Consider the following 60,948-nt stretch of genomic DNA (forward strand, 5'->3'; position numbering starts at 1 on the left):
CGCGTGGGTTTCCTCCGGGTGCTCCGGTTTCCCCCACAGTCCAAAGACATGCAGGTTAGGTTAACTGGTGACTCTAAATTGAGCGTAGGTGTGAATGTGAGTGTGAATGGTTGTCTGTGTCTATGTGTCAGCCCTGTGATGACCTGGCGACTTGTCCAGGGTGAACCCCGCCTTCCGCCCATAGTCAGCTGGGATAGGATCCAGCTTGCCTGCGACCCTGTAGAACAGGATAAAGCGGCTACAGATAATGAGATGAGATGAGATGCGTGAGACAGATATGTGTATTGGACATTTATGAAAATACAGAACAAATTGCGTCCCGTATCGGTTCAATACGGGACACAAGATTTAATTGCCAAATAAAGGACGATTCCGTATTTTATGGGACGGGTGGCAACCCTACCCTAACTCCCAACTGCTCCCCGGGCGCTGTTAGCATGGCTGCCCACTGCTCATGTGTGTGTGTGCATGTGTGTGTTCACTGCTTCAGATGGGTTAAATGCAGAGAGGAATTTCACAAGTGTGTGATGAATAAAGTTGTGCTTTCTTTCTTTCTTTCTTTCTTTCTTTCTTTCTTTCTACCCTGTTGCATTTAAATACAAAGGCGGATATTTGTGTTTACTAATGTTTGAAATGATGCGTGTTTGGTGAAGCATTTTCACTCTCATGACCCACTGTACTAGCATAGCATTTCAGCAAGAGTTAGGGAGAAATTTCTCAACAAACGAGCGTTGAGTCTGAAATGACGTACGTATGAATGTGTAAATTTAACCGGTTTTGAATTTTGTTGCCTTCAAACGCACTAAAAGTCTGTTTTTCGGGCTCAGGAAACACTTTTGAATGTCAGGTCAGGTCAGAGATTTTGTTTTAGGCTATAACCCATGACAACATGAACAACAGTAGCAGCAGGAAGTTCTGACAGAGCGTGTCAGTGTGTCGAATATCACTGCCAAAATATTTTTCAGTTCATCATAGAAGCCTGCCTTTAACTTGGCTCTGACGTGCCATTCAGTCCTTATCTCTTTTCATCTTTAAATTCTCCAGACATACATCAAAATAGTCAGGCGTGTGTGAACAGCACAACTCACGTTATTGCACTTCCTGCACGTACATGCAGTCGCACCTCAGGCATAAACAAGACCACTTCACTTCAGCTCATGTTACACCACAACAGCGTAGATTATTTTACACTGTAAAAAAAAAATCCATTGTTTTTCCGGAAAAATACTGGCAGCTGTGGTTGCCAGAATAATCCTGTTAAAAATACAGTGAAATGTAAACAACATTACAGAATAACTTGTACATTTCACTGGGATTCCATGTACAATTAATGATAACTAAATGTAAATTTTACAGGTATTCAATGTACAATAATTAATACATAACTGTTAATTTTACAGATATTCATTGTACAATAAACAATGATTGCATGAACATTTCACTGGGATTCAATATAAAATGATGGTTACAAGCAATGATCTACTAGACAGATATTTTATTTGATTTAGAGTTTTACGAAATGTACCGGAGAGCCTCTACTGACATTTAAAAAAAAAATTTTTTTAACAGGGCAATGATGTAATTTTAACTGTCATATTCTGTTTTAGTATTACAGTTTGTCTGTGTTTAAACTACAACAATTTGTAAATTCTACAAAAAAATATGATCAATTCAACATATTCTTACTGTTAAATTAACAGTGGTATTTGGTTAGGAGTTTCACAGTATATTGATGTTAAATACACACTGCTTCATTGTTTTTGTATTTACAGTTTTTTTATGTCATGATTTTACATAAATTCACTGTTAATTCTACGGACATTGTGTACTATCACAACACACGCTGCAGGTGGGGTTTTATTCCTGACATATTGTTGGAAGTGAAGACACGCAGCCTTTCAAACACACCTCCTGACTTTTTGAAAAGATGTGTCAGCCTCACCGTGCATTCATCTAATGTTATAAATCTGTCTGAGACGTAGTTAAAAAAAATAATATGAAAATAATCCACGCTGAGGTGCTGAGAGAGCTGTTTTTGTCTAACTGCGCGGTTATTCCACTTATTCAGTCCACAGTGACGTGCTAGCAATGTTTACTTCATCAATGAACAACACATTGTGCATTTAAACACATTATACTCAGATCTAAGGGTCCAAAGCATCTGGTTACTTACTTCCTGAGGTTAGTTCTGGTCACATGATGGAGATTAACCAATCAGAACATGGCAGGTTGAGTCTTACTTATAATCCAGTAAGGAAAAGGTTTATTCATCATAAAATTGCAAATTAGCATGTTTTTTTTTTACCTTAAGAATGAATAATTAACTCATACTGAATTATTAATTTTTTTTCTTTGTTTGTTTGTTTTTAACAGAAATTATCACAACCACCCTCACCACCCTCACCACCTACACCACGTAAGACTTTCTCACCAGTCCTTATTAAGAAAAGATTAGATCTATAACCTACACAGTGTGTGTGTGTGTGTGTGTGTGTGTGTAATAGAACACTTATTCCTGTGTTATTCCTGATTTTCAGGATTGTGATCGATCCCCCAGTCAATCCGATAGCTCTGTGCATCTTAGCTCTTGTGATTCTCCTCACCGTCATCACGGCCATTGTGTACATATGGTGCATGAGACGAAGCGTTTCATACGACCCTGCAAGTAAATATCTCAGAATTTTCTCTAATACTTTGAATTTACCTCCCATGAATAAATTACTGAACTTAAAATATTTGTGTGTGTGTGTGTGTGTGTTTCAGAAGAACCTTTCAAATTTATCATCTGAAGCAGAAAAACTGTCAAAGAAATGAGATGAACATGGAAAAATACTGTTATACTCTCTCGTGTTTTATTTTAGTTCAGTGAGCAAAGATCAGTGAGACAAACACAACAAGTCACTTTTACCCCAAAACTGTTGTCCAAGATCACTTTGATTTCCAAAGTTTGAAGGTGGAATTTACTTAGTTATTTGGTTTTAAAAATCCCTTCATGTTATTTATTTTATAAAACTGTTCATACACAAATAGTGAAAAGATTTTGAGTCTTTTGACCTATAAAGCACTGAATGGTTTCGTGCCACAGGACCTGGTAATATCTTTATCATATTTTGATAATATCTGATAATACACTATCTTTTATGACCTGCCACGTCTACTTTGATCAAAAGGTGCAGGCTATCTGTTGGTACCTCTAAGGCCCTGTCCACACGGCAACGGATTCAGGTGAATCCGATACAATTGTTTATCGTTTCAGCCTGGCGTCCACACGGCACCGGCGTTTTGGGTGCCCCAAAACGCAATCTTTTGAGAACGGGTTCCAGAGTGGAAAGATCTGGCAACGTTGCCGTTGCAAAGTCGTCTGGATGAGTAGAACGGATTTGTTTACAATGACGTCACAACCACATGACTGTGAGTGCTTCACGCCGGGTAGAAGTGTAACGAACTCGATGCGAGTTGTCAACAAATCCTATAACTTGGTCCATGAAACGCGCTTACAAAATATTTTCACTGTGAATATTTATTGTGTAATGGTGCAAAGTGAGAGAGAGAGAGAGAGAGAGAGAGAGAGAATAGCCCTTAGGCAGAGTCAATCCTGCCAGCAAAAATAGGGAAAAAAAGGAGCGATCTCACCTCTTCAGATGTTGGTTTAAGTCCTACAATACATTCCTCAAAAAGGGCGTAGAAGAACAAATTAATCCATCAACGTGTAGCATTCAATTTATTCCGGACCATTAAAGACGCCGCCTTCCGCGTAGAATCATACGTCATCCTCGCCGCCATATTGGATGGGTCAAAGCGGAGAATAAAGATGCCTCATTCATGTGCTGCGTTTAACTGTACCAACAGGTTTACCGTCCAAACGAGATCACATGGGATTACCTTTCACAGGTGAGACTGGAAAAATACTTTTCATTGTATTTGGTCATTATAACGTAATTTTACGAACAGATTTTTCTGACTTTGTGGCTAATATGAAGTCTCGCGCATAATAGTTTATGCGCATGCGTCCTTACTACTTCTATTGTTCTGGTGTCTCCGAAGGGACCATCTTACAGCGCCCCTAGAGGTGTGGCATATGTATTGCATCGTTTTCAGCAAGCGTTGCGTTGCCATATGGACCTGATATTTTACTGATCGTTGCCCATTTGGACGCGATATTTTTTTAAATAACATCTCGTTGCCGTTGTCGTGTGGATGTAGCCTAAGAGTAAAGGCTACATCAGGGGGAGGAGCCTTTTCTTACAAAGCCCTACAGTTATGAACTGCCTTCCAATCAGTATTCAGGATTCAGACACAGTCTCAGTGTTTACATCTTGGCTGAAAACAGATCTGTTTAGTCAAGAATTTTGTTAATAGCTTTTTTTTATCATGTAAAGGAGTCGATCCGGAGGATCCTCAGGCAGAGTGCTTCAGTAAACTGGTGTCTCTCACACTCTCACACCTTCACTTAGGTTTGTGAGTTATTTAAAAAATTCCTTCATGTTATTTAGTTTACAAAATTGCTCATGCACAGCTATAGTGAAAATATTTTCAGTCCGATGAAATGCGTTCAGTACCAGTCAAACCTTTGGACACTTTAAAGTGAATATTTAGATAAACTTGCGAGCTCTTTGTTAAACTAAAGGAATTCCAACTTGTGACTCTGATCTGCTCAGTTTGGGGTAAAGGGACGCTGTGAACGTTTCATATCTGGTCAACTTGTTCCTAGTTGTAGTTCACTAGCAGAGTGCAGTAACCCATCCTTTTTTGAAGTTTTTTTTTTAATGGTCCCGTTTTGTCCAATCGAATCGATGCATAAGTTTAGAACAATATGATTCAATTTAAAGGAAGTCCGTTTTTATTCTGATACCATGTGTCATATTTTGTTTTACATATTTATTTTGTAAGTTTGCGCTTTTATTTTTGATTTTTTTTAAATCAGTATTATTTTGAATATGAAAAATAAGTATTAAAAAGAAATCTTTCCAGAAAGAGAAATTGAACCTGAAATCTGAAGTTAAGATCCTGTTGAAGAATTGTCAAATTTTTTTGTGATTTTTTTGTTATATTTTTATATCCTGAGATTTGAGCATTCATGTAAAACAGTTTACAAGAAAAAAAAACTCCGATGCACATGAAATTAGTTCACAATAAAAAGAAAATTGTTTATAACATTTATACTAAAACATAGAACTAAACATAGAACTTTTATATTAAAGGAATGTTTAAAGTGGTGTTTATGTACATGGTACACATTAGGCATTATTTGCATGTTAAATTGAATGCAAATGTATGTCATTTTTGTTTATTTGCTTTATTTCTTTTCATTTTTTTAGTCAATGCACTGTAAGTGCTAATGCCTGTCATAATGTGAATTTTATTTTACATAAAACAAAAATGAATGTTTTTTTTTTTTCATTTTTGTACTGCAATAAAAATAGTACAAATAAAGTAGTTCCCCCTCCCCCCATCGGTGTTGTGATTATCTCTGAGTACTAAATGCTAAATAAGAGCTGACAGGATGAGAAATGATCCATCTTAGGAATTCTTAACTTGGACTGAATCCTGAATGATGAACATGTAGTGCACTACATAGGGAGTAGAACCGTAACTAACACAGCGCACTGACACTGCGTCCAATCCTGAGTCATGGAGGAGTCCAATTTGAACCATTAACTTTAAATAAAGAGTCAACCTTAAAGATGCCATAGAAAGCATTTATTCAGGATTTTAATTTGTTCTCTGATGTCTAATTAGAAGAGATATGCCTCTGGTCAGGGAGAAAAATGCCCAGATGCAGTTGGACATGCCCATTTACAACCCTGTGATTTGATCCGAGAATGAAACACGCCGTTTTCCCTTTTTTTGGTGAATTCATTAAAGGAGAACTGAAGTCATTTTTAAATTTGCTTTATTTCTTAATTAACGTGTTATTCAATTACGTTTTTGGTTTTAGTAACCTTATATCGTGACTCATATTGACAACTAATTGCAATTAAATATTATACTTATCGGCCTATTTGGTTTTTAGCCGTGTTGAATTTAGTTCGTTTGGTCCACGGCAGGCGTCGCTTATCCGCGCGATCTTCACGAGACTTGTGCGAGACTTTGAAACGTGACGTGTCAGCCAGGTGTCAGTGCTGCCATTTTGAAAACTGTTTTCCAAACTAAATCTCATCTCATCTCATTATCTCTAGCCGCTTTATCCTGTTCTACAGGGTCGCAGGCGAGCTGGATCCTATCCCAGCTGACTACGGGCGAAAGGCGGGGTTCACCCTGGACAAGTCGCCAGGTCATCACAGGGCTGACACATAGACACAGACAACCATTCACACTCACATTCACACCTACGCTCAATTTAGAGTCACCAGTTAACCTAACCTGCATGTCTTTGGACTGTGGGGGAAACCGGAGCACCCGGAGGAAACCCACGCAGACACGGGGAGAACATGCAAACTCCGCACAGAAAGGCCCTCGCCGGCCACGGGGCTCGAACCCAGGACCTTCTTGCTGTGAGGCGACAGCGCTAACCACTACACCACTGTGCCGCCCTCCAAACTAAATATTGCACAAAAACGAGTTTAAATGACGATTACTGCCTACTTTTCTCAAACTTTCCTGACTGCTATCAAAACAAAAAAAAACCTTCTGGCTTGATTATGTCAGCATTCGAAAGAGGGCGCGCGCGTCTTTTGACAATGTTGGCAGGTGTTGGTCACTTTGATTCCCGCTGTACATTTTACTTCCTTGCTACGATGTCTCGCACAGGTCTCCACAAATCTCGTTTACGGCCATTGCTTTGACATATGGACTGATATATTACAGAGCGTATCTCAAACACTCATAACTTGCTATAGCAGAGACAAAATAGCGATCAAAAATGCATTCCAATATTTAATAAAATGAGAGAAATAGAATTTTGATAATAAAAAATTTGCCTTCAGTTCTCCTTTAATATGTAGATGAGCTCTGCTCTGATTGGCTGGTTTACAGCGAGGTGGTTTGGTAGCTTACATCATTTGTAAACACACCTACCCACACACACACACACACACGGGGAGCGTGGTTGGTGTTTGACATTCAGTGTAGTGCCAGTGGGTGGAGGGATTCATTCCAGGTCAGTGTGTGTGTGTGTCTGTACATGTGTGTGTGTGTTTTGTAAACCGCCTTAACTTGGATTTGAATACATCATTTGAATGCGGCTTCTGTCTCATCTGACTGCCCTGGGTGATGTCTTTTAACACACACACACACACACACACACACACAGCATGACTTTAATCAAATGACGTATTTATTAAATTATTCTAGTCTGTGTTAGCCACGATTTAGTGTGTGTGTGTGTGTGTGTGTGTGTGTGTGTGTGTGTGTCCTAGGGAACCCAAAGAACCCTGACCTGGTGATTTAATGTCCTCAGAGGAAGAATGTTCTTTCATGTCCTGTCCTTTATTTAAACTGTCAGGATTAATAAAAGCTGCTGTAAAATACACACACACACACACACACACACACACACACGAAAGCTGCACACATTCAGCAGCAGCAATAATAATAATAATAATAATAATAATAATAATAATACAGTAATGAAGATAGTAAACAACAAACAAACATGTAAATAAAGTGAAGTAATGGTAAAATGCACAAAGTGAGTCACAGCAGGCCAAGATTAATTAAAATATCCTGATTTTTAAAAAATGCAGTAAGTAATGTGTTTTTAATATTAATGTTGTAAAAATTAAAAATAAACAAACAAACAAAATTCCAGAACATATTTACAACCTTTAAGGGAAAAAAAAAATCCTGAATAAAAATCTCTTTCAGTGACTTTTCTTTCTTAAAGAGGTCTCTGGATTCTTTGTGGCTTGCTTTAAAAATCCAACATATAATTATTTGTGACCTCTTGATCTCTCCCTCCATAAGAGCATTTCACAGTGTAAACAACAACAACAACCCCTTCAAATATTCCTTTCATCTCTGAATTTTAGTGATTTTTTATTGTTGTTGGTTTCATATTTATATACTCCTGAATGACCAGGTATTTTATCACTTGGAATAAGAAATGAGGAAAACACACACACACACACACACACATCTACCTGCTAACTTGGCAGGTGAAATGCAACGCCCAAGGTCATCTGGTGTCGCGTAATCAGGTTCTCTTGCTTGTGGGTCGTGTCTCATTAGGTCTCCCGCTGGCTCCTGCTGCACCCTTCAGTGAGTCTCCACACAGGAAACTCTATTTAAATATTAACACTATAGTTTATTTACTTTACCTTTGATTTGCATTTAATTTACAGTAATCTCTAATGCAGGTAAATATTACATTTAAAATTTATATTAAAAATGTAAAAAAACATTAAAACTTTATATATTTATACAGTTTCTCAGATGACTAAAACACTTTACAAGATATACAGCACCCTACATAGGGTATATATCCACTCCTTGAGCATTAGGGTAGTGCATAGGTAGGAGATGTTATTTTGTACCCTATGTAGTGTCCTTTGTGAATTGCTGTTGTTGTTGTTGTTGTTGTTCATTTTTTGAATAGACAAATAAAGCATCATTGAGTGCACTACTTAGGGAACATAATCCATGATTACACAGAGTTCAGAAGCTGTTATTCCCTATGTAGTGTCCTATAAACCTATTTCAGAGTCATTTAGGATTCTTAGGGTACTTAAGAGTATAAAAACCTTTATTTTATACCCTACATAGTGCACTGTAAACCTAGTGGGGAATAATTGAGGATTTATATAATACTTATGGTGTTGAAAACGTGATTTTATGCCCTATGTCGGGGTAGTGCTCTATATGAGAGCATGAGAGAACAAATTAAGCTTCTTATGGTACTGATAGTGTAAAATCTGCACTATAGAATGCTCTTTATGATCTGTCTGAGATTCTTAGGAGACTTAGAGTGTAGGAAATGTTATTTTATACCCTACATAGTGCTCTATAATCTTAATACAGATTTTGGATTTCTCGGGTACTTATGTAGTGCTGTAGGGGTAGTAGAGAACAAATCAAGGTTTCTGGGGTACTTATAGTGCCTATCTAGTGATCTTCATGCCTAGTCAGTTGTTATTTGGAAACTTTAAGGTACTTTCAGGAGCCTATAGTGACCTTTATTTTATACCCTATAAAGTATAGGGTTCTATAAACCTAACAGGTGGTAATCTGATATTTCTAGGGTGTGTGTATAGTGTGAAAGTTGTACTTTTACACCCTATCTAGTGCTCTTCATGCCTGGTCAGGAGTCATTTGGGACTCTTAGGGGACTCAGGGTGGAGAAGTGAGTCTGTTTCGCCCTATGTAGTGCTCTGTGTAGGGAGGGTTAAGTGAAGCAGGGAATGAAACGCAGCCCTGATCTGCTGTGGCACTGTGCTGCTGTGCCTTAGCACCTCCCTCTACACACACACACACACACACACCACACACACACACACGGAACAGGAGTGTCAGGTGTCTCACTGTGTGTTCTGTCTCTTCTTTCTCTCTTTCTTTCTTTCTGTTGAAGCAGGTGACACAGTGAAGAAGGTGTGGAGAGTTTCGAGAGTTGGAAAATAAATAACACAAATCCTGAGGAATTAACAAAATCTAAAACAAACAAACAAATAAACAAACAAAAAGTCCAGACGAGAGGCAGCTCAAACACCAGGTAGGTCTTATGTCGTCTTTTTGACTAATGTAGTGTGTGTGTGTGTGTGTGTGTGTGTGTGTGTGTGTGTGTGTGTGTGTGTGTGTGTGATTAATAACCGGTGTGTAAAAAGCTGAATGAAGGAAGAAAATGTCTCTCTGAGTGAAAAGACAGATTCATTTCTTCTCGTCTTACTGAACTTTCTTCACAAACCGACGCCGTGAAGGAAGAAGCTCCTTCTCAGCACTTTATCCTCAGAAGACAAGCCTGTTTTTCCTCCTGTTCCTTTTTCCTTTTTCTCTGGAAGAAACAAGGGCCTTTGTATTCTTTCAGAGCGAGGTCATGACTCTACAGGTATCTCTGCTGAAACCCAAACACACTTCACATCTCGTTCTTTCTTTCTTTCTTATCTGGAAACATGACTTTTGTAAAATGTGGGTCGAATATCATCGTGATCTTCTTTCATTTTGGCATTGCTCCAGTTTCAATTTCACTTATCACAATTTAGACTCATTAACAGAATGTATAAACACACACACACACACACACACACACACACACACACACACACACACACAGACAAAACATTTGATAGGCCAACATTTTATAGCATCTTCAATGCAATTAAAGCTGCTATTATTAAACAGAACATTACTCTGTGTTTCTTCTGACTTTATTATCAACCAAACTAAATAATAATATCTTTTCGAGTCATTTTATTTAATAGACTTTTACATCAGAATAATATCTCTTGATATAAATGTTATCATGAAATTATATTTATAATTACATCTGGATTGATTATATGACACTGCTTGATGTACATAATCATGTAATTTTATCGTATATCACATCATCTACATAAAATACTGGGTGTGATATTAATACAGTACTTCATGTTAAACTAGCTCAGTCGATAGCATGATAACATTTAAGACCTTAAGAATATGTCGAATTATAAAGAATATTTCAGTTAATTTATTTACACAGCATGATTACACGACTTACAGTCAACAATGTTAAACACGTCCTCGAACACCTTCATGATTAGTGTATTTTTGTTTATTTTGCAGTGTAAATGAATAAAGCTCATGTTAAAATAAAATCCTTTCTCTAGAGAGTCAAAGTAAACATTTTAATTCTAAAAAGATTCAAATAAATAATTGAATAAATTAAGTTTGTTAATTGAAAAAAGCAGTTTTGGTAAAATAAAATATAATAAATTTAATTGGGGAAACATATTTTTAGTTTTATTAAGTACCCAAATTTGTGGCAATTTTATTGAGATAAATAAATGCAATTTTTGAAAAATCAACACAAAAAAATAAGCAAAAATTATTTTAATAATATCTTTGATCTAAAACAAGTAACTATTAAGAGAAAGTTTATATTAGTACATAATTCTAATTAATTGCTTGTTTGTTTATTTGTGTGTGTGTTTAACTTTAAGACGAATTGAAGGAAAATATAGCCATAAAGCATGTTTCAATGTTGAGTCATTAACTTTATTGTGTAGATCGCGTCCCCTCCCTCTACTGTAACTCAGCTCATTTTATAAAGTTATTAATTAAACCAGGTGTGACAGTCATTCAGGTAAACACACTGTGTCCTGCACAACAACACACACCCTTACAGACGAAAACATTTGCACTAGATTTACAACGCTTTCAGAGTCACTGGAATAAAAAATATACACCAATCTAAAAGTAAATCACATATACTTTAATCAATTCTAATGTTGGTTTTATAAAAATAAATGTTGGCAATTTCTGTACATATTAAATATATATATTTTTTATTTTAGAAACATTTGCTTAATGATTGTGATACAATTAAAAAAATTTAAACATTCACAACATTGCATACATTATACATTATTTGATTTTTTTATTTCATTCTTTTTCTTTTTTTTAATCTGTTTTATGCTCAATGTGTTTTCCTCCAATGAAAATTCATGTTAATTATTAACTCGGCTGAACAATTGTTATCTGATTTTTTGCACTGATGACCCTTCTCTCTTTCCTCCTCCTTGAAGGAGAAGATAAATTTTATTTTAGTGTTGATAAAAATTAAATAATAAACTACAACCCCAAATCAGAAAAAGTTGGGATGATATGTTGAGTTGGAATTGAAATTAAAACTGAAAATAATGATTTGTAAATAATCTTTGACCTGTATTTCACTCAGAACAACACAACAGCACATTATTGGATGTTTTACTTCATGAATATTTTGTTTCTTCAAAATAAACTCTTATTTCAGTTTTGATTCTTGTAACACATTTCAATAAAACTTGTGACACTAAAGTATTTCCCACTTTATAATGTTTATAATGTTCCCGTTCCTTCCCCCAGCACTTAAAAGATGTTTATGGCCTGAAGACTCCGAGTGATGAAGTGTTTCAGGTGTTATTTTTGTTCCATTCTTCCTGTAAACAGGTCTTAAGGTGTGGAACAGTTCGGGGTCGTCACTGTCATATTTTTCCATTTCTAAATTCTCCACACATTCTCTATTGGGGTCAGAGGGGACACGCCCTCTTCTTCCACAGCTATGCCTTTGTAATGTGAGCAGAACGTGGTTTTGCATCGTCTTGTTGAAATCTCCCTGGAAAAGACGTCGTCTTGAAGGCAGCAGATGTTGCTCCAAAATCTCAGTGTACTTTTCTGCATTAATGCTCCATCACAGAAGTGTAAGCTACCTTTGCCAAGGGCACTGACCCAACGCCATACCATGACACACCCTGGCTTTTGGACTTGTTCCTGCTAACAGTCTGGATGGTCCATTTCCTCTTCAGAGCACACGGCGTTCATTTCTTTCAAAAAAGACCTGGAATGCTGATTCATCTGACCGCAATACCCGTTCCCACTGTGTGATGGTCCATCCCAGACGCCTCCGAGCCCAGAGAAGTCAATGGCGCTTCTGGACACAGTTAACATAAGGCTTCCTTTATCCACAGTAAAGCTTTAACTGGTGTTTGTGGCTGTAACTCCGTATTGTAGCTTGATAAAGGTTTTCCAAAGTAATCCCGAGCCCATGTGGTTCTATCAGCTGTAGATGAATGACAGTTCTTGATGCCGTCTGAGGGATCGGAGATCACAGGGTTCAGATTAGGCTTGAGCCCTTTACACACTGAAATTACTCCAGATTCCTTGAACAAGTTTAATGATATTATGCACCGTAGAGGGTGAAATATCCAAATCCCTTCTTATCTTTCTTTGAAGAACATTTGTTGATAAACTGGAGATCCTCACCCCATCTTTGGTGTTCAAACACTCAGCCTTTCCTGGATGCTGATTTTGCCCCAAATCGTGATTACAGTTACCTGTTGACGTCACCTGTTTCACATTACATCATTATTTAATAGTTTTACTTCATTACTCGCCCTAAATGTCCCCCGTCCCAAATATTTTTGGAATGTGTTGCAGGACTGAAACTCAGGAATGGATGGATATTAACTAAAGAAATGAAGTTGACCAACAAAACATGAAATATCTCGGGTTCATTCTGTCTGCAATGAAATACAAGTCAAAGCCATTTTAACAATCACTGCTTTCTTTTTTTTTATTTGCATTTTCCACACCGTCCAAATGTTTCCTGATTTGGGGTTGCATCAAAAGGCAGAAAAAAGAAAGATGGAATAAATTTATTTTATTTTCTCCTTTTTGCATGTATATTTTATGCTTTATGCAAATTTAAGAGCACAATAATAAAATGAAATGCAATTAAATTAAATCAGAATTTTTCACTTGTCACGTTTGTGCATGTTGTGACTGAAAGTTGCTTTGTAGTGATTTAGACGAGCAGTTTGCATGACACGAAACCGGAAGGCTAGTTTTTTTTTACTTGTTGCCACATTTAGTACCTGCAACATTTCTCTCATATTTTCTTTTTCAGGAAAAAGTAACGTAAATCTCAAGCATTTTAAAAACAATAGCTTGTAATATGTTCAATCAGGATCCTAAATCACACTCCGGTGATTAACGCGTGATAACAAGGCGACTCAGGCGTGAAAATGCTGCTCATACTGATGAGTTTCTGACATGTCGAAGTTCACATTTCCATATTTCGCCTCACGTTTAGCTCATGTGGTTTGTGGGACGGCGCTGAACAAAGTTCAGGTGTAAAGTTTATTTGTTTATGCGTTTATTCTGCGCTCTGAGAGATCCAGTGAGACTAAAATTGTCAGACGCAGCAGCAGAGAAGTTTTACAGTCCATTAACTTTGGACTTTAAACTGCACGACTGATTCCAGTTTACAGAAATACTTTGAGGTAAAATATTTTCAGGATAAACATTAACCTGTTACTGGAAATCCACACTAAATATTCTAATAAATATTCATATCGGTGTAATGTGAAGTGAGTTCATTCTGGACATTCAGTTTCTACAGTTTCAGGCTTTTGTGAAAGTCAAAGAGGTGTGGCATCTCTGCCAAAGTGGGTGTGGCCTGGTGTTCAAGGGATGTGGGTGTGGCCTCTGTGTCTGTAAGTACAAGTGAAAGAGGTGTGGCCTGTATGTCTGTCAGTTTCAGTGAAGAAGGTGTGGCCTGTGTCTCTTAGTTTCAGTAAAGGAGGCATGGCTTGAGTGTCTGTTTCAGTAAAGAAGGCGTGGCTTTAGTGTCTCTCAGTTTCAGTAAAGGAGGCATGGCTTGAGTGCCTGTTTCAAGTAAAGGAGGCGTGGCTTTAGTGTCCCTCAGTCCCAGTGAATGAGGCGTGACTTTAGTGTCTCTCAGTTTCAGTGAAGGGGGCGTGGCTATAGTGTCTCTCTTATGTTCAGTTAGGAAGGTGTGGCTTTTGTGTCTCTCAGTTTCAGTAAAGGAGGCGTGGCTTAAGTGTCTCTCTTAGTTTCAGTAAAGGAGGTGTGGCTTTAATGTTTTTCAGTCTCAGTGAATGATTAGTGGCTTTAGTGTTGGTCAGTTTCAGTAAAGGAGGCGTGGCTTTAGTGCTGGTCAGTTTCAGTAAAGCAGGTGTGGCCTTAAATCCCACTGAAGTAGGCGTGGCCTCTATTGACCCCACTCACGTGACCTTCGTAAACGCGACCGCCATTTTGGACATGAAGTGGACTTCGGTTCGAATCGGTTTGAATGCAAGGAAGACGACAAATGAAAAACATAAAAGAAAAAGGAGCGAGATGCAGAAAACACCTTCACTATCCAGCGACGTAGGGCATTTACAGGGCGAGCAGAGGGAGAGGTATTTGCAAAAATTGAGTTCTCGCTCATCTAGCTGCTACAATGACTGCTTAGACTGCAACAATAATACCGAACACACATTTAAGTATCCGTCGTAAAGACGTGAAACTCGTCGAGTGACGAGTGTGTTCATTGATAAGCTAACACAATCTAAAAGTAGACATACCATCACACTGCCCTGGCGCTGTGTACAGTTTACCTTCTATGGTTTGTGCACTCACTATTTGCCATTACTTTCTCCAACCGTTGTTACAGATTACAGGGAACGGCCTGGATTTAAGAGACAAATACATGTTCCTCTTGTTTTGAACACTTATTTGTAGGACATTACCTCTGATCTGTCCTACAGTCTACCAACAGCAGAGGAACACAACGTTAGCTAATGTCGTTAGCTAATAGCTACTACAGAAGAACAAAGAGGTTACAATGGGTTATTTTAACCTATTTGGTTACACACTCGCCGCCACAGAATGTTAACAGCAATGTAATGCCTTTTCTGGCTAATTTTATTCGTCTTACCTCCAACAAAGTGGTCACTACACAAGCGTTGGTATGCCGATGGCTGCCAATCTTTCCTGTTAATGGCCGCTATCCATCTTCTCCGTCGGTCAGCATCTGTTGGGATCCGATAAAATGATAAATCTTGCCTTGTGTGTTGATGGTTACTACATCCAGGTGCACAACAATATAATGGCATGATGGAAGTCTTGCTGAAAGTAAAAACTTTCTTTGATGGCTATATTCCTTTCGATGCTTCGCCGTCGTTCCTCGTTGTTGGCTGTGGTAGACTACTGGTAGTTCATGTCCAAAATGGCAGCCGCATTTGTCGTGACGTCACGTGGGATGGGTCAATACCTGACTCAGTGGTGGAGACGAGGCTTCTGCATCTGTCAGTCTCAGAGATGTAGGCGTGGCCTCTCACTCCCTTCTTTTTAATTAAAATTGAAATGTTAACAGTGATCACATGATCACATTGAAACAGCTTTTGAGTATTGTTCTGATTGCTACAGTGGTGCTTGAAAGTTTGTGAACCCTTTAGAATTTTCTATATTTCTGCATAAATATGGCCTAAAACTACATTAAGTTTTCACACAAGCACTAAATATAGATAAAGAGAAGCCAGTTAAAAAAATGAGACAGTATTGTATACTTGGTCATTTAACTATTTTTGAAAAATATCCCAATATTCCACATCAGTGAGTGGCAAAAGTATGTGAACCTCTAGTATTAGCAGTTAATTTGAAGGTGAAATTTGACTCAGATGTTTTCAGTCAATGGGATGACAATCCGGTGAGTGTTCACCCTGTTTCATTTAAAGAACAGAGATCCATCAAAATCTGATCTTCACATGTAGGTGGAAGTGTATCATGGCATGAACAGAGGAGATTTCTGAGGAACTGAGATAAAGAGTTGTTGATGATCATCAGGCTGGAAAATGTTACAAAACCATGAAAGAGTTTGGACTCCACCAATCCACAGTCAGACAGATGGGGGAAGTTCAGGATCACTGTTACCCTCCTCAGGAGTGGACCAACAAAGATCACTCCAAGAACAAGGCGTGTGATAGTCCAAGGAAACACTGCATTCCAGCATAAGATCCTTATCCTATCTGTGAAACATGGTGGTGGTAGTATCATGGTTTGGCTGTTTTGCTGCATCTGGGCCAGAACAGCCTGCCATCACTGATGGAACAATGAATTCTCAGTTATTCCAGAGAATTCTAAAGGAAAACGTCAGGACATCTGACCATGAAGTGAATCTCAAGAGAAAGCAGGTCATGCAGTGAGACAACAACCCAAAATACACGAGTCGTTCTACCAAAGATGGTTAAAGAAGAATAACGTTAATATTTTGGAATGAACAAGTCAGAGTCCTGACCTTAATCCAGTGGAAATGTTGTGTGAGCAGCTCGTGTGAGGAAACACACCAACATCCCAGAACTGAAGCTGCTCTGTACAGAGGAACGGGATCAAACTCCTCCAGGCCGATGTTCAGGATCTGATCCACAGTTACAGCAAACGATGAGCTGCAGATACTCAAAGCAAGGGCTCACATACTTTTGCCACTCACAGATCTATAATTCTGGATCATTTATCGCAATAAATACATGACCAAGTATAATATTTTTGTCTCATTTGTTTAACTGGGTTCTCTTTATCTACTTTTAGGACTTGTGTGAAAATCTGATGATGTTTTAGGTCATATTTATGCAGAAATATAGACAATTCTAAAGGGTTCACAAACTTTCAAGCACCACTAAAGCTATTCCAAGAGAAAAATTACAACCGAAGTCAAAATCAAGTCACTCGTTTTTCATGCAAATCTGCTCTGTATGTCATTTGTTTCTATTTGTTTCTTGCAGATGTGTGCAGTCAAAACAGATCCACTCCAGTCCTCTCGAAATCCTCCAGCAAATATTTCTTAAATGTTTTAATTTGGTTTTAATGGTTCTGATCTTCCTACAGGGTTCTTCTCTGACTGGGAAACTTTCTGTCACAGGGTCGGCATAGAACCTTTAACTTAAAAAGAAAGAAAACCATTTGGGGTTCTGGATTTTTTCAGACAGTATCCTGGATTATCATCTGAATCACACACACACACTCTGGGTGTAGATTGTAGGCCACGCCCCTGAATTGGAGTCTGGTGCACAGATTTAGTGCACGATGCTAAACTGAGGGCAAAACATTTGCATTATTTGTTCGCTCCATTAGCCTCATAGCTCCAATCCAAAGCTGAGAGAGGGGAGTCGTGGACAGTTCAGTTGTGAGCCTCTCTCTCTCTCTCTCTCTCTCTCTCTCTCTTTAAGGTGGCTCCGTCTGTCTGTGGCAGCATTCCTGAATTTCCGGTAAAGCATAACTCAGCTCAGTTAACACATTTTTGAAGAAATTCCCAAACTGTGTGACTGAATTTGAAAAGTATTTAGGTCAAAAAATAAGAAAAGCATTTCATCAGTGAAGAGAATATGAAGTCAGAAAAGTTTATTATTATTATTATTATTATTATTATTATTATTATTATTATTATTATTATTTACCTTTTTGGTGTAGAATAAGACTTCATAAGATCTACGGTGTGTTTTTAAGTGCTTTAAATATGATGTATAATTATAGAGTTATAACAGAAATCATAACCAATAGTCTTTGAAACTTTCAAAGGTGAAAGAGTGTAAGCACAGCTCCGTTGTGGATGATCACAGTCACAATTTTTTGCTTTTCTTGGACATCAGATATCAGAGAAAAAGTTCTGAATTCAGTGCAGCAGACTGGAAACTATTTTCATCTCTGCAAAGCCAAGAAAGTGCACACTTCCTTTCAAACATAATGAATGAGCACAAATGTGTCTCACATAAAACTCTTCTTCATCTGATGAACATCGCTGATTCTTGGATTGTTTTAGGAAACTTATTTTTTTTTAAATTGAGAAATATGGCTGACAAGGGGTGGCACGGTGGTGTAGTGGTTAGCGCTGTCGCCTCACAGCAAGAAGGTCCTGGGTTCGAGCCCCGTGGCCGGCGAGGGCCTTTCTGTGTGGAGTTTGCATGTTCTCCCCGTGTCCGCGTGGGTTTCCTCCGGGTGCTCCGGTTTCCCCCACAGTCCAAAGACATGCAGGTTAGGTTAACTGGTGACTCTAAATTGAGCGTAGGTGTGAATGTGAGTGTGAATGGTTGTCTGTGTCTATGTGTCAGCCCTGTGATGACCTGGCGACTTGTCCAGGGTGAACCCCGCCTTTCGCCCGTAGTCAGCTGGGATAGGCTCCAGCTCGCCTGCGACCCTGTAGAACAGGGTAAAGCGGCTAGAGATAATGAGATGAGATGAGATGAGATGGCTGACAAGCAAGCGACAGTTTGTCATGTTACTCGTTTCATTCTATCCTCAGTGATAAACAGTAATAAACAGTGTTTATCATTCAGAGTAGAAACCTGGGTCCAAAACTGATGTCAATATTTACACTACCGTTCAAAAGTTTGGGGTCACTTTGAAATGTGCTTATTTTTGAAAGAAAAGCACTGTTCTTTTCAATGAAGATCACTTTAAACTAATCAGAAATCCACTCTATACATTGCTAATGTGGTAAATGACTATTCTAGCTGCAAATGTGTGGTTTTTGGTGCAATATCTCCATAGGTGTATAGAGGCCCATTTCCAGCAACTCTCACTCCAGTGTTCTAATGGTACAATGTGTTTGCTCATTGCCTCAGAAGGCTAATGGATGATTAGAAAACCCTTGTACAATCATGTTAGCACAGCTGAAAACAGTTGAGCTCTTTAGAGAAGCTATAAAACTGACCTTCCTTTGAGCAGATTGAGTTTCTGGAGCATCACATTTGTGGGGTCGATTAAATGCTCAAAATGGCCAGAAAAATGTCTCGACTATATTTTCTATTCATTTTACAACTTATGGTGGGAAATAAAACACAAAATTGTCTGGGTGACCCCACACTTTTGAACGGTAGTGTATGTGGGAAAGTTGCTGGTGTTCAGAGTCGCGTTACACACCTGCTTCAGTGGAATTTCTGAGCTCGAGATTCAGGTTATGAAAATCACCTGCTCCTTGGTTGCCAAATTTTCTCTTGAGTCAAAAGTTCAGAGATGTGAATTTTCAGCAGCTTGAAAACCTCTGGTCATGGTACAAATCTGCCTGAGTGATCTTCTGTTACGCTTAAAGAGAAACTTTAAGTTCATTCATCATTTTATCCATAAAAAATTCACATGTTGAGACCATCAATGTCTCAGTTAAGAATCTGCTAGGTTTTGATCTGTCTGTAGTGAAGGAGGTTGATCTGACAAAGTATGATGCAGGAGTGTAGGCCTCTGCCACCCAAGAGATTCTGCCTCGCGGATCGATCCAGGAGCAAACAGTCACTGACACAGACACAGCTGCTCAGAGATGTTTTGCAGTTTATTGTAGGACAAAAACGAGGATATATTCACATTCAAGAGTGTGTTGGAGCTCTGTGATTGGATGATGATGATGATGATGATGATGATGTGATTGATGAAGCTAAGTTATCTATGTATAACGTAAACAGGTGATGAAGTATTACATCACTGGTTTAGACGACACTCCTGTATGAAAGAAGAGAGACATTATGTACCATTACATCACCTGTCAGGATCATCATCTTATGAAAATAAATTACTGATCAGCATCACCTTCATTAAGCAGAGAGCAAAATGTGTGAGTGAAGATAAATCTCAAGGATTTAATGAACCAAAATGAGGAGCCATCAGAACAGCCTGTTCCAGTTCCAAATATGCCAAACGTACAGTATTGGCCCTTTTCCACTACCCTTTTTCAGCTCACTTCAGCTCGCTTCAGCCCGACACGGCTCGCGTTTCGACTACCAAAAACCAGCACGACTCAGCTCGCTTCAGCCCTGCTTAGCCCCTAAAACTCGCACCGTTTTGGAGTAGGGCTGAAGCGAGCCAAAGTGAGCCGACTGAGGCTGGGGGCGTGAGCAGACACTCCCCTGTGCACTGATTGGTGAGGAGGAGTGTCCTCACATGCCCACACACGCCCCGCGAGCGCGCTGGGATCTGTAAACACCGCAAACCCGGAAGAAGAAGAATTACGAATTACGAGAATTTCTGAAGCCTTATGCGCCTCGCCTCATCTATACGCTCTTGCCAGTATCTGTTGGCGTTGTCGGTGACAACAAGCCACAGCACCAAGACCAGCAACACTAACGACTCCATGTCCTCCATGTTTATTGTTTACTATTCGGGTCGTGAGACTACCGCTTAAAAGATCACTGAATCAGTGACAGACAGAGCATCGTGGACGAGTTCGCGGAGCGCAAGGCTCGTCGTATGCCCTTCAAATAATGCGCGCAGTAGGCTATTGATGTTTTATTATGAGCCATGTACAGTATGTCGCCTAATGTTTTTTTGTTTCTGAGTTACATGTTCGTTTGAAGGACTTAATGTACAAAATAACATAGTTGCACCCCGGAGTGTTGAAATTGGTAAACACAGTGCATTCAGTGAGGTTTGCACCGCCCTCCTTTTATTTCTGACTCTTCCTGTCACCGTTGCAACCTCTGAGCGCTCATTCGTATGCCCTTCAAATAATGTGCGCAGTATAGGCTATTGATGTTTTATTATGAGCCATGTACAGTATCCTAATGTTTTTTGTTTCTGAGTTACATGTTCGTTTGAAGGACTTGATGTACTAAATAACATAGTTGCACCCGGTAGTGTTGAAATTGGTAAACACCGCAGTTGCGGACATTTTGTAGCCTAAAATGATGTTATGATAAGCTTTAATAAAGGGCCCGGTCATTTGCCCCGCCCCCGGCCCGGCTCTGACTTGTTCCGCCACTGTCACTGATGTCACTGTTTGCGCTGCTTAACGACATCACATGACGTCCACCCACTTTCGCTAACTCCACCCAATGTGTCCACCCACTTCCAGCCAGCACGGTTCAGCGCGGTTGTAGTCGAAATGCAACTCCAACAGCCCCGCTCAGCCTGACTCAGCTCGACTCGGCACGGCACGGCTCAGCCGCGTTTGTAGTGGAAAAGCGGCATTTGTCTCTATCAGAATCTTACAATGTCCTCTGTGGGCTTTAACCTGATCACATAATCAATCAATCAATAGTGCCATATTTATATGTTACTATTGGCTTCGAATCACATTCCACCATCTGTTTGAGTTTATTTACAGCCAAAACATGAATTTCATCATCAAGTATTCATGTGGTTACATGAAACTGTCAGACCGTGGTGCTGGACCTGATACAGCTCCTCACCCAAGCTAAGATCACGCAAGAGACACATGCTGAGGTTCAAGGTCCTGATCAATCATAACCGAGACATGTCCATACACGTACCGTACACACACTCAGTGATGTAACACACACTATAACACACACTCCCAGGTCAAAGCCCTGTGTGTCAGACATCCAGCAGGGTGTGTCAAAGAGTGATTATGTCACACTTTACACTAACGTCACTTTAGGATTCCTCTATTCATCATTACAGCTGGCTGAGTGTTGAACGCAGCCAACAACCTGAGCAAACACATTACTCACTGCTAATATACCGGCTTTCTGTAGCTTAGCAACACATGACAACATGAGACTTTGTTTGGTTTGTGGACTTTTGTGTCCCACCGTCATTATCGTCTGTGTGCCGGCTGCCCAAAAGCTCGCTTTAATGATCTCAAACTGATGCACAGTTTTACTCAGATGATCCTTGAGTCTGTTACTCAGAAATTTCATCATTGTTTTACAACCCCGATTCCAAAAAAGTTGGGACAAAGTACAAATTGTAAATAAAAATGGAATGCAATAATTTACAAATCTCAAAAACTGATATTGTATTCACAATAGAACATAGACAACATATCAAATGTTGAAAGTGAGACATTTTGAAATTTCATGCCAAATATTGGCTCATTTGAAATTTCATGACAGCAACACATCCCAAAAAAGTTGGGACAAGGCCATGTTTCCCACTGTGAGACATCCCCTTTTCTCTTTACAAAAGTCTGTAAACGTCTGGGGACTGAGGAGACAAGTTGCTCAAGTTTAGGGATAGGAATGTTAACCCATTCTTGTCCAATGTAGGATTCTAGTTGCTCAACTGTCTTAGGTCTTTTTTGTCGTATCTTCTGTTTTATGATGCGCCAAATGTTTTCTATGGGTGAAAGATCTGGACTGCAGGCTGGCCAGTTCAGTACCCGGACCCTTCTTCTACGCAGCCATGATGCTGTAATTGATGCAGTATGTGGTTTGGCATTGTCATGTTGGAAAATGCAAGGTCTTCCCTGAAAGAAACGTCGTCTGGATGGGAGCATATGTTGCTCTAGAACCTGGATATACCTTTCAGCATTGATGGTGTCTTTCCAGATGTGTAAGCTGCCCATGCCACACGCACTAATGCAACCCCGTACCATCAGAGATGCAGGCTTCTGAACTGAGCGCCGATAACAACTTGGGTCGTCTTTCTCCTCTTTAGTCCGAATGACACGGCGTCCCTGATTTCCATAAAGAACTTCAAATTTTGATTCGTCTGACCACAGAACAGTTTTCCACTTTGCCACAGTCCATTTTAAATGAGCCTTGGCCCAGAGAAGACGTCTGCGCTTCTGGATCGTGTTTAGATACAGCTTCTTCTTTGAACTATAGAGTTTTAGCTGGCAACGGCGGATGGCACGGTGAATTGTGTTCACAGATAATGTTCTCTGGAAATATTCCTGAGCCCATTTTGTGATTTCCAATACAGAAGCATGCCTGTATGTGATGCAGTGCCGTCTAAGGGCCCGAAGATCACGGGCACCCAGTATGGTTTTCCGGCCTTGACCCTTACGCACAGAGATTCTTCCAGATTCTCTGAATCTTTTGATGATATTATGCACTGTAGATGATGATATGTTCAAACTCTTTGCAATTTTACACTGTCAAACTCCTTTCTGATATTGCTCCACTATTTGTCGGCGCAGAATTAGGGGGATTGGTGATCCTCTTCCCATCTTTACTTCTGAGAGCCGCTGCCACTCCAAGATGCTCTTTTTATACCCAGTCATGTTAATGACCTATTGCCAATTGACCTAATGAGTTGCAATTTGGTCCTCCAGCTGTTCCTTTTTTGTACCTTTAACTTTTCCAGCCTCTTATTGCCCCTGTCCCAACTTTTTTGAGATGTGTTGCTGTCATGAAATTTCAAATGAGCCAATATTTGGCATGAAATTTCAAAATGTCTCACTTTCGACATTTGATATGTTGTCTATGTTCTATTGTGAATACAATATCAGTTTTTGAGATTTGTAAATTATTGCATTCCATTTTTATTTACAATTTGTACTTTGTCCCAACTTTTTTGGAATCGGGGTTGTATAAATAATACAGGATAAATACGATGTAAACATGTGTTTGAGAGTGTTGTTGTCAGGAGCAGGTTCCCTATGGAGGAAGCATTTTAGGGCACTTCAGAGTAGTTTGTCTCTTTCAGAAGGTCCCTTGTTTTGGAATTTGAATGACATGCAAAATTCCCGAAGACTCACGTGTCACCTCAATTAGCATTAAATCACGAACAATTGCTAATTCAGCTAGCTGAGGGAAATGCTGATATTTCTTTTTACACTTTCATCTCATTTACGTTTTCGCTGTTTGAATAAAAATATAGCCATTAAATTCTTGCGAGGTAAACAGCTCTGTTATTACCACGCTAATCCTCAGTAGCCATGCTCCTTGTTGCCTAGCAACAGTGCAACAGCATTCTTACAGCTTTAACCACTTAAACAGCAAGTACATGGTGTTGAAATCACATTTTATCACAGTTTCATTTGAATACACAGCATGAGATATTCAGCATGCAATTTTATCAATAAAAAAGTTCTGTAATTTTCTCAAAACATAAAAATGATTGGATTTTGGATTAAAGTGTGAATATAGTAGCTCGAGCAGTGAACTCAATGAGAATGACTGAGGAACAAAACATTTCTAAAATGTTAAATTCAGGGCTTTGAACCAGAATTTTCCTCCTATTGGTTCGTTCCGAACAGAAACGGAATTTTAACGTTTCCGGTTTTGGGTTCCACCATTAAATAGACGTTCCCGAACTGGTTAGAACAAAAACATTTCGTTCCTGGAACGGTTAATTACGTTCCCTGTCAGCTGTTTAACCCTAGCTATAAAATTATGTCTTTGTCTCATCCAGCTTAAGCCAAATGTAGGCTAATTCTATTACAACCTTCATTAAATAAGACAAGAAATAATTCAAAACAATTATTATTTCAAATGTTGGCGATTTGGATTCTCAGTATGTCTTCCCATCTACACAAACAGAAAAAGTGCCAAAAATGAAAGATAATTCGTTTAGTGTGTTACCAAAGGCTAGTCAGGCCCTATAGAGGGCTACCGCATGACGTCACCGCGCCGCGAGATTTTGTTAGGCGCCATATTGGAAGACCAAGTACACATCTATGCAAGTACATACATACATAAAACAAACTACACCTGAAATGTAGCCAGGGCCGGTTCTGCCCTAATCTGGACCCGGGTGCAACATCGCGCAACCCCCCCCCAAAAAAAACCCACCAGTCTAAATCAGGACAACCATCACATAACTATAACTATAAACATTTTATATCAACTATTTTAACTAAATGGGCTATAATAAATAAGCCTGCAGGCAGCCATGGCGGGCTGCCTCAGAAAAGTAACCATTCAATGACACAACTGAAAGCCTGCAGCCACGGCGGGCTGCCTCAGAAAAGTAACCATTTGTCCTACCTTAAAACTCGTTTTGCATTTTCTGCCTCCTTTTTTGTATTTTCGACCCTCCGTTTATTTTCTTTCCTTTTCTGAAAACCCGATTTGTGTCCAGACATTTTGTTCTGCTACCAACGAACTAACTCGTCAGGTCTCGTCTCTCGAGCCCGCGATGATTCCCGTGGGAGGGGCAACAACTGATACATTTTTACAAACAGCCAATAGGGAGGTTGCAACGTTCAGGCTCTTCTTTGCTCAGAGACACTCAGTAATGCACTTACTCACTTATCACGTGGAGACGTGATAGTAGTCCACCTTCCCGCTCTCTCCATTCAGTCAGCGAACGTCACACAGGAAGTGAATCCCAGTGGGTCATAGAAACTTGCGCAGGAGAAGAATGGCTTTTTTATTTGTAGGCTACGGAAACTTTGAGGAACGAAATAAAAACTGGTATTAACCGGTTACCATTATTTTTAATAAGCGTTTCTGTTCCGGAACATAAAAAATAATAAAGTTTCTGGTTTCGTTTCTGTTCCATGTGAAATAGAAAAAGTTCCCGGTTTTCGTTTTCATTCCTTGAACCGGTTCAAAGCCCTGGTTAAATTCAATCGATTAGAATAAATTAAAAAGCTGTAGTTTTGTTTTTATTAAAGCTGAGATGTAAGCTAGCAATATCTGTGATGACTTTCGCGAAGTCGTGATCTCAGATAAACCCAGAACTTTAAATCCAGTTGTGTGGTGCTGGAGAGATGATCATCATGAATATTATTATAAACTTAATATAAATTTAATAATCTGAGTATTCATGAGAAACATACAGTTGCTTCGATTGTTTTTCATTCGTTTCCATGGTGAGTGAAATTGGATGGTGTTGTGTACAAACGCAACGTTTTGGTGACACGTTTCTGTCACTGAAGCACTGAACAGCTGTTTACGCACAACCTCAGAAACTGTTTGAGGTTCTTCCAGATGTTGTTTTAGCAGAGACGATGGCGTGATCCATTCAGCGTGTAATTTACTGCAGTGCCCTGTGATTTATAGACACGCCCACTTTTGTGATACGCTTTAATTAACACCATGATAAAAGACTGGAGAGGAGTTTGGAAAAGAAAAAAAAAACACTAAAATATTGTTTTTTGTTGTTTTGTTGAACACTCAGTCGAGCTCATTTTATTCGCAACATGAGCAACTTCACACCTTATAACGACTCAAACACAGAGCATGCTGCGCTAATGCAACGCAACAAAGGATGCTACAGTAAATGTATGGATCAGAATTGAAAAAACATGGACAATTTTAAACTTCAACTATAATTCTGATTTTAGTATTTACATTGGGCGGCACGGTGGTGTAGTGGTTAGTGCTGTTGCCTCACAGCAAGAAGGTCCGGGTTCGAGCCCCGTGGCCAGCGAGGGCCTTTCTGTGTGGAGTTTGCATGTTCTCCCCGTGTCCACATGGGTTTCCTCCGGGTGCTCCGGTTTCCCCCACAGTCCAAAGACATGCAGGTTAGGTTAACTGGTGACTCTAAATTGACCGTAGGTGTGAATGTGAGTGTGAATGGTTGTCTGTGTCTATGTGTCAGCCCTGTGATGACCTGGCGACTTGTCCAGGGTGAACCCCGCCTTTCGCCCGTAGTCAGCTGGGATAGGCTCCAGCTTGCCTGCGACCCTGTAGAACAGGATAAAGCGGCTACAGATAATGAGATGAGATGAGAAATAAACTCTGAAGGTTTTTTATTATTATATAGCACATTTTGCATGCATATATGATCAAATGCACTTAAAATATTGGACATAAATAAAATAAAAGAATATAAATATAAATGAAACTAGACTGCATTTCTGCAGAGAAAATGCAAAGTGTGCTTGCTGAGCTGTAGCAGAACAGCTATCATGCAATCATGCTAAAAGCTAGCATGCCAACATGCTAATGCCAACATGCTAACAAGCATGCTAACAGTTAGCATACTAACATACTAACAGCATACTAACATGTTAAAAGCTAGCATGTTAACATGCTAATGCTAACATGCTAACAGATAACATGCTAATAGATAACATGCTAACAGCTAGCATTCTAACATGCTAATGATTAACATGCTATTTGTTAAAATTCTAACACTTTAAGGCTAATATGCTGACAGCTGTCATGCTAACAGGCTAACATGCTAATGGATAGTATGTTAACTTTTAGCATGCTAACACGCTGAGGGTGACAGGCTAACAGCTAACAGTTAGCATGTTAACATGCTCAGGCGAACTCGCTAACAGCAAACATGCAAATTCTGCATGCTACCATGCTAATCCTAACATGTTAACAGCTCTCATGATAACATGCTAATGGTGAACATGCTAACAACTCACGAGCTAATAGCAGGCATGATGTCGTAATGGGTAACATGCTAACAGCTAGCATGGTAACACGTGAATGCTTATATGCTAATTGCTATCGTGTGTGCGTGTAAGTATTCCTAATAAAGTGGCCATTGAGTTGAAGTTGATTTGCTGTCAAAGTCTCAGATGAGCAGATCCTTGCCAAATGCATCATCACCTACGGGGGAAGGGAGGAACGACTCAGTCAAGCTTCCATTGATTAGCGGCAAAATGGAGAAAAATGGACGGATGAAAGGCGAGAGAAAGGCGAGTGCGGGTCAGAACCGATATCATGTGTGTGATGGTGATTTGGCCTGAGGTGCCGTATGAAGTTTGGTGGATGTGTGCTGAAGTGTTACTGAGCAAAACTCCATTCATTTGAATGGGGCCAAAAATCAATGGAAGCCTATGGAGGTAAAAAGAGATGCGTGAAAACCAAGGAAAAGACGAGTGCAGGTCTCAGATGAGGGGATGGATCTGTGCGGGGACTTGGCCTGAGGCATCAAGTGAAGTTTCTTGAAGTTTGGTCACTTGGTTAAAAAAACTGATAGAGTGAAAGTTTTTCTCCTGAAACACCATTCATTTTCAATGGGGCCAAAAATCAATGCAAGCCTATGGAGGAAAAAGGGATGAGCAAAAAGAAAGGAAAAATATGAGTGCAGGTCAGAACCGATTGCATGTATGTGTCGGGGGAGTTGGCCTGAAGTATCACATGAGGTTTGGTGCATCTGCGATGGAGCGTGTCCGAGTAGGACGATTCGATTCATGAGCCCTATTTATTCTCTTTGGGAAAAGACCAAAAGAAAAATGACAAGAACAAGAGAACGGGCACATTGATCCAAAAGCTGTATACAAGCACACTACACCACTTCGGGCCAGACGTCTCAGAGTTGGAACGGTGTCTCTACCTCGAACGCCCTAGGAGGAGGAGTGGATCCAAAAAACGTGTCGGAATAAGGCAGAATAAGTAAACTTAAGTAGAACAATAGTGTGCTTGCCTTTGGCCTTCGGCTGCTGTGTGCCTGAGCAAGCACACTAATGATATCCTAAACATAATATAAAAACCATAAAATATTGCTCAGCTGTAAAATATATATATCATACATATAAACTTCTGAAAAATATAAATTATTAAAAGTTAAAGTAATGTGTTTTAAGTAAAGATTTAAAAGTAGATATTTCAGGTATATTTTATTCTGAATTCATTCTGAAACTCGGAGCCGAATCTCTCGCCAGGTCCTGTGAGCTGTTTGAGATCAGACGCTGTGTGTGAATGGACCTGAACGTCCCGCTGGCTCGGTTATTTGGTCTGTTTACTGAGCAGGAGACGTTACAGTGTATAATTACTGACCGCCGTCCAGCTGTCGCGCCGCACCGAGTCTCAGCTTCCCTCCGTCTTGGACATCACCGACACACAGCTCGACGTTTCCACGTTACAGTCAACAAAAATAATGATATTCATGTTTGATCATTAACACCTTCACCAAATTAATTATTTACAGAGAGGTTAAGAGGAACATCAACTTCCTGTACGACATAATGAGTGAGTTATAAACATTGCGTGTTGCAGTTATAGGAAAATAATCAGTGATGGAGAGGTGAGAAGATGTGACGTGGATGATTTTTTGAGAAGATCACATTCCTGAGTGCTTTATTCCTCTTATACCACAGTAATATCACCTTTTTTATTCATTAATGAGCGATAAGTCAGACATTTTTTAAATACAGTTACATGTAATGTCGTGTAACGTCTGTAAAATGATGTAATTCCTGTTCTCACTTGCGTTATAGCAGTTGTACGTAAATAGTCGTTCCTTCACCAGAGTATTTTTTTACTCTCGTGTAAACCGAAACCCATAAAGGTGACACAATCAACGATCAGCACATCAACAAGTATCAACACATTTTTATAACCCCGATTCCAAAAAAGTTGGGACAAAGTACAAATTGGAAATAAAAACGGAATGCAATGATGTGAAAATTTCAAAATTCTATGTTTTATTCAGAATAGAACATAGATGACATATCAAATGTTTAAACTGAGAAAATGTATCATTTAAAGAGAAAAATTAGGTGATTTTAAATTTCCTGACAACAACACATCTCAAAAAAGTTGGGACAAGGCCATGTTTCCCACTGTGAGACATCCCCTTTTCTCTTTACAACAGTCTGTAAACGTCTGGGGACTGAGGAGACAAGTTGCTCAAGTTTAGGGATAGGAATGTTAACCCATTCTTGTCTAATGTAGGATTCTAGTTGCTCAACTGTCTTAGGTCTTTTTTGTCGTATCTTCCGTTTTATGATGCGCCAAATGTTTTCTATGGGTGAAAGATCTGGACTGCAGGCTGGCCAGTTCAGTACCCAGACCCTTCTTCTACGCAGCCATGATGCTGTAATTGATGCAGTATGTGGTTTGGCATTGTCATGTTGGAAAATGCAAGGTCTTCCCTGAAAGAGACGTCGTCTGGATGGGAGCATATGTTGCTCTAGAACCTGGATATACCTTTCAGCATTGATGGTGTCTTTCCAGATGTGTAAGCTGCCCATGCCACACGCACTAATGCAACCCCATACCATCAGAGATGCAGGCTTCTGAACTGAGCACTGATAACAACTCGGGTTGTCCTTCTCCTCTTTAGTCTGAATGACGTGGCATCCCTGATTTCCATAAAGAACTTTAAATTTTGATTCGTCTGACCACAGAACAGTTTTCCACTTTGCCACAGTCCATTTTAAATGAGCCTTGGCCCAGAGAAGACATCTGCACTTCTGGATCGTGTTTAGATACGGCTTCTTCTTTGAACTATAGAGTTTTAGCTGGCAACGGCGGATGGCACGGTGAATTGTGTTCACAGATAATGTTCTCTGGAAATATTCCTGAGCCCATTTTGTGATTTCCAATACAGAAGCATGCCTGTATGTGATGCAGTGCCGTCTAAGGGCCCGAAGATCACGGGCACCCAGTATGGTTTTCCGGCCTTGACCCTTACGCACAGAGATTCTTCCAGATTCTCTGAATCTTTTGATGATATTATGCACTGTAGATGATGATATGTTCAAACTCTTTGCAATTTTACACTGTCGAACTCCTTTCTGATATTGCTCCACTATTTGTCGGCGCAGAATTAGGGGGATTGGTGATCCTCTTCCCATCTTTACTTCTGAGAGCCGCTGCCACTCCCAGATGCTCTTTTTATACCCAGTCATGTTAATGACCTATTGCCAATTGACCTAATGAGTTGCAATTTGGTCCTCCAGCTGTTCCTTTTTTGTACCTTTAACTTTTCCAGCCTCTTATTGCCCCTGTCCCAACTTTTTTGAGATGTGTTGCTGTCATGAAATTTCAAATGAGCCAATATTTGGCATGAAATTTCAAAATGTCTCACTTTCGACATTTGATATGTTGTCTATGTTCTATTGTGAATACAATATCAGTTTTTGAGATTTGTAAAGTATTGCATTCCATTTTTATTTACAATTTGTACTTTGTCCCAACTTTTTTGGAATCGGGGTTGTATTTTTATAAGTCCCTGTGAATGAGCTGTTGCTATAGAAACAATAACACATTCATATAAACCTGTGCATTGTGTTTTTTTTTTTGCACAACTGTAAGAATCCAGAATTCAGCAGTGCCGTGGTATAAAACACAACAAACGTGTTGTTCTTGGTCTTGTCTCTGAGCAGGAAGGGCGGCATTTTGTGTAAACTGATCCTCTGATCGCCGTTTCCACCTGCTGCTGCGGCACTAATTTGACTCCGTTCGCTTGAAAGTGTGTTTGCATGGCTTCATACATGACTAGCTCGGCGTCCTCGTGAGGGTTTCACTTTCCACTAATTTACTCTTTACACACCGGTGAGGTGGGAATCAGGAGTCAGCTCATGAGTGAATCGTTCACACACAATGAGTTTTGTTAATTTGATGTTCACACGCTGTTTCTAAGTAATGATGCAGAGGTGACGTGCTAATCAACCACAAACTCATAAAGTCAGGGCTCACAGAAAAAAAACAATGCTTCATACGAATAATTATGGCACTGTGGAGGCTTTCATGTGCGCAAATCTCATAATGACGGTGTTTCAGACAGCACTTGAACACAGCATTATGTTAGCGAATGTTACTCGAAACCTTATAAATTTATCAATGTTAAAAACGCAGCTAGTTGCCAACACTTCTGCTTTACACAATATCATCATTAGGCTAATGTTAGCTAGCTAGCTCAAAACCTTGGCTTCTCTTATACACAAAGAAAATAATTAGCATAAAGCTGGCTGGTTTGTTAGTAAACTTGGATATCAGTTAGAATAAGTTTTACAAGCTCGCTAACAATCAAGATGACTGGTTTATTTAATATAATCATTACGCTAATGTTAGCTAGATTGCTAGCAAACCTGGATACTGGTTTACAGAATAAAATAATCTTGCTGTAAATTTGCGAGATTGAATGTTTAACATTGTGTGTAGCATTCAGTCACATTTTCATAACCTGATTAAAATACAGGTCGATGTGTTTGCTAGCATGCTATATAGAGACCTGATTAGTTTGTTATCAGAGTTAGCAAGGCGGCTAGTCACATACGTTTCTGGTTTACACAAATGAGGTTAATGTTTGCTAGCTTGTGAGAAAAAGCACAGTTTAGGATTTATCGCAGATTAGCAAAGACATGAGGAGTGAATGCGATGCATATGATGGTGTTACATGGAAATGTCTCAAAGTGATTGTTGATGATTTAGCGTTATTTTTTAATATTTATTTTCCACAGTCTTTAAATATTCAACACCGAATCAGGATGAGTGTACACTGAAAACACAATCATGGAAAATTCCAGAAATACTGAACAAAAAAAACATTTTTCCATTTCCTCACTGAGATGTGTGTGTTTGCTGCATGTCAGGGCGTGGCCATGGAGTCGGCGCCATTCAGTCGGAAGCAGTGGTCGTCTCAGTCGTTACGCATTACGGCCAAGGAGCTGTCGCTGGTCAGCGCTCGAGGGAAACACAACGCCATCGCAGAACGCTTCTCCAAGTGAGTAACAAAGGGTCACTGAGGGCCGCTTTAATTTCACCGTTGAGCAATAACTAACTCACTTTTTAAACATTTCAACAGTTTATCAGAAGATTTACTGACATCAGCTTTCATGTGTCCAGGATAATTCGATTCTGTCCGAAAAATATCATGACAAACTTAAATTCATTCTGAAAACTCACCATTTTTTTCTTTGCGCCGTTGTGTAGACTGCCGCCCCCTGGTGGACAATCAGTGGAAGTGTCACGTTTCTTTAGTTTCAATTTTATATAATTTTGTCAATAATTACATCTTAATTAATTAATTACTGCAAAGTGAAGTTTATTCCATCTCTAATTGAAAAAACTCAATTTTAATTACAATTAATTACATTACAAACTTAATTACTGACCTGAAGTCTCATCTCATCTCATTATCTGTAGACGCTTTATCCTTCTACAGGGTCGCAGGCAAGCTGGAGCCTATCCCAGCTGACTATGGGCGAAATGACCTGAAGTCTCTTTTTCTATTTATTATTTATGTTTATTAACCTTTCACATAAAACCATCAAGTAATTCTGGACTGTTAAAATAATTATTTATTTAATCCTCGATCATTCATTCATTCATTTCAATAGTTAATTAATTTAGAACTTCATAATTCATGTCACTTTTTATCAGAATAAAACTCAATTAAGTGCTGGGCTGAAAGTTCATCAGTAACCAAACTTCCTTTCTCCACTTCAGTATAATTTTAATGATTTTTATTCTACTTGCATATAATTAATATCTTTTCACCTTCTGTGTGGAAATGATAAACCGCTCGATTGTAAATGAGTTCTTTATTCAATAAAATCATCTCGAACATTTCACACTTCATTAAATGTTTCACCTCCAGCCACGTTTACGTATGTGTGGGTGGACGGACTGGGTGGACTGGGTTCTCAGGTGTGTTACATGTTCTGAGGATGTTCAAAACAACCAGTTGATCCTGTTATGGATTGGTTTTAGAAATAATTTGACTGTCAATTAAAATGTTTTCATCTGAAATATTCCACTCTTTATGTTCAGAGAAAAATTTCACACCACACTGATGCTCCACTTCCTGTCCTTGATGATCTGGATGGAAAAAGTTCAGTCAGTTTCAGTCACTGTCAAAACAAACAAGCAATTTTTTTAAAGCAACTATTTGTTGTTTATTTTCAAAAATGAATAAGAAGTCCAAATAAATGAGCAAAAATTGCATTGAAGCAATAATTATAATACTAATTCTCACAGGGTGTCTAAATATATTTTTAAATCTTGGATAGAATAACTACTGTGATAAAAATATAGAGGTTCATTATTGAGTTAAAATAAAAAAAAAAGTAATCCAAGTGTGAATGGATTTTAAAAATCTGTATTTATCAAATGAAACTTTAAACAATTCATCATTTATTTAATTATCAGCCAATCATTTTGTCAAAGTAATGTACAGTGGTGCTTGAAAGTTTGTGAACCCTTTAGAATTTTCTATATTTCTGCATAAATATGACCTAAAACATCATCAGATTTTTACACAAGTCCTAAAAGTAGATAAAGAGAACCCAGTTAAACAAATGAGACAAAAATATTATACTTGGTCATTTATTTATTGAGGGAAATGATCCAATATTACATATGAGTGGCAAAAGTATGTGAACCTTTGCTTTCAGTATCTGGTGTGACCCCCTTGTGCAGCAATAACTGCAACTAAACGTTTGCGGTAACTGTTGATCAGTCCTGCACACTGGCTTGGAGGAATTTTAGCCCGTTCCTCCGTACAGAACAGCTTCAACTCTGGGATGTTGGTGGGTTTCCTCACATGAACTGCTCACTTCAGGTCCTTCCACAACATTTCCAATGGATTAAGGTCAGGACTTTGACTTGGCCATTCCAAAACATTCACTTTATTCTTCTTTAACCATTCTTTGGTAGAACGACTTGTGTGCTTAGGGTCATTGTCTTGCTGCATGACCCACCTTCTCTTGAGATTCAGTTCATGGGCAGATGTCCTGACATTTTCCTTTAGAATTCACTGGTATAATTCAGAATTCATTGTTTCATCAATGATGGCAATCCGTCCTGGCCCAGATGCAGCAAAACAGGTCCAAACCACGATACTACCACCACCATGTTTCACAGATGGGATAAGATTCTTATGCTGGAATGCAGTGTTTTTCTTTCTCCAAACATAACACTTCTCATTTAAACCAAAAAGTTCTATTTTGGTGTCATCCGTCCAGAAAACATTTTTCCAATAGCCTTCTGGCTCATCCACGTGATCTTTAGCAAACTGCAGACGAGCAGCAATGTTCTTTTTGGAAAGCAGTGGCTTTCTCCTTGCAACTCTGCCATGCACACCATTGTTGTTCAGTGTTCTCCTGATGGTGGACTCATGAACATTAACATTAGCCAATGTGAGAGAGGCCTTCAGTTGCTTAGAAGTTACCCTGGGGTCCTTTGTGACCTTGCCGACTATTACACGCCTTGCTCTTGGAGTGATCTTTGTTGGTCGACCACTCCTGGGGAGGGTAACAATGGTCTTGAATTTCCTCCATTTGTACACAATCTGTCTGACTGTGGATTGGTGGAGTCCAAACTCTTTAGAGATGGTTTTGTAACCTTTTCCAGCCTGATGAGCATCAACAACGCTTTTTTTTGAGATCCTCAGAAATCTCCTTTGTTCGTGCCATGATACACTTCCACAAACATGTGTTGTGAAGATCAGACTTTGATAGATCCCTGTTCTTTAAATAAAACAGGGTGCCCACTCACACCTGATTGTCATCCCATTGATTGAAAACACCTGACTCTAATTTCACCTTCAAATTAACTGCTAATCCTAGAGGTTCACATACTTTTGCCACTCACAGATATGTAATATTGGATCATTTTCCTCAATAAATAAATTACCAGGTATAATATTTTTGTCTCATTTGTTTAACTGGGTTCTCTTTATCTACTTTTAGGACTTGTGTGAAAATCTGATGATGTTTTAGGTCATATTTATGCAGAAACATAGAAAATTCTAAAGGGTTCACAAACTTTCAAGCACCACTGTATGTTTGAATATTTTTGTTTGACATGTTTTTCTTTTCCTGGTGACTTGTCCAGGGTGAACCCCGCCTTTCGCCCGTAGTCAGCTGGGATAGGCTCCAGATTGCCTGCGACCCTGTAGAACAGGATAAAGCGGCTACAGATAATGAGATGAGATGAGATGAAATGTTTTTCTTTTGTTTTTCTTTTATTTATTTTTTTAATTATTTATTATTATTCTTGGGGGGAAGAGTTCCTGCTGATCGAGGGGAATCATTTTTATTCATCATTACTGAGATGAACTGTGGAATTCAAACCACATTTTACAGTATATATTTTAATCATCTAAAGACAGCTTTGAGACAAGTTAAAGAAAATTCTTCCAGTTTGTGAGTGTTTTAATCGATCTGGGGATTTAGCCGTGTTCTGCTGCCTCCTGATGGACAGAATGTGGAACTACAGCATTTTCATAAACTGCATTACTGTAAATGTCCACCAGAGGGCGGTGAGATTTCACACAGAAGATTCACTGCTGCAGCTTTTTCTCCTGTTTTATAGAAATCCTCCTTTTCACATTTCATCAAACACACAGAATAAACTCATACAGGCGACACGTGTGTGTGAAACCTAAACATTCATTTAACAGAATGCTGGTGTAAACCCGATATAACACATCTTTATTTTTTTAATTGTAAAATGATATAATTATGTGTATACTGTATCTACAGTATTTATATATATTTAAACAATTTCATAAAAATTGCTAATCAAAAATTTATTTTTCATTTTTCTTTTAAATAAAAATTTTATTTGATAGAAATGTCTGACTGACTTTGAAATATTTATTTGTTTGTTTATTCTTTCAGGTATCAGAAGGCTGCAGAGGAAACAAATGCCGACAAGAAAAAAGTGGTGAGCTCCTGATAACACTGTACAACAACAACAACAACAACAATAATAATAATAATAATAATAATAATAATAATAATAATAAAGTGTACACACATACAAACACTTGCACTTGTGAGGAAATCACATCTAAAAATAATATACATGTAAAAAAACCCCACAATTTATTTGGAAAGCAGGATTCTGTAAGAGGCCTGTGACCCTGTAGAACAGGATAAAGCGGCTAGAGATAATGAGATGAGATGAGATGAGATGAGATGAGATGAGATTCTGTAAGAGTGACGCCTGCAGATTTTCAGTAAAATAAGGAAAAGTATCCTGTGTGAGTCTCTGTGAGGTTTAAACTGAGGTGCTCTTCAGCTCCCTGTTTAAAAACGTTAATTTGCATGTGAGCAGACTGTACTTCATTTTTCTACAACTCACTTCTCTTCTTCACTGGTGCTTCTCTGCACTTCCTCTTTCGCAGCTCCACGCCTCGTTCCCTCGCTCCACTATCAGATGAACTTTCTGTGTTTCAGGGCAGATCTTCCACTTCCTGTTGAGTGACTACTGGTTTTAGGTTTCAGAGAAAACGGCTTGTGTTCTCTGTCGAAAGAGTGTGTGATGGAGTTCATGGTGGAGTGGTTTTGCTGAAATAAAGTTACTGATTTTACACATTACTCTGAAATTCTAGTGTAATTTTACACAATACTTCGAGATTCTAACATAATTTTACACAATACTCTGAGATTCTAATGTAATTTTACACAAAATACTGAGATTCTAACATAATTTTACACAATACTCCCAGATTCTAGTGTAATTTTACACAAAACTCTGATATTCTAATGTAATTTTACATAAAATTCCGATATTCTTATTTAATTTTACACAAAACTCTGAGATTCTAACATAATTTTACACAATGCTCCCAGATTCTAGTGTAATTTTACACAATACTCCCAGATTACAATGTAATTTTATACAAAATTCTGAGATTCTAGTGTAATTTTACAGAATACTCTGAGATTCTTGTGTAATTTTACAGAATACTCTGAGATTCTAGTGTAATTTTACACAGTACTCATACACATATCCATAGTAATGTGATAGTGTATTTATTTACATATTCTTTATTATTTATGTGTTTAATGGAGATCATGTTGAGAGTCGGGACTGAGCTGTACAGAGAGGAAAGGGTTAATTTACTCCACAAACATCTCATTTCCTGCTTTTTAGCTCCCACTGAACTTCCCTCACGAGTTCCCTTCCTCTCTCTCTCTCTCTCTCTCTCTCTCTCTCTCTCCCTTAGTTATTGTCTCTGTTTCCCCTCCACTCTCTCTCTCTCTCTCTCAGCCTCTTCTTTCAGTTCTTTCTCCCTCCTGCTCCCTTGTCCACTCTTTCCCTCTCTCCTTTCTGTCTGAGTGCTTCAGTGGGGGGTTTCTTCTTCTCCTTCTTCCACGTCGAGTTTTTCCTGCCCACTCAACATCTGGCTGAACTTTTCATCACCACAGAGAGCGAGGGATAAAGTGGAAATAAAGAGAGGAAGCACTTCATCTCTCCAGGTCTTTACTGTCATTCCCTACAGATTTGTTTTACTGGGATTTTTGTATTTGATGTGAGAAGATGACAGAGTTGTGGCTCAGGAGATCATTTTCACTGCAGTTCTGCTTCTTGTCATTTCCTGTTTCTGTGGGCAAAATGATTTTTGTGAGCTGTGTGTCGATGAAGAAACCTCACTGAGTGGATTACACTCCGACTCAGGAAGTTCTCGGGATGTCAGTGAGCTGTGTGTGTGAAAGAACTCCTCCACTCTGAGACAGTCTGCGGTCAGTTGTATTATTGATGATGTTTATTTACTGACAGCTTCATGTGGAGGGACTGAAACTCATTCAGCCCTGTGATGGATCAGAACCATGCGCTAAACAACCTGAATTCAAACAAACTCCTTTACATCAAACTCGTGCTTTTCTTTAGTTTGTATTATTATTATTATTATTATTATTATTATTAATTTTTTACTTTACAATTTCTAGCCCATGTTTTGCATCTTTATCGTCATTTTTCTTTGCCTCACTCTATTTTATTTACATGTAATTTTCTCCATTTTTCTCTTTTGTCTTTAATATTCAAAATTTCCACTGAATTTTTTTCCATCTTCTTTATTTGTTATTTTCCAATTTCATATCCTTTCTTTCCATTTTTTTGGCTTCTTTAGTTTGAATAACGTTGTGACATCACAGATTACTGTTGATCTTTGCTTTTGCTTTATGTTCTTTTGGATGATGATTCGGATAATATTTGCTGAATTTGTTTTCTTGTCGGAACAGTAGAATCGAACTTTTGTGCTACTTTTATATAGACTCATTTGGGGGGCGTGGCTATGTCCAGTAGGAGCTTGGTTAATGATGTCACACACCACTCAGCAGCGTGAACCAATCACATGCTCTCTGCAGGTTATTACAGGATGGCAGCAGAGCAGCTGGAAACCTTGAACTGCACATGTTGCATGCTACAGTAGCCAGCGAGCTCTTGTGGTTGTCATGGTAACAAATACTGTATATTCGAACATATTTGAGGAAATGAGGCTGTAACTCCGACCCTGAAATCACACTGCTGTCAGTAATGTGGGCCAGTTTACTCTGAGTTAATTAATCAGCTGACTAATTTAGCTAAAGTTAGCAGTATGAGGCTGATGGGGGGGGGGGGGGGCAGGAGGACATGGGGGATGTTTCTAATTTGCATATTCATCCATATTCATGATTCCTGTTGAAGGCGTCGAGATGTTCCTCGGCTTTTTTAAAAATTAACTTCTCAAACATGAAATAATTTATAGTTCAACATAAATGACTTTTCATGGCAAAGTGAGAGACAAACAGGAAGCGTAATAAAAATATGAAGAAGTTAATTCATAGTCAAAAGCAAAAAGAAAAGCAAATCCATTAAACAAGAATATAACAAATAATATAATTAAATATAGCTGAAAACAAATTGTGCTTTAAAATATTTTCTCCTTTTTTAAATTTATTTTTTAAAAGTATTTTTCAGCTCATATTTTTGCCTTCAATACCTTCATCTTTCTTCACCTCGCATTGTTTATATACAGCATGGACGAGTTCCAATTTTTTAACTTTAATATCTAATGTTTTATTGTTTTCCCACAATTTTACAGTTTTTTAACCATTTCATATGTTTTCTTTCTATTTTTTGGCCTCTTGATATATATTTAAATTATTTTCAGGTTTTAAGGGTTTTTTCATCCTTTATTCCACTTCCCGTCTTCCTTGATGCCACATTTGTTGACTTTGATTTTATTTTCTGGTTGTTTTTCAGCCGGGGGAGAGCCGGCCATCTGCAGTCCGCTCAGGGAACCTGAGCGTGTTGAAGAAACGCTGGGAGGAGAAGCAGAAAAACGCACCGGCCGTGATCACACCAGTCCTTCCAGCAGAACCCCGACCTCCAACTCGCTCCCACAGCTTCAGACCTGTGAAGGTTCAGAAAGAGAAGAAAGGTGAGGTGGAGGACGTGATGGAGACAAAGCAGGAGGTGAAGCTGGAGGTGAAGCAGGAGGTGAAGCAGGAGGTGAAGCAGGAGATGAAGCAGGAGGTGAAGCCGGAGAAGGTGATGGAGGTGCAGAAGAAGGTGGAGGAAGAACAGAAGAAGGAGGTGGAGGTGATCTCACTGTCCAGCTTGGAGAAACCGAGTGTCGCTCTCAACAACCTCAAGCTGATGTTTGAGAAAGGAGAAACCAAGGTAATGAAAATATTGTTAATTTCTTTCTCTCACTTACTTCTCTGACATGAGATATGGTTTGAGCGGTCAGTGGTTCAAAGATCTTCAATATTTTTCAAAAAATTTAATTTGCTGAGACGTGTTTAGTGTCTGAAGTTTGCACTGGAGCTACGATGCTAATGATATCAAGTTTATGTATTCTCACCGACACCGTTTAGAACATTTATACCTTTATGATGAAAACTGAACTTTATTGTCATCATCATCACTTCCTGCTTTACACGACAATTCAAATCCCGGGAAGGTGCGGAGACTATGAGGTGGAGTAATGCCAAGCCAAATCAGCAGCTTTATTTTTAAAAATAAATATCAAGCAATGTTTTGATCAGACTTTAGCTAAATAAATGTAATTTCTTTCCACCTGTCAGAGTTTTCTCGTGTTTATTTATAGACTCATCGCTACAGCTGCTGCGTTCTGTCTGTGTTCTTCAAAGAAATTTTGAAAATACATTTTTGTAAATAGTTTGTTTGTGGAGCCATGACCAACAATTTTCCCCCTAAAATGTATTATTATTATTATTATTATTATTATTATTATTATGGGCGGCGCGGTGGTGTAGTGGTTAGCGCTGTCGCCTCACAGCAAGAAGGTCCTGGGTTCGAGCCCCGTGGCCGGCGAGGGCCTTTCTGTGTGGAGTTTGCATGTTCTCCCCGTGTCCGCGTGGGTTTCCTCCGGGTGCTCCGGTTTCCCCCACAGTCCAAAGACATGCAGGTTAGGTTAACTGGTGACTCTAAATTGAGTGTAGGTGTGAATGTGAGTGTGAATGGTTGTCTGTGTCTATGTGTCAGCCCTGTGATGACCTGGCGACTTGTCCAGGGTGAACCCCGCCTTTCGCCCGTAGTCAGCTGGGATAGGATCCAGCTCGCCTGCGACCCTGTAGAACAGGATAAAGCGGCTAGAGATAATCTCATCTCATCTCATTATCTCTAGCCGCTTTATCCTGTTCTACAGGGTCGCAGGCGAGCTGGATCCTATCCCAGCTGACTACGGGCGAAAGGCGGGGTTCACCCTGGACAAGTCGCCAGGTCATCACAGGGCGAGATTATTATTATTATTATTATTATTATTATCTATTCTGATAAAGTGTCACTCTTCTTCCTGAACAGGTTAACTGAACAGGTTGTGTAAAACGCCTCGTCTGATGGATGATATTTGGGGATGAAGGTGAAACTGTACGTTTGTCTGAGGGTTTGTCTTTACATGTGAATTAGTTCACGTTTATCCTCTCCTGAAGTGAATTCAGGATCATTTCGGTTGCAGCTCAGCGATTTCCTGCCTTTCAGCTGGAGGTTCATTTGTTTAATTTGTTTATTTAGCTGAATGATGTCAGAGTTTTTTAAGCCACACAGATGAACTCCTGCACTTTTTATTTAAATATCAGCCAAAAACCTGTGGGAGTGAATACGGCTGCACTGAACACCGAGAGGTTCCTGTGGGATCACTGCAGGATCCTGTGGGATCTGATCATCAATTTGGAATTTAATTTACAGGAAAGTTTCAGGTTTTGAGTTTTGTTGATTGTTGAATTGATTTTTTTTCTGCAATGCAATGACAATCATCAGTCCTCCTGGACAAGGAGCAAATTCATTTGGACTGTGAATCATTACCTGCAGGTCCACACACACACACACACACACACACACACACACACACACACACACACACACACACACAGAGACAGACAGACAGACAGACAGATAGGCAGGCAGACAGAGGGAGAGAGAGACAGAGAGAGAGAGAGACAGAGGGAAAGAGAGACAGAGGGAGAGAGAGACAGAAAGAGAGAAACAGACAGACAGAGACACAGAGGGAGAGAGAGGGTGAGAGAGAGACAGACAGAGAGAGAGAGACAGAGAGTGCGAGATGGAGACAGAGAGAGACAGACACTGATGGAAATGATCAGAAAACACGTTGCATTCATTAACTAAAGCCCAGAGAAAAAGAGAAACAATGAAAAATGCTGAATAGATATTAAAATGGAATTCTCTCTCTCTTTCTCTCTCTCTCTTTCTCTCTCTCTCTGGTGTTATCCAGAGGTCAGGAATTCACTCACATTCCTCTCTCACACTCTGATCCAGTTTTCTGTCTTGCTGTCGCGTGGATTGAGATAAATAAAGATAAAGATGTCTTTAAGCGAGGGATTATCGCCACGTATACGGAGCGTTCCTGTTGCGTTCCTGTTTATTTCACAGCGTTTGATCAGAATGTGTTCGGTGTGTTTAAGCTGTCAGTCGCAGGTTTATGTTCATGCTCTCGTTCTGACTCATTATGGTTTCTATAGTAACAGCTCTTTCACAGGGACTCGTACAGCGATGTGTCTGCTGATGCTGTGACCTTTTTGTTTTCTGTTATTTTCTGTTTATTTAACATTTATGGAAGGAGTCTCCAGTTTTTATCGCAGTCCCACATAGCAGTGGATTTCTGATGGAAAACTCCATTTATTTAATTTATATATCAAGTTTCCCTGATTTGCAAATCACTGTATTCTGGTTTTATTTTTGTTTTGAACAGATTCCCAACTTTTATGGAATTGTGATTGTATAAAATTACAATAAGCCACACGTCAGGGTCGAAAGTGTTTTGTTTTACTGGCAGATTTGTTCTTTCTTGTTCTCCGTTTTTATTCCAGTGAATTACTGAGGTGTGGCTTGTTGTGTAGGAACCTTCATTGTTTAGAAGTTCCCCTAAAAGCACCATGTGTGACGGAGACAGTGTGTCTTTGTCCTCCGTCACACTCACACACTTGTGCTCGAGGCCTGAAAAAAAAAAAACACTGATTCAGCAAAGTGCTGACTGGACGACAGTGGAGGACGTTTTGGATTCTGGCTTTTGTAACATGAAAGATACTCATGATTAGAAGCTTTAGACACACACACACACACACACACACACACACACACACACACACACTTTACGCCCCTGAACACACTCAAGGCCTTGAGAAATTGAGTCTCCTGCTGATTGGCTAGACTTCATGTCTCCCTCTTTATCTTTTATTTCTCTTCGTCTCTCTCCACCGGATTAATGTCCCATTAACATGTTCGTGTTCAAAAATCTTGTAAAATAGAGCCGAAGAGATCAGGTGGTGCTCCTGCTGATTTACTGCTGCACTCAGCAACATCTTGTTAAAAACCCCAGCATGAGGAAGAGCAGAGAAAAGGAGTCAGTTAGCATGATTTAGCAAAAAATTAGCATGACCGCATTCCTCCTTAAACAACCAGGTAAACAAAAATGGATAAAAAAAAAAGCAAAATCAACAGTCAATCAATTCTGTGGGAATATTGTGGACCTGGCAACATGATAGACTGGGCGGGGCTAAGAGCATGGCTCACTGATCAAGGTCTCTCTCTCTCACACACACACACAACTAATTTAAATTATCATTTGAAATAATTACTGATGCACAAGTTCTGCCTACACACTTTAGACCACGCCCCAGACCTGTCACGGATGTGTCCAAGGATTTGGTCCATTTGTGCATCTCGTCAGTATGTCTACCACGTGACGATGGCTTCAACACTAATCAAATTTCGTGTGTTTAACATGTTTAATAATAAATCCAATCAATATAATAAAATAAATCAATCTAAACAAACAAACTAACAAACAAAACAGGTCGATGGAAATAACTGCTGACTGAACGTGACTAAAGGAGTTTATCATAATTTATAACAGATCAGGATTTCTGTGTGTGTGTGTGTGTGTGTGTGTGTGCTTAGCACTTTATGAGGACCAGAAGATATGAGGACCAGAAGTCCTCATAATCACTCAGTCCTCACTGGTTCCTGAAGTTATTAGAGTTTAGAAGTTAAGGTGTAGAAACCGTGTTAAACTAGAGTAACCATGTCAATAGAAAATCCTCACAAGGACAGGAGAGTATTTAATGTCCTCATAATCAGCCGGTCCTCACAAAAAAATCTTAAGTTTTTAGAAACGCTGCAGGTTTTCATTAAAAAACTAAAAGAAATAGAACATTTAATGCTTGTTAAGTTTAGGAATAGTGTGGAGTTGAAGTGATCATTGTGTAAATAGAAGGTTCCCACAAGGAGATTTTTCCGTCAAATGTCCTCATAATTACCCGGTCCTCACAACAACAACAACAACAACAGAATAATCACATTTCTACAAACACTGCAGCAAATTAAAAGAGACTCAATATTTTTGGCTCCTGAAGTAAAGGTTATGGAGTCAGGTTGAGGTCCTCATAATGAAATTCTACGTGAATGTGTGTATTTTTTATAAAGTGTCCATGTTCACCATTAGGTTCAGGTTCACATTACGTTAAAGTTGCATCAGGTATTCAGTGAAAATACAAAATCATTCTCTTCACAAGTTGCTTCATTTTGGCAACAGAAACTCAATCCATCTTTCATTTGTATTAAAATATCTGAAGAAATTTTCAAAACTTGAAACAAACTTCCACTTTTCTTAACACTTTTCTGAACAAGGGACACGTTGTGGTGCTTAATTATGGAGATTTATTTAAATCTGACTTGGGAAGTTTTCATTATGATGCTAATGTGAGTAAAGACAAAAGATGTTTACTGTAAAGACTCAGATTCTCCATCGGCTCTTTGTGATGTTAACAGTGTTGAGTAGATAAATCCCGTGTGTGTGTGTGTGTGTGTGTGTGTGTGCGCGTGTTTTCCTGGATAAGAAGGACACAGTAAGACCTGACCACTCCTACGTCTCTGGATTCTCTTTTCCTTTCCTTGTTTTCGAGAGATTGGAATCTGTTTCAGACATTTCTTGTGATTTTTGAGGCTATAAATTTTTATCCTGCTCCAATTTTTAACTTCTTTTCTTTTCTGATGGATTGAGGGGTTTTTTTTCTTCATTTTTCAGGTACAGCATCAGATTTCAGTTTGAGTTTCATTGTTTTGAATTTTAACTTTAAATCAGCCAAAACACTCATTCTTACAGTTTTTTTAAGCCAGTTTTTATCTTGAGTGTTTACTTCATAAAACATGACACAATTTATCAATAATACAACAACTTCTGCAAGATCTGAACTGTTTTTCAGGTTTAAAACTTTAACAATAATGCACTATTTTTACTTTGCTTCTGGTTTTATTGTCAATATTTTTAGCAATTTTGTTGTTGTTGTTGTTTTTCAGGTGTAGCATCAAATTATATTATATCTTAGCATCTGTGTTTCTGGGTTTAAGATGTAAATCTGTTAAAGATTTCTGGATTAAAATTGTAAATTCATCCGAAATTTAAAGAACTTTTAAAGCCTTTGGTGCTTTGTTGTTCAGGTATGGTGTTTAGGTTTTCACCTGTAAAGTTGTTGCACATTTCTGAATTTAAGCTCGAAATGTTATAGAATTTATCCTTCAGTGTGTTAACTTGAAAGTTTCAGGATTTGTTAAGCTACATAAAACTCCTTAAAAAACCTCCTATGTTGTTTCGTTGTTCGTCTGTATCCTGGTTCTTGGGAGTTGATTCCTGATATTTTTCAGAATTTAATTTTAACCTTCCACAGTGAACTTTCTGAGATTTAAAATGATTTTTTTCTTCATTGTTTAGTCACGGCGCGTGAACAGCACTTCAGAAGACTCGGATAATCGACCAGCAGACAGAGGTACTGAAACAAAGCTACTGATTTTATGAACACTAGTCATGAGTTTGTCTAATGCGCTGTGTTACGTTTAGATTACTGTGTAAATGTACGTATAACGTAGATCCACTGTACAGCCTGTTTGTTACGAAATCAGAGTTTTCAACAAGAATCATCTTTAAATCTGTCACAGATCCTGGATCAGTACACTGTAAATGACACGAACACACTGAATTGAAAACCAGAAAGCAGAACTGAGACTGAGATCGTAACAACCAAAACATTCTGGAAATGTTAAGTAAATGTCTTTTCGCAAAAAAAAAAAGTCATCACATCAACAATTATATATTTTACAGTGTATAATTAAACAACACCATGTTTGTTAGTCTGAGATTATTTGGAGCGTCTGTTGTACAAGTGCCTGTGTATGATCTGTTACTATAGCAACAATAACGTATGAGAGCGAGTGCATTAATCATATAAAGGTTCGTGTTACAGCCGGACCGACCTGCGCTGTTATACAGAAATAATGCACACCTTCTGACCAATCAGATTCGAGCATCCAACTGCACTGTGGTCTAAAGCTAAATATTCTATCCACATTCCCTGGATATGAGCAATTGCGCGCTCTGATTGGCTACTCTACTACCAGGATATCTGCTCATATACCGTGAGTAAAGAAAAACAAAATGGTGGAGTGTGTTGCTGAACCAACCGAGGACAAAATAAAAACTCAACTCAAAAACAAAGCAACAATATGGAATAAAAATATTTGATGGTAAGAACATATCTCTTTTTATTTTTCAAGAATGATTATTATCGCATTTTTCACAAATTGCTCCTGTCATTTCACCGGTTTGTTTACATTCTAAGCGGAAATGATTTTGTCGGATGTTTTGTGTAAAGTTTTTATTTATCGAATTTGCAAAAAATAAAAATGCAAATGCTCTGTTTCTCAAAATCCAGTGAATGTGGAGGGAATAAAACAGTTATTCCACTCAATCTCATCGTACATGGATTATAGAGAACTTGGTGCGATGCGCCTCGTCGGCCATCAGCTCATGCACGACTCGATTTCATGGAATAACTGTTCAGTGTATCACACTGATGAATGTGCACTAAATCAAGTGCTATTCTATTCTACTTCTACTCTTCCATAAACTGTCCTGAGTCCAGTGAGACTGTTTAATCAGTAAAATAGTTTATAAAAATAATAATGAGTGTTTGGGGGCGGTGTTGAAATGTGTGTGTAAAGTGTGAAGAGTGTGTTCATGTTTCTCGAACGTCCTCTAACAGGTTTGGTCTCACTGGAACGATCCAAGTCTCTGAGGGACAGAATGGCGAAGTATCAAGCCGCCGTGTCCAAACAGGACTCATGCAGTCCTCAGAACTCGGTAAGAGACAAATGAGCTCCGTCTTCACGGGGCAACAAACTTCTTCACGTCTGTGTCTCTGAGAAATTCTGTAATAACCAATTAAACAGGTCAAATTATTTAATACAGATAAGAATTTGTTGCGACAATTTTTTAGTCTACAACTGTTGCAGTGTTTCGCAAAATAGAAACAATAAAAAAAGACAACAAAAGACAGTTGTGAATGTTCTGTTTCCACTGAGTGATGTCATGAGATTAAAGCTGGGTTTCTTTTCTCACGACAGTCACCCTGACCTCACTCCGAGTCCTGATATTTGCGTCCACATTGCAGTAGCCGCAGTAGAGTTGAATAGAATGTGAAAATGTGTTTCTGTTTCAATTTTGTGAAACACTGCTTTGTTGAATCATCTGAAAAATCACATCAAGTGAGCGTGTGAACGTTTTACAATATTTGAGGGCTGTTTCAAAATTAATGTGTTTCCATTAGTCACTTTTTTAGTTCGTTAATTTGAAATCCCACATTAAGCAGGCTAATGGAAACCCGGATCTTGTTAATAATTAAGAAAATGCGATACGAGTGGAGGAGAAATCCCTAAAGGAGGTAAACCAGTATATCGCAGTATCAGCACTTGTTTTGGGTGATTATAGTGTATATATTTATAATAGCTAAATATATTTATTACAAATTCTCTTTTAGGAAGTAAATTCACACTGAAAGAAGCATCTGAAGCAGTTTAATAACGTGACTTTATGAGTACTGGATTAGATCAGACGAATGTTAAGGAGCTAATGCTAACTGGTTCCTGCTCGTTCGGAAATCACTGAGAAGCGTGAAACGAACCACAGATATTTATTCACCATGTGGTCTGGAATTTTTATGGTTTATGAGGCTGAAAGCTGAACGAAGCACTGAGTTACAGCTCTAATAACGCAGTGTGGATTCCGCGGCTGGTGTCGCCATGTGGAGTCGTTGTGTTGTGTCATAAATTTACATAAAACCTCACACCTGTGACGAGTTTAATGAGTCTTTTCGTGCTGATCAGAGGTACAGCATTTTGTCGTTCAGCTTTAGTGAGTTATTTTATTATTAAATATCGAGGTAATAAAAGGCTGATGTTGTGATATTTACAGTCGACTCCGGCGGAGACCGAGGTCAGGAGTTCAGCAGTGGATCTGAAGGAAAATGCGCCCCCTAGTCGTGGAGAGCAGCCTGAGAAAGAGGTACGACTGAACACAAATCACTGTTTAAAACTTTCGTTGTGATAAAAGCTTGCGTTTTTAGTTAATTATTAAATTTTATTCAGATTAAATACAACTAAGACTAATACTAACTGACCCTCAGTATCAAAATTCAACACCGTGTATTGTAATTCTTTATAGTAATACAGGATATGAAAATGTAGCATGAATAGAAATATAATTGAAAAAAGAAACAAAAATTGCCAAATATACATGAAACAAATCAAGTCAAGTTTATTTTATAGTACTTTTAACAACAGACATTGTCACAAAGCATCTTTACAGAAAATTAAACACTTTAAGCATATGAGCTAATTTTATGCTGAATAAATGTATTTATCCCTTATAAATACACAATTTTATTTATTTAAACAACACAACAGGTAACCTTTATCTCAGTGCTGTATTAAGCCAATGCGGTGCCCCTGGGCACTATACCTCAAGTGCCCCATCACCACCACCACCACCACCCTGCGTGCACGCGTTCAGTAACCTCCTGCACACACTCACAAACCTTGCCCTTTGCTGTCAAAAATAGTAGCGTATACATAAACAATAGTACACATAAACAAGGTCATTCTTCCTCATTGAAAATGTATTCAGTAGGCTACATCAGCCCATCAAATTCACTGAAAACAACCAACGATATGCATGTAGGCATATTGAAATGTCTTATTCAAAAACGAGCAGCATATATTTGTATGTCTCAAGGGGATCCTCGTCGTCGCCGACCCCTCGGCTAACACTGGCTGTGGTTGTAGCATCTCCCCGGCTAGTGCTAGCAGGGCCATCTCCCTCACTAGCATCGCTGATTTCACTAGCTTCGGCTTCAGCGCTGGTAGTGACAGCAGTTGTCGATGTTTTTATAAAAAAAACGATCTAACACTGGAACATTTTTAATTGCAGCTACACGCCTGGAGTCTCTCTTTTTTAATTTTCTCTTCGCACAACCACTCAATTGATGTCTGTCCATTTTTCATTTCTACCGCGGTTTTAAAAAAATTGATACATTTCACCGTAGGTGGACTGGCTCAACTGACAGGTTGAGGAAAGGGGGGTTAATGGTCACATAGGCCACTCTTGCTCAGAATTATGATTATTGTTGTTGTTCTTATGAAATTAGTGTTCATAATGAATTATATATGACTATTTAACAATGTCAAGTGTATAACCATTTTAAGTGTACAAACATTCACGAAAAATATTTTTAAAGTTTCTGTCATGTGGTGCCCCCCTACTGGCTGTGAGTGGTTGGTGCCCCGGGCACTGTGCTGCAGGCCCATATAGTTAATCCGGCCTTGCTTTATCTCTTTAACCAGGAAGTGATCAAGAAAATGCAATGATAGGAAAGATGGGAAACTGAACTTTATTCAGAACACCAGCAAATTAAAAAGAATGATATAAAAAATTCCTCTGGATGGAAAAAAAAAGATTAAAATCAAATGTGATCTATTTTTATTATTATTTATTGCTTCCATTTCTTTTTTTCACAGAGCACAACATCCGAGTCGATGACTAAACCCAATGGTGAGTCTCACATTTTTATACCTTTTACACATTAATTACGCTTTTTTCCTCATCCATGGATTAAACCAGATCAAAGTGTTTTTGTTTAAAAAATGAAGGAATCAGATTTCTCTTTACAAAAAAAAAAGTCCAACAACTTAATCAGGTAAAATATGCAAACCATTGAGATTTGCTGAGTTGATTCTTAAAGCTCATAGGCAACGGTTTTCAATTTATGCACATTTGAAACTTTATATGTTAAAAAATCCTCTGTAATTTTCTTCTGGTCCCAAGAAGTGTTGTTAATAAGTAATAACTTAGACTTACTTTCTTTTTTGTCATTCAGACTTGCATCAAACAGTACGCATCAGAACGAGATTTCATTGCTTTGGCTCAGTGTAGTGCAGAACGAAACAGCAGCAAGTATATTACCTGAGAAAAAAAAATATATAAGAAAACTGTGTATAAAGTCCTAGATACAATAGAAAGTATATTGAATATAAAGTATATTGCCTAGGTAGTGGGGAGGGGGATTATTTCTGTTCAACAGTCTTATGGCATGTGGGAAAAAGCTGTTGTAGAACCTGGCTGTTCTACTCCGGAGGCTGCGTAGCCTCTTTACAGAAACCAGCAGTGAGAACAGTCCATGGTGGGGCTGGGAGGCGTCTCTGCTGATGTTGCAAGCCCTGGTCAGGCAGCGTTTTTCTGCAATATCCTGTGTCGGAGGAAGTGAAGTCCCGATGATTTTCTCCGCTGTCTTCACCACCCTCTGCAGGGACTTCCAGTCAGAGGCCCTACAGGCTCCTGACCAGACAGAAATGCAGTAAGTCAGTATGCTCTCTATAGTGCCTCTGTAGAAAGTGGTGAGAATTGGAGGGGAGGAGATATACCTTCTTCATCCGGCGCAGAAAGTGCATGCGCTTCTGAGCCCTCTTGACAAGGGCCCTGGTGTGATGGGACCAGGTCAGAGTGTCCATTATCTGCACCCCCAGGAACTTTGTGCTGCTGACTCTCTCCACTGCTGTGTCATTGATTATGAGTGGTGTGTGAGTGGGCCGGCTCCTCCTGAAGTCGATGATGATCTCCTTGGTTTTGGCGACATTCAGGACCAGGTTGTTGGTTTTGCACCAGTCCACTAGGTGTATCACCTCCTCTCTGTAGGCCATGTCGTTGTCACCCTGGATAAGGCCCACTACTGTTGTGTCATCTGCAAACTTCACGATATGGTTCGTAGTGGACCTGAGACAGCAGTCATGGGTCATCAGGGTGAACAGCAATGGGCTCAGGACACAGCCCTGAGGGGAGCCGGTGCTCAGGGAGACGACACTGGAGGTGTTGTTACCCACCCACACAGACTGACGTCTGTTGGTGAGAAAGTCAAGCAGCCAGTTACACAGGGGGGAGCTGAAACCAAGAGGGGCCAGTTTGCTCACCAGGTGCTGTGGGATGATGGTATTGAACGCCGAGCTGAAGTCCAAAAACAATATCTGCACATGTTTGTCCTTCCCTTCCAGATGTTCTAAGCTCAAATGGAGTACAGAAGAGATGGCGTCCTCTGTAGAGCGATTAGGACGATAAGCAAACTGGTATGGGTCGAATGTGGGGGGGGAGTCTGGAGACAATGTGGTCCTTTATCAGCCTCTTGAAGCACTTCATCATTACGGGGGTGAGTGCTACAGGGCGGTAATCATTGAGGGAGGAGATTATGGGTTTTTTAGGCACCGGGATGATTGTAGCAGTCTTCAGACATGTTGGTATCACAGCCTGGCTCAGCGAGGTGTTGAAGATGTCCGTGAGAACCCCAGCCAGCTGATCAGCACATTCTTTGAGCACTCGTCCCGGTATGCCATCAGGACCGGCTGCTTTCCATGTGTTCACTCTTCTCAGCGTTCTGTGGACATTAGCTGTGTCCAGACTGATTGGCTGCTCATCAGAGCGAGGAATACATTTCCTCACAGGAGTGGTGTTGAGTGCCTCAAACCTCCCAAAGAAGTTACTGAGTTCGTTGAGAAAGTTGATGTTATCTTTGCGTGGGGAGGAGTAGCTTTGTAGTCTGTGATGACTTGGATACCCTGCCACATTTGTCTGGTGTTCGTGGGGTCATGGAAGAAGTCCTGCACTTTCTGGCCATGGGCATGCTTTGCAATTCTTATGGCACAGTTCAGGTTGGCTCTAGCTGTTCTGAGTGCCACCATGTTGCCAGATTTAAAAGCGACATTCTGTGTTTTCAGCATTGCGCATACCTCTCTGGTCATCCAGGGTTTCTCGTTGACCCGTGTGGAGATGTTTCTGATCACACTAACATCCTCCATGCACTTCTGAATGAATGCAGAGACAGACTCAGCATACTCCTCCACCTGCGTTTGATCGTTGTCTGTTGCAGCTGCCTTGAACATGTCCCGGTCTGTGTGCTCGAAGCAGTCCTGTAATGCTTCCATAGCTCCCGCAGGCCAAACCCTCACCTGCTTCACTGTGGGGTTTTTCCTGATCAGCAGGGGCTTGCATGCAGGTATTAGCATCACAGAGAGATGGTCTGAGGAGCCAAGGTGGGGGCGGGTTGCAGCCCTGAATGCCTCTTTGATGTTGCTGTAAGCCAGGTCCAGCGTGTTCTCTCCCTTGGTTGCAAAATCCACATACTGGTGGAAGTGAGGAAACACGGTTTTCATATTGGCCTGATTAAAGTCCCCTGCCGCGATGAAAATTCCCTCAGGATGTGTAGATTGCAGTTCACTGATGGAACAGTATAGGACATTCAGGGCTTCTCTGGTGTTTGCACTGGGCGGAATGTACACTGCTGTGATGATGATAATAATAGTGAATTCCCGGGGTAAATAAAAGGGCCTGCATTTAACAGACAGTAGTTCTACATCAGTAGAGCAGTGACTTGAGACTATCTCTCCATTGTTGCACCAGTTATTGTTGGTGTATATGCAAACACCGCCGCCCCGGGATTTACCCGTAAGAGAGCTGCATCTGTCCGACAGGAATGTTGTTAGCCCCTCTATGCTAACAGTGTCATCTGAGATGGATGGTTTTAACCATGTTTCTGTGAGAATTATGACGCAGCAGTCTCTCACCTCCCGTTTTGTTGTTAATTCCAGCTTCAGGTAGTCCAGTTTGTTCTCTAAGGAGCGGATGTTAGATGTCTGTGAAGCTTCTCAGTCATCCAGGTCATAGTAAACTGTGGGTGGTAAAAGAGAGCAACTGGACTTGCTTGAAAGTTCTTTCAAGAACTTTCAAGCAAGTCCAGTTGCTCTCTTTTACCACCCACAGGGGATGTTAGACAGCAGGATGGAAGGAAGCGGCGTTCTACACGGGTTAGCCTTTAGCTTAGCTGTTAGCCCCGCTCGGCATCCCCACTTCTGTTTTCTGTCACACCATCTCCGTCTCCTCCGCTGGTGGACTCCTCTGGTACGAGGTTCCACTGCTCCATAGGCCGTTGGATGTAGCCGACGTAGCAGTCCAAGGCTATGGAGAAGATCCAGAGTGGTCACCTCTACGAGTACTCCGCTGCTGGATTCGCGTAGATCTAGGATTGCCTGATGGTCGTATGCTGGTCTGGAGTAACTACGTAGCCGACTTCCATTGAAATAACTGGTTGGGATATCTGCCGTTATATCTCCACTATCATGAGCCATTGCAGCCACAGCCGAGCAGGGCGCCACCATCTTTGATAATTAAAATAAGTTAGTGCGGATCGCGGCGAATTTCTGTTTGGTGATTTTCGTGACCACTCGGTGCGTGACGTCATTCAAGACAAACAAACTGCTTGAGTTGAGTCCACTTCCGTTTACTTGCATTGCCGTTCAGCTTGAGTGCAGACGTGCGTTCAGGAATTTCCAAAGAAAAACCCCATGCCTTATTATTGTGCAGTGAACTGTAACAACGGGACCGGTTCAGGAAGAAGTTTTTACCTTTTCCCAAGAGAGGAGAAGAGACAGAGAAAGTGGATTGGCTTTTTCCGGAAGAGGACAAGAGGCGGAGCAAGAGGATTGGCTTTTTCCGAAAAAGGAGAAGAGGCGGAGCAAGTGGGTTGGCTTTTTCCGAAAGAGGAGAAGAGGCAGAGTGAGTGGGTTGGCTTTTTCCGGAAGAGGAGACGAGGCGGAGAGAGTGGATTGTGGGCGTGAAACAAAATCAAAGTCAAAGAAGAAACTGAGCAGCAACGCTCAAGCAAAAAGGAGAAGATTGGAGGTAAGCATTTTTACTTTTGCTTGCAATTGACAAGTCAAGAATCCTGAGGGATCCTGTACAATCATTGTGGAAATGAGACAAAGGGATATTTCCTCATTTAGAGTCGGCTATAAATAGTATAATGCCGCGGATGGCAGGTTAATGTGGCCTACCGGCGCACTGTCCAGTAATCGTTCCCTATATCCACTAGGGAGGGCGGTTTAATTATTCTTCAAAAGGGCTCTTATTTAGTATTACGACGAAAGTAGAAATTTATCATAACTACCAGGATAAATCGTTTGGGCGCGAGTCTTGTTGAGGTCCGGGGTCACCGCGATCAGAGTCGGCCGAGTCGCTGTCCGATTCCGAGGCCGCACGGTCAAACCAGTGAGCCACATTCACTGATTGCAATGGCCATAGGGTCATACATACCGGTACATGGTTTCACCTCTCGATATTCAATTTGGAGAGTTCCTACTTCAAAATTGCTATCAGACATTTTACACAACCTCTCACGACCAGAGTCCGTACACGTGTGCTCGGTTCGCAGGTAAACACAGAGCTGCTCCCGGTCTGTTTGGCTTGAATGACGTCATGACAACGGGCCCCTGGCGGTGAAAGTGCCCATAAGTGAGATGTAAACAAACCTTCGGAACTTGCGCAAACCAGTATATTTTAACAGTTTTATTCAATTTTAGGGTGCAAATTAGACACCAGGAAGATTGAATTTGCTTTTTGGGTCGTTCTTCTAGAAAATAAAGTTGATATTCTACGTTCCACCTCCAACCCTTGCCTATGACCTTTAAAAGTATTTTTAAAACTAAAGCAGGTCAATTTTAAAGCTTTGTACAAAACTAAAATTGATTTGTCTGATCTCAGTATTGGACCTGACTTTATAAACTACACAATTTTAATCATCCATTAAAGTGAACAGATTGATTCTGTAAATGTGCTGATTAATTTAGGTGTGGTAGCTGATACAGGAAGTTCGAACGCTGCAGCAATTGAGCCAGAAACCAATGACGCACCCAAATTTGTCCGGGTAAGCGAGCTATAAATGTAATAACGTCACTGATCATGTTGTATTTACTCCAATTTATCGGTTAATAAGCTATTTTAGTTTTGATATTAGCATTTTCAGGGCTTTTAGAATATTGTAGATTAGTGTATTGTCAGTTAGTGTATTGTTCATTAGTATATTGTTCATTAGCTTATTGTCGATTAGCTAGTGAACAGTTAATACAACTATGGTGGACATTATCCTGTAGTTTGCAGAATAACTCTGTTGCTTTATTCCTGTTGTGTTGATTTTTTAAAATTATTTTTGTTTCATCTGATAGGGGCAGAAGTTTCGTTCTACTGTGCGAGAGACTTGCGTTGCTTGCCATAAGACCGTTTACCCCCTGGAGAAACTGATGGCCAATCAACAAACTTTCCACAACTCCTGTTTCCGCTGTGCTCACTGCAACACCAAACTCAGGTGAGTCAGTAAAGTTTGGATTGAACTGGAAGGAAGATAATACCGACACATCTTCTGGAGTGTTCCGGGCTCGAGGCAACTCGAAAGGAGAGGCCAAAGCCCTGAAAAGCTTAACCCCCACCAGAGAACTTAACCCCGCCCAGGATTTACTCAGAAAATAAGAAAGGCAAAACAATAAATGAGTGCCTGATAGAAAGGCTAAAACAGCCTAGCTGGACACTCACCTGTCTAATCTGAGGAGGCGAGACAATAAACGCAAAACAATAACCACTGCAACACCTGACACAACGTTAGCGCAAAGAAATGCTTTTATTCAATAAATCCACTTACACTCTAAAAAATAATGGGGCCAGTACCGGTTCTTCAGGGTGATGCCATAGAAGAACCTTTTCAGGGCTTCAAAGAACCGTTCATGCAACAGTTCTTTAAAGAACCATTTAAACCATTTGTTTGAGCAGTGAAGACAGATTTGTGTAAATATGTGCATTGACCAGCAAATGGTAAGAGAATGCCAGGCTCTGAAGAACCATTTCCAATGTGAAGAACCTTTCGCATAATGTAATGGTTCATCACAGAGTTTTGACTCTCCATGGAACCATCCAGAGATTTGAAGAACCACTGAAGCACCTTTATTTTTTAGAGTGTACCGGTTGCCTTTCTCAAAAATCCCAGATGAGCCCCTAAAATGTTACAACCCCAAATAATAAATCCAGGGGATTGAGGCAGCAATATAGTAAAATTAACCTCGAGTGAAAAAGGAGGACAGGAAGCAGAAGCATATGAATAAAACAGAATTTTTATTTTCGGAATAAAAGTTCTGAAATCTGATCATCAAGAAAACAAATGACACAAACATCTCCACAAGAAATTCACTGTGAAAGCATGCAAACACCATCACAGGTGAACGCCCTCCCTGTTATGAGGAGTTAATGACCGACTCCGGTACACCACGCAAATGCTGCATGGCACACGCAGACTGAACGCTGCCGATTGGCCCACTGGCACCGTATGTGTACTCGCACTCATCTTTTATCCACCAGGCCCTGATGAGGATCAGTTGAGTACTGATGTGCTTGACCAATCATCTCACTGGTAAAAAAAAGAAAAGGAAGGCAAGGTGGTACTTGGGGAGAAACACAAGCAGAAGCAAACACCACGACTGTAACTACAGTGTTAAAATGATTTAATATTTGTGACTGTAGAATCATACGAGTATCTCAACTCATCTCATCTGTTTCCTTCCTCATGAATGAGGGTCGGAGATCATGGATTTAATCGTATCTCTCCACTGTCTCCTATTGTATGCCATCCTGCTACATTTTGCCAGCGTCTTCCTGCTCCAGTCTTTGATGTCGTCTGACCATCTTCTTTTTGATCAGCCTCTTGACCTCTGACCTTCCATTTTCCCCTGTAGGATAACAGAAGAAAGCTTGCTGGCTCTAGTAATGTGTCCAGAGTACTTGAGCTTCCTCTCCATGGTGTGTTGTAACAACTGGCATGTGGTTTGAAGTTCTTCCAGTACGGACAGGTTCATTCTCATTTCAGTCCAGCTGATTCTGAGTAATTTCCAAGAGGCATAGAGCTCGAAAACCTCTATTTTGTTTTTAATCATCTTTTTTTAAAGCCCAGCTTTCACACCCAGAGGTTGCAATGAGCCACACTAGCGTTCTGAGTAATTTCAGCTTGGTGTGTATGCAGAGAGCGCTATCTTTCCATAATGTCAAGAGCCATTCCAAGTCGGGCACGAATTTCCTTACTACGGTTTGTTTTATGTTATGTTATGATGGATGTTCACACCAAGATACGTAAAACAGGTGACCTGTTCTAGTCGAGTTCCATTACAATTGATGTCAATTGGTGCTGCATCATGGGATACCTTCATTACTTTGGTTTTAGTGGTCTAATGAATAGTCCCTTGAGACCTCGTCTACTTTATCTACTAGCTGTTGTAATGAGTCTGGGGATTTGGCAATGAGAAATAATATATATAAAACATCAACATATCGAAGATGATTAATTCTGCGGCCATTGATGGCAATCCCAGCCTGGTCCTTCTCATCCATGGACCATCTCATAACCTCTTCACTATATAGATTGAAGCATATAGGTGACAATAAGCATCCTTGCTTAACTCCTTTCTCCATGGGGAAGAAATCTGTGATTATACGAGTATGATAAATGGATTTATTTAGTTATGTTCCTTGCTTGCATGCAGACACACTTTGTTAGAAAGTCAGTTGTGGTATTAGTTAGATTGGACTGTTTTTTATATCAATATAAAGTCAGTAATTATGTGGATAAATTCTTGTAGTAATTTAAACAGATTTGTAGGATTTAGCAAAGAGAGTTTCTAAGAGTATTGTCCGTTCATCTTAGATCACTAATTTCACTTTATATCATCAGCTAACATTTGAAAAATCTGAATCAGAGATAATAATTTTCCTTTAAATATTATTTTAGCTTGGCCAACTTTGCCTGCCTGCATGGAAGCATCTACTGCAAACCTCACTTCAACCAGCTCTTCAAGTCCAAAGGTAACTACGACGAGGGCTTCGGACACAGGCCTCATAAGGAACTGTGGACGGCCCGAGGTGATGAGGAGGAGAACGATGAGTCTGAGAAGCCAAAGCCCTCTTCACCTGACCCCATCCCAGTTAAACCACCCAGTTCAGAAAAAGTCTTGGATCAAAATTCCGTAGTTGAAGACACTCCGATAGGAAAAGTCACCGATCTTACAACATCTCTGGAGACCAAAATTCAGCCGCCAGTTAAAGAAATAGAGAAACCTGCAATTTCTGTGGAGACAAAAAAATTGAAGGTTGCTTGGCCACCACGAGCTGAAGGTTCCAGTTCTGCTCCCGAAAGAGGAAGAAGCCCGATTAAAGTCTTCAAGCTAAAATGGCCACCACAGGAAGAGGTCCAGTCCAATCTGGAGAGCACAGAGCGAGTGGAGTTGAAGAATCTGAGACGGAGTGCATCTCTCAAAGAACGAAGTCGACCTTTTTCTGTGGCACCAAGACTGGAGTCCACCAATCAGGAGCAACCACACCCCCTCAAGACCACTTTAATGAGGCGTGGCTCTCTGGAGCTTCGTTCATCTTCCAAGATACAAATTATCCAAAAGAATAAAGGTGAGGAGAGCTCAGAAGTAGGAAAGCCCTCAGAGTCAGACCACAAGGCTTTAAATAGCAGTGAGGCAGATGTTCCTCCAAAACAAGAAGAGAAACCCAAAATCCCTCCATCGATCCTGAAACGGCCACAATCAAACAAAAGCAAGGCTTTCGATGACCAGATAGAGGCTGAGGAGGAACCAAAAAAAACCCTGGAACTTAAGAAGACATCACCTCCTGTAGCTGTGGAGGACAACAGGACATCTCAAGATGTTGGTTTCTGGGATGGAGAAGAAGCAGAAGAATCCCTCACCGTGGAGGAGAGGATCAAGAGGAACCGATACTATGAAGATGAAGATGATAATGAAGAAGTTGCTGAAGTTTGAATCCACTCGTCCCTCAGGATCTGCTCAGACTCTGACTGCGTTCTTAGAATAATGAAAAGTAATTTTGGGGGAAAAGCCATAAATGGTGGAGGTGATGAGGTTCTTCTTATCATTTTATTTTCATCTTCATCATCTCTATTTCTGACTGGATTAAAAAAAAACAAGCACATTATTTTATTGCTGGTGCTTTTAATGTCACCATTTTAACCACTGTTTTGTTTTGTTTTTTAGAGCTGGAACAAAATGCTGTTTTTATTGTTTAGGGTTTTATAATTCTATGGTTTCACTTCCAACATTTCTCTCTCAGGAGCCCTACTGGGACCAAATTTATTTTTATTATATATTTCAGGGTTTTTTGGTATATCTTTTGCCGCTTCAACCCTGTAGTTAGTCCACTTATCCAGACGACCTTTAAATACCTTCAGCAATCACAAAATGACAACCATTTTGGACGAATCTTTCAAAAAGTAGAAAATTATGAGTAGTTACTATCGACCTCATTGCTGCATCTCCATATTTCTTCTCTCGGAGTATACTGAAATTAAAGTTTTGTCAATCAGAAGGTTATAGTTATAATGAGGTAGCTATAATGAGTGACAGGGATAAAACCTCAGTTTATTTGGCCTTTGGATACAATTTTATGCAAATTTTACCATTAAATATCCTAGAGTATGGGGAAAAAAATGGAGAATAATAGTGGGCCTAAAGCAGAGCCTTGTGGGATACCATACGGTAACAATTATATTTATGATGCTTCTGTACATTCTGGAAATTTGAATCTTGTACTTTTAGGTGAAAGAAAAATATGTAATGTGTTCTCTCTTCATGAGAATTTTAGGAATAGGCACTAAAAAAGATGTGTTGCTGGAAATGTCAGTTTCTGGTGTAACAGAATATTATCATATTATAAACTGTAGCACTGTATCAATAAAAACATGCATAAATATGATCATGTGACCAGGTGAGAGACAAAATTCCTGATTCATTTAAAAATAAATAAATCTGTCCAGAAACAAACACCGTCAGAATAGGGCTAATTTCTTAACATCTATTTCTTTATAATAGAAAAATTTCTGCAGGAGCAAATTAAACTGGCCAAATTATTTAATACAGCAATTTTTTGTTTATAATTTTGTTGCAATATAATAAACAGGAACAAAATAAGTGGCAAAATATATTTACTTAAAATGTTTTATATTTTATGTCAGTGAGTCACGCTGCAGTTTCTTTCAGTTTACAGCAATTCTTTAAAATGGTTCTCTCTTATTTATACTTGATTTTTTCTTTAATTTTAGGACATGAAAGGTTTTACACACGCGCACGCACACTTTTAATCATGTTCTCATGTTATTGGGATGATCATCTGCTCATGTTTTCTGTCTGAAACGCAGCACAGTGCCTCTGGATTTGTTTTAATGATTCATCTTAACTTTTAATGCGATTCTGGTTTTATGCAGATGTTTTATATTCTGTCCTTTATGATGAGACCAAACAAAGGTTTATCTGCCTTAAAATGTAAGAATGTCAGAAACCTTGGTGAAGTGGAAGGCTTCAATAAATTTAATAAATGATTTGAGAGACTTTTATTGCTGAGTGTTGTTTCTGCTTACATTTGAGTTCACTAATGTTCGAGCAAAAATTTACCACCTTAAATAAAAAAAGTAGAATATAAAGGTGAATAATGATAGGAAATATCATAAAAATAATTCTAATGAAATAAATAAATGTAATAAATTGCAATTAACACTTATTATTATTATTATTATTATTATTATTATTATTATTATTATTATTGTTGTTGTTAATGATAATAGCAATAATAATTTTTATTAAGCATATATTTTTCAGAAAACAATAACATTTCTCAATTTCAACGTGATATATTGTCTTTGTATTGAGTTTCCATGATTTGCAAATACATTCTGTTTTTATTTATATTTTACACAGCATCCCAACTTTTTTGGAAATGGAGTTGTAGTCT

General features: G+C 39.4%; 1 protein-coding gene across 1 annotated transcript; it reads left to right on the top strand.

Annotated features, from left to right (window-relative positions):
* Positions 1-9,403: 9,403 nt before the first annotated feature.
* On the top strand, positions 9,404-60,553 carry lima1b (LIM domain and actin binding 1b). Its single transcript, XM_060910404.1, has 11 exons — positions 9,404-9,646; positions 32,297-32,427; positions 36,329-36,374; positions 39,684-40,103; positions 45,673-45,727; positions 47,000-47,097; positions 48,208-48,297; positions 49,809-49,842; positions 54,957-55,033; positions 55,332-55,471; positions 57,932-60,553. Exons 2-11 carry the CDS (start codon positions 32,306-32,308, stop codon positions 58,965-58,967), a joined length of 2,118 nt encoding a protein of 705 aa, XP_060766387.1. The 5' UTR covers positions 9,404-9,646; positions 32,297-32,305; the 3' UTR covers positions 58,968-60,553.
* The last annotated feature ends 395 nt before the right edge of the window (positions 60,554-60,948 follow it).

This window comes from Neoarius graeffei, chromosome 26 (assembly GCF_027579695.1).
Source record: "Neoarius graeffei isolate fNeoGra1 chromosome 26, fNeoGra1.pri, whole genome shotgun sequence".
Taxonomy (NCBI): domain Eukaryota; kingdom Metazoa; phylum Chordata; class Actinopteri; order Siluriformes; family Ariidae; genus Neoarius; species Neoarius graeffei.

Excerpts from the sequence above, each read along its gene's own strand:
- lima1b (XM_060910404.1), top strand. The coding sequence starts at position 32,306 with ATGGAGTCGGCGCCATTCAGTCGGAAGCAGTGGTCGTCTCAGTCGTTA. Across the intron at positions 32,428-36,328 it reads ATCGCAGAACGCTTCTCCAA|GTATCAGAAGGCTGCAGAGG; the intron begins GTGAGTAACAAA and ends TTATTCTTTCAG. Across the intron at positions 55,472-57,931 it reads CACTGCAACACCAAACTCAG|CTTGGCCAACTTTGCCTGCC; the intron begins GTGAGTCAGTAA and ends ATATTATTTTAG.